The 72089-nt window shown below is 36.2% G+C and overlaps 2 protein-coding genes across 2 annotated transcripts in view; one reads left to right on the forward strand and one right to left on the reverse strand.

Annotated features, from left to right (window-relative positions):
- The first annotated feature begins 862 nt into the window (after positions 1–862).
- On the forward strand, positions 863–57887 carry LOC139118316 (uncharacterized protein DDB_G0284459-like). Its single transcript, XM_070681569.1, has 16 exons — positions 863–881; positions 2423–2527; positions 5495–5602; positions 5784–5895; positions 7679–7718; positions 8089–8195; positions 24322–24417; positions 26088–26113; positions 31062–31152; positions 31504–31699; positions 32836–33063; positions 36603–36718; positions 47849–47943; positions 48445–49040; positions 53879–54514; positions 55408–57887. The coding sequence occupies exons 2-16, from the start codon at positions 2469–2471 to the stop codon at positions 55656–55658; spliced, it is 2757 nt and encodes a 918-aa protein (XP_070537670.1). The 5' UTR covers positions 863–881; positions 2423–2468; the 3' UTR covers positions 55659–57887.
- An 11022-nt stretch (positions 57888–68909) lies between these two features.
- The window catches only part of LOC139118324 (ras-related C3 botulinum toxin substrate 1-like), a 9774-nt gene continuing 6594 nt past the window's right edge, over positions 68910–72089 (reverse strand). Inside the window, exons 5-6 of the mRNA XM_070681580.1 lie at positions 71263–71423; positions 68910–70779 (exon numbers count right to left, since the gene is read on the reverse strand). Of these exons, the coding sequence (XP_070537681.1) occupies positions 70702–70779; positions 71263–71423 (239 nt within the window). The 3' untranslated portion in view covers positions 68910–70701. The remainder of the gene's footprint in view (positions 70780–71262; positions 71424–72089) is intronic.

Genomic DNA, 72089 nt, shown 5'->3' on the forward strand with positions numbered 1-72089 from the left:
GAAGAATTCAGCGAGTGGGTTCAGAAATCGCTAACCACTTGAATGTAAGTGAGTGGGTTCAGAAAACGCTGACCACATGAAGAATTCAGTGAGTGGGTTCAGAAATCGCTGACCACATGAAGAATTCAGCGAGTGGGTTCAGAAATCGCTAACCACTTGAATGTAAGTGAGTGGGTTCAGAAATCGCTGACCACGTGAAGGATGCAGTAAGTGGGTTCAGAAATCGCTAACCACTTGAATAATTCAGTGAGTGGGTTCAGAAATCGGCAAGCCGAATGTGGATGACTAGTGGAAAAATTCGGTCAGTGGTGTAAGAAAACGGATGTTAATTTTGGCATGCATTACGCGCCATATGTAGGGTTTCGCGAAGCGACGAGCCAAGCTGACCAGAGCGCGCGTCGCGCGTCGTCGTGTCGTATACATTCTCCAAGTACTTCTCGAGGTTTTTCACAGCCTACGACATCTCGCGAGGTACGAGAGTTTGTATCCGCCATATTAGAATATTTGTTATGGTGATCCCAAACAAGATCTGTTGCTTGACAGTACCGTGGTGGAGTTACTTGCCGACCAAAGTGGCAGCATTTTTGTATACGCTGGTATAAAGTCCTAGATTTTTAATAGAGCTAGGTGGAGGATCAGCGGAGCGAAACTATAACAAGGTTAGAATCGATTTACCCTACGTTTGCGTTTAGTTCGTGTTGACCCTATATCGAAAGTTCATTCCCGTAGGCATTGAACCTAAATGATCGCGGGAGTTGGACTTGCTGGTATGCGAAGACTCCTGTCTCATACAATTTATTGGTGCCTTCAGAACTATGAGATCACACGATAGGAAAACATGGGAGATAGGTTACCGGGCCTTCAGTGACCAGCGAGTGGAGGTATTGTGGTGGTAATCTCGTCTATACAAGATGGACATGAAACCAAGTTTAGTTATAAATAATGACTGCAAAACTTCGAGCTACTGTACTGCAGCTCGTCTGGTACATCCATTAAGGTTCTTTTAGATCGGGTTTACCCCGAAAAAAAAAACAAAACAAAACTAACTGATGCAGCTTGCCAAGATCGACATGATTGAGGGTGAGATTGTGAGGAACAAAACATTTTCTTTTGTGGCCCACCACAGGCTTGCAGAGATACCCCGACAGACATTTCTAATGTTGATACTGTGATACTCAAAGTACATCAAGTGGTATGTCATCAACAAAAGCAGCTCACATCAACAAAATCTTCATATCTTCAATACTTAATCGGGTTTGATGTATGTGTAATATTACAGTTACTTCAACTATTTTCTCAGAATGATTGTAATATAGCTACCGACTGTATTGCTGTTCATAGGAACCCAGGAAGTAGTGTTATAATTCAGTCACTTTTCAACTGTGATAATCCTAGATGTATTCCAAAGTCTGTTTTCCAATTTTTGATTCTATTCAAGGGCATATTTTATAAAGAGGCAGATATGCAATATCTCATATGTGAAGTACTGATGTAATTCTGTCTTTTCAATGTTGTTTTCCATTAAATTGTCAAATTTACTTAAAGTTGAACAATTTGCTTCCTTTGTAATCTCATCATGAATATATCATTGAGTCCCATCATCCAGAATAATTTTGTTTGGGAAGATACATTTTCAGTGAACTACTGCTTCCATTTGTGATTTGTCCGAATGTGGAACTGCAGTGAACGTGATGGTTCACTTTATTGGCAAATATACTGCATAATTGATTGTAGCAGTTTTTTCTTGTATTTAGAAAATGGATACATGTATGTACCCAAACATTTTGATTCCAATATTCAGACAATTTGACAGTACTGCTAGACTGTCTACAACTCCTTTTACCGTTGTGGTCTTTTACCTTCATTATGTAACCATGAGAAGTCAGTGTGGTTTGCATATTTTGCCAGACACAAACTTATGCCTTTGGAACTTTCCATCAAGCTTTCTGTTCTTGGTTTGGGTAAGGTCATAATTCCATGGCATTTGCCACACTGGCAATGTTGATAATTTGGACAAAGGAGACACAACGAACTGTTGACAGCCAACCTCTTTTCATCCAATATAGATCATTGTGTGTCTTGCAGTTATTCACTTCAGTTTGGAGAAGTTCGCCAGTACAAAAATTTATATTCCTCAAGGATCAAATGTAATACAAAATTTTTATACCTGCAAAATGTGAACTTACATCCTCATTCCTGGCACTTTCATCGGCGTAAAACTTGGTTTCATTAACACCTGGATACCTGCAGCTGTATTCAATGCTCTTATATAAATTGTTATTCATTTTCAATCAAAGCCAGTTTCTTTTATCCAAATGTTTAGTTTTGATCTACCAAGATGTAAGTCATGCTGATATTTTGAAAATGGCATGTCGCAAAGTCAATCGTATAATAATTTATTTATTCTATATTTACTCTAAAGATCCTTGAAAGGTCGACCAAGAGAGTGCAGAGTGAATACTTCAGCCATGAGTTTGCCACAGTTTACAACGTCTACCAAAGACAACTCTTTGTCAATGAAAGTCAGGTATGTTTATTCTAATATTTCATTTACATAAAGCTTTTTTGTCAATAACCATCTTCCTTCATTTATGTAACATTGATTTATCATCATTTAGCTACCGTAGAGAAAATTCAGGCAGATCTTAAATCTTACATTACATTTCAGAAAAACTGTTACGTTAATCACAAAATTACACATTTTAGTGGCAGTTTTAACCAGGTGCTTCCACATATATTTCAATAGAAAGTCGTACATGCTCTGTGCGTACAGTTTTGTTCCAAGAAGAACCACTGTTAAAAGGTCTGAACAGATTTGTAAATTTTGTATGGGCACTCATCCATACAAGCATAAAATTGGCGTCATCCTCATCCTTACGCACATGTGAAAATGAGGATGAGGATGATGCTACAGCATCAGCTTCACCGATTCTGATTATTCACAACTGCGTCTGATAGAATGATAAGTGTAAAAGCGACTGTAAAAATGTGCTCCAAGTTTCTTATCACTTTAAATATTAATCACAACACCATGGCATTTGTATTTCATAATATTTAGTAACCTGTCATCTTAAAATCCGTTTCTCACAATGTAGTTACGACACAACATTCTTAGCCCTAAAGTTCAAATGCTGTATGTTAACATGTCCACTTTTCAGGCCTCAAGTCATAGTTATACAAGTTCGTTGTTTTTTGTGTTCCGAATAATTAGGGGTTTCACATCGCCTCTCATGTGGCAATTTTTACTCATTTCAGACCTTGTTAAGCCTTTTTTGAACCAATTTTCGGAGAATCTTAACACAAAAGTTAACAGAACTCCAACAAATACATTACTGAAAATTATGAACACTACCAAAAACTAGTCTCTATGAAATGTTCTTCTGATAAAATATTACCTTTGAACTAGTTTTATGATTCAAAAGAAGGTTGTAAAAGAACAGAGTTGTTTTTTTTAAAATTATGGGCGAATTTTATCATTTACCCGTCATTTGGTAGCATCACTTTGGCATTCTTTGGATATGACGCTGAAGCTGACACTGAGTAGCGTCATTTTCAGTATCAGCTAGAAAGGTCACTTGAGGCTAAAGATGAGGATGAGGATGACGCCAATTTTACACTCGTCTCATTCATTGTCTATTATTGAACATAGGAAAGGACAAAGGTCATGCCAAAAACATTATGTGAATATCAATCCTCATTTATCCTAATCCAACAGTATAGATGATATATATGTGTTGAATGACTCTTACAAGGGTATGAAGACAACAGACACCAAATATACATCCACTTTTCAGGCCTCAAGTCATACTTATACAAGTTCATTGTTTTATATGTTGTTTCATATCGCCTTTCATGTAGCAATTTTTAGCTACTATAGACTGTACTCTATAGAAGCTATTGGGATGGGTATCCGTCCGGTGTCAGTCTGTATGTATGTATGTATGTATGTATGTCCGTTTGTGAGGTGTCCGTCCACTCAAATATCTTTAGAACTGCAGTACTTACTGATTTGATATTTGTTGTGTAGATGAAAAATATGATTATGAGAAACTTTTTTTTTTAATTTTTTGATATTCTTGAAAATATGCAAATGAGCGCCAAAAAAGGTGTTTTTGGTAAAAGATCTTCTTCTTCTTAACCGTTGGTCAGACAGCTTTGTTATTTTAGTATACAGGTCCCTAGGGATAACCCAACTTAGATTTGTGCAAATTGTGGTGAAATATGCAAATCTATATTTTTAAGGAATTTTTTTGTCATTTTTGGTCAAAACTTTATTTCATCAAAACCACTTGTCTGACACCTTTGATATTTGGTATACAGGTTCCCACAGATGTACTAAATATGATATATTGAACATATGATGAAATCTGCAATTTTGTATTTTTGGTGCAATTTTTGCCATTTTTGGTCAAAAAATGTCTTTCTCAAAAACTACTTGCCTGATGCCTTTGATATTTGGTATACAGGTGCCTAGGGGTTGTCTTAGTGTGATATATTGAAATTTGATGAAATCTTTAATTTTTGTATTGTTGGGTCAATTTTTGCCATTTTTGTTAACATATTTGTTTCTCAAAAGTTACTCATCTGATAGCTTTGATATTTGGTATACAGGTTCCTAGGCTTTATCTTAATGTAATATATTGAAATTATGATGAAATCATCAATTTTGTATTTTTGCAGCTAATTTTGCCATTTTTGGTCAGGCCATCCTGAAATGAGCTATCAAAGATATCCACCTTCTTCATCAATACATGTGTCACAAAAAGTTATTGTCTACATAACACAGCAGAGCTCTGTTGACTGTTGGGTCGCTTGTTTTTTCAAAACCGCTGGTCTGACAGCTTGGTAATATTTGGATTACAGGTACCTAGGATGACCTTAGTGAGATAATTTTATACAGTCAGGAAATACTTAATTTTGTATCCATGTCTATAGTACCTTTAGGGACTTTGGCCCTATTTTTACTCAATGCAGACCTTGTTATGCCTTTTTTGAACCAATTTTAGGAAAATCTTAACACAAGAGTTAACAGGACACCAACAGATACATCAATGGATCATGGACTGAAAATTATGAACACTACAAAAAAACTAGTCTTTATGAGATATTCTTCTGATAAAATATTACCTTTGAACTAGTTTTATGATTCAAAAAAAGGTTGTAAAAGAACAGAGTTGTTTTTTTTAAATTATGGGCGAATTTTATCATTTACCCGTCATTTGGTAGCATCACTTTGGCATTCTTTGGATATGACGCTGAAGCTGACGCTGAGTAGCGTCATTTTCAGTATCAACTAGAAAGGTCACTTGACGCTAAAGATGAGGATGACGCCAACTTTACACTCGTCTCATTCATTGTCTATTATTGAAAGGACAAAGGTCATGCCAAAAACAATAATGTGAATATCAATCTTCATTTATCCTAATCCAACAGTATACAGTAGATGATATATACTGGTATGTGCTTTAATCATCATGTTGAATTACTCTTACAGGGGTATTAAGACAACAGACACCAAACAGCTAGAAGCTGACAGTCGTCAGATGGAAGAAAGACTTCGAGAATTGAAACTTGCAATGAGTATACAAAAAGAAGAGAGAGAGTAAGTGGCCTATGATAAAAAATGACCTAGTTAATCTAAAAAATGAACTGGTCTGCAACATAAGTATTATAATGTTTGTTGACCTTATAGAGAGATTTGCTCAGGAAATATATTTGTGAATCCTCAGATAAAAAGATCTAATCTTGTAACCATACTCCATTTATAATAATTTTCTGTTAAGGCGACAAGGAGGCAACTACTGGAGTGCTGGCCAACCAGGGGCTTTGACCACACATGCTGAAGATGTTTTGAAAAAGAATGTCAAATCAAAATCAAACAAGTCAAGCGACAAGGTCAGTATCAGAACAGTATCACAGTAAATTTTACTTGTCAACATTGGATGCATACAGATGTAAAAAAGTCATGGAAAATAACTGGCTCCAGGCAGGTAACTTTGATACGTTGCCTGTCCAAGACAAAGGGTACATACCTTTGCAATGACTGTAAACGTGTTCATTTCATGACCTATGCCATAAAATTTCATGAATTTTGTGAGTTTGTAGAATTAGTGAAAACAGATCATTGCAAAATTATTGCACCAGCATGTAATGTGTACTACAAATCAACATTATTATTGTAGTAGAAAACTGGAAATGCAATCACGGTATTTTGTTTCAAATTTATATCAAGCAAAATTAAGGTTTGAAAAGAACCCAAAAATTATCAATTTCACATAGAACGCTAGAGTTTGCGGGTTTATAGAACACAAATACCAATATCTCTCAATACCACGTTGACTGCAAGCAATCCTATACTCCTGATGTTCCCAGTGTGTGGTTTGCCCAAACTAACATTACGCGTGTTGGCTATTATTAACTTACAAACTGATCTGGTATAACATGGTATTGATTGGCACTTATATTCAGCAATATCACAAAGTACTGGTGCCAGTTGGCTGAATCTGCTTAATGAAAAGAATCCTAAGTAAGAAATTTTACATGTGTTCATCATGCAAGGGCCAAGACTATGAAGTTTTTTCTGTATCATAATAACCTACAATGATTGTAGGATCTGCAACTGAATTCCTCGTCAGGTTATTTCAATAAAGCCACATGATATCATGATATATGATATTGATGATATCCCTATGTAATATTTACTGAAGTGTTACCTTAGATTCTTGAAACAAAAGGGACCTCTTCCAAATCAAGAAATTGAACTTAGCATTAATCAAAGTTTACGAAACAGCCTGTCTTTATTGCCAGTTTGTGGCACTGAAATACTGGCCAAGAGCTTTGACTTGTAGAAGTATTTCAGTCGTTGCTGAAACTCTCTCATATTACTTGTGTTTTCATATTTAAGTTCAATATACAGGGAATACACAATTTACAAGATGCCCCATTGCAGGGAATACCAAATCCAATTTACCCTCCCCCCCCCCCCCCCCCAGCAGGTAGACTGATGCTTATTTCCTAGTTTGTACAAACATGGTGTAAGCACAAACCCAAAATGAGACAATGTTAAAAACTCTATTTTCCCCCATCTGCATTTCAGGTTTGGTCATTATGATGACTGTTCATGCTGATAATTGTCCATTTATTAAAGTATAACAAACAATTTATAGAAAAACTTACTCCAGAGCAGTCTTCACAGTTTTGATAATCTTTGCTGATGTTTGTGTTCATATCAAATAAGAAACTATAGTATTGATGATTGTGAAGAAATCATGAGTGTTTGAATATAACTGTGTAAAATGTATGAATTCATCAAGTATTGGCGTTGCTAGTGTGGCAAATAGGATAAGTAACAATGTATGAAGTCATCAAGTATTGGCGTAGCTAGTGTGGCAAATAGGATAGGTAACAGCGGATGAATTCTATAGATTTCATTGTTATTTCCAATTCCAGCTGAGTGAAACCAATAGAATGAGTCGGACTAGATAAACATGGCAAAGGAATTACATTAATGTGGCTATATGTAAACTTGGAAAATAATTTCTTTAAATTGTTTGAGACAAGATGAAAATAGTGAATTGCAAACACTGATATTCCATCAGTAAATTAGTTGATATGTCTCTTTCATCATACATTGTCATAGTTATGTGTAACTTTTGTTGTGAAATTTTTTCTGTTGTAGAAACCAAAAAAGATAAAGGTTCTTAAGGATGAACCCTTAGGTAAGTTTACTACATACTTCATAAGTAGTGAAGCATGTATTAGGAAGAATGTAATGCTTCTATACATTGTACAGTTGTCTCACAGGAGGTGATCATACATTGCCGTAGTGAAATGGATAATCTTGTTGATGAATCACTCTGAAGATCATTCTACTATTAAATCTGCAAGATACCAGTAGAGTTATTGATGACAAATCTGAAATTTATGAGTATGAAATGGAACCATCAAAACAACAATTAAAATACACTAATGTTGTATATGTCAGGGACACTTCAATCTTCCTCCTACAGTCTATTGTGTCATTAGCATATCAATTGCCATCAGAGGGATTGATGGTTAATTCAATTCTTATTGGCTGATTGCTTACAGATAAACCAGAAAGATCATCTTCAAAACCAGTAGTTACTACAAGCAGAAGTAGTAAGTCTGTCAAAGGTCCAGTGTGTGGACAGTGTGAGCTCAAGGCAGCTGCTTTGGTAAGTTTGTCATTGAAATAAGCAATATTCCCCACTGCAGGGAGGAATGCAAGATTTGAGTATATAACAGTGCTACATGGATTAAATCATTCCAAACTGATTTTATACCTGCATACAGAGGGATTATTGCTATAATGTTATTCCAATGTGTGTGTACCATTTAAAGCACCGTATTCATGCGGTTGAACTTTGATAGACACCCCTCCACGACACTGTGTGGTCCCTTTAACCACGAGGTTTTATTAGTCCCCACGGACACCGTCCGGGGGACTTATAGGTTTGGTCATGTCCGTGCGTCCGCCCGTGCGTGCGTGCATGCGTCCATCCGTCCGTCCACGCAGATATCTCAGAGACGCCTGGAGCGATTTCGTTCAAACTTGGTACAAGGATAGTACCCTACCTCATACAGATGCACGTTGATTTGTTTCACAATGCGATCAAATTTGGCCGTGTTAGAGGACTTTTTATTTTTCACCTCCATAGACTCCCATGTATAAGGCAGTCCATAGACTCCCATGTATAAGGCAGTCCATAGACTCCCATGTATAAGGCCAAGAAAAATAAAATTTAGTTTCTCATCGTATTCATATTGCAAAAAGGATGCAGTGACACAGTTTTTAGTCCCCACAAATAAAGTCCAGGAGGCTTATAGATTGGGTCATGTCCGTCAGTGAGTCCATCCGTGAGTCCATCTGTTCACGCAGATATCTCAGACACTTTGACAAAATGTCACGTAACCTTGGTGACCTTTGACCTCGAATATACATATTTGTCCTTAACTCAGTAACCACAAGTGCTAAATCTCCCATATATGGTGCGATGGGACATCCTATGACGCCACATATTGTACCTCATTAATTATGTGCATATCTAATTTTGAGCGAGCCAATAGAGCTAGAGGTCCGATTTTTGGTATATATGGATAACTTAGCAATACATTTTTTTTGACAAAATGTCACGTGACCTTGTTGACCTTTGACCTCAAATATACATCTTTGTCCATAACTCAGTAACCACAAGTGCTACACCCTTCATATTTGGTATGATGCGACACCTTATGACGCCACATATTGTTCCTCATTAATTATGTGCATATCTAATTTTGAGCGAGCCAATAGAGCTAGAGGTCTGATTTTTGGTATATAGGGATAACTTAGCAATACAATTTTTTTGACAAAATGTCACATGACCTTGGTGACCTTTGACCTCAAATATACATATTTGTCCATAACTTAGTAACCACAAGTGCTATGCCCTTCATATATGGTATGATGGGACACCTTATGACGCCATTTATTGTACCTCATTAATTATGTGCATATCTAATTTTGAGCGAGCCAATAGAGCTAGATGTATGATTTTTGGTATATAGGGATAGACTATAGGATAGAAATTATTTGACAAAATGTCATATGACCTCGGTAACCTTTTACCTAAAATACACGATTATGTCAATAAATAAGTAACCAACTGTGCTATGTCCTTTATATTTAGTAGGATGGGAGACCTTATGACAACACATGCTTTACCTCATTAATTATGCACATATATAATTGTGGGCAAGCCAATAGAGCCAGAGGTCTGAATTTTGGCATATATGGATTAATTAGCAATACAATTTTTTTTTCAAAATGTCACGTGACCTTGATGACCTTTGACCTTGATTATGCACATATATGCATAACTCAGTAACCACAAGTTCTTTACGCTTCAATTTTGATTGGATAATAAACCTTAAAGGGGAAGTTCACCAAGGATGATTTTTACATATGTGGTAGCTCTGTGGTCATTTACCCAGGAAAAACTATTTTCACCATTTATAACTCGCAGGATTTTTTACAAAAAACGATAAAATAGTACAGGAAGTTGCCCATGTAATTTGAATCATGGGAAAAAAGCTCCAAACTTGGAGCTTGCATAATGTGATATGGAAGGGACCATCTTCGGACGGGTATGGCCCCCCACATTGTCCACTCACAGTAACACAGTAGTAAACAGCTACACAAAATCTTACAGTGGAAAGTTTATTATAAGTGATTCATTGTTTATGCAAGGATGAACTGTATAAACAAAAATTATTTAAATACACACAGCCTGGTTTAAGCATGGGTGAGTGGACAATGCAATACCCATGGGAAAATGGTCCCTTCCATATCACATTATGCAAGCTCCACGCCGCCCTGGAAGATATCCTATAATGCATTGCTGTAAGCCCAACGCCTAAACCGGAAATAGGCTCATTTGGCGTCAAGACACCAAGGCGAGCGGATTGGCTTCGCTCATTCAATCTTGCCGCATATGGCAAGCAATTGCAATAATGACGAATGCCTTATTTCCAAAAATCAGTAAATGACATGCTTTATCCATCCCTACTTCAGTGAGACACGTTCCCTAGTCAGTAAATGACAATGGGGCCGGGGTACCCCAGGCCTCCCACAAGTATCAGATTGTTCACAGTCCCGTGGATTGTTGTAGCGAAGCCAGCAGTTTTTCTCACAGAAACAAGTTGCATAATGTACTCAGTAAAACGTTGTCAGGTACATGTAACATGAAAACTGACTGAGGTCGAAGTGACTAAGGCACCGGGATTGATTTGACCACAAACAACGACAAGAGGGTGTGAATTACTTGGGTCGAAACGGACAGGGGTCGAGGTGACCTGCTGCCCCGGCCTGCTGCCCCGGCCCCAGCTGCAGGCCTAGCGGCCTGGCTATGTTTACATAAGGCGTCCACATTTTAGAAAATCGCTAAAAGTAGGCAGAAAGAAAGCCCCATTACGTGAAAACGCTAGGGGTCGATAGGGGTCGGATGACAGTTTGACACATTTCGTACCATTAAGAGTCGAATGATACTACATTGACCGGGTTGACCATATGACTTTCATCAAAAAACGTCCGGGGAAAAGTGAATACATTGGATGTTTGACCAAACTTTACAAAGCATCAATTTTTCGATCAAAAAATTCATGCGTAGAACTAATGAAAATTCGTAAAAAAATACCACTGCCTTGTACATCAGGCAATAAAATGTTGTAGGCGTGAAAATGAGTTTACTAGAAAATACATAGTGTCTCTTAAAATTAGTTTGAAAATCTAGCGTCTTTACCTCGGTATCGCTAGATGGCCGTCATTTTTGAAGCGAAGATGAAGTGGTGGATTCTGGGATATCTTCCAGGGCGGCGTGTGCAAGCTCCAAGCTTGGCGCTTTTTCCCATGATTCAAATTACATGGGCAACTTCCTGTACTATGTCTATCGATTTTTGTAAAAAATCTTGCAAGTTATAAATGGCGAAAATAGCTTTTCCGGGGTAAGTGACCACAAAGCTGGCACATATGTAACCAGATATGAACTGTAAATGCTCACGTGTTTCATTATATATTGAAGTTATGTGTAAATTTGAACCTTTGCCACATGTTTGCAACTTCATTGAAATTATTATGATCAACCACAGTCCCTCTATCCACCCGTCTGGAAAAGCATGGCTGGTTTCTTTGTGACACTCCGTGATATGAACCAACACACGATTCACACCTTAAACAAAGGACACTGACAATGTTCAACTGGCCGCTATATCGATGTCGCTACCCACGATCCTATGACAGCCGGAATGTGATCGTTCAAAAACATGACGTTTGTGGGTTGTTATTTTCAGAATATCACAAAACATTACAACTTGTTCACTTTAGAAACACTAAACAATTTATCTTTTCATTAAATGGGTAACGTTGCCCCTCTAGATAAAGCTTGAAAGGGACCACACATTATGGTTGCATTATGATCACGATCGAAAAACAAAATGGCCATGCACTGTTCGCAAGTGTCATGGACTATTGCCCGAAATCAAGAAGACAGGCAAAATCAGCTGAATATTAACATCGACAGCTGAGTAGTTCATTACCAAACTTGTTATTGTGTTGACATGATAGCATTTTGTAAAAGGTATTTACTGTGCCTGAGCGCGAGCGTACGTATCGAGAGTTCGCCATATCACAGTCCCTCTAGTGGATACAGGGACTGTGGCCATATTGACGCCACATGGGAAAATATATATGCGAAAAAAATCTACGTGCATTTCTGCAGTTGTCGTTCCTATTCTGCTCAGTTAACAGACATGATTTCAGAGAATATTACACAGAAAACATATTTAGATCATATTTGGAGGCACTGACTACTAGCATTGCAAGAGAAATGGACGACAAATTTTCCGGTGTGTTTCCAGCCGTGCCTGAGCGAGCGTACGTATCGAGAGTTCGCCATGTTGACGCCGCATGGGAAAATGTGCGACCACACAACTAAAATCTACATGCATTTCTGCAGTTGTCTTTCCTATTCTGCTCAGTTAACAGACATGATTTCACAGAATATTACACAGAAAACATATTTAGATCATATTTGGAGACACTGACTACTAGCATTGCAAGAGAAATGGACGACAAATTTTCCGGTGTGATTCCAGCCGTTGCTTGTGCTACGTACGTCAACACACTCGCAGCGGTCAACCCCAGAAATTATCGCACACTATCATCATTTACGATGGGATAAGGATCACGAAAAACACACACCGGTTTCAGGATATGATAATTTCTGTCTTCGTGTCGTAGATAGACGCAGAGAACACTTAATAGAGCCAAAAACAGCGAAAATTCGAGAAAAGCGTAAACACAATAGGGGGACTGTGGCATGCAGGACAAACCCAAGCTACGCATTATCACGTGACTGGCCCTCGTATCGCGGTTCGGCTGTGCGGTCTTGTGATTGACACCTTTTACAATAGGCGTTTCCAGACCGGTGGATAGAGGGACTGTGGATCAACATAATGAACAATAATCACCGCCGATTAATTCTAAAAGGTCATGAAGTATACAAATATGTAATGAGCGGAAATAAAAATATTAAAGTAATTTTACTGCTCTTATTGTATCACCATTTTATATAGCAAGTGTAATTACCGTTGGCCAAGTCTTCAAGCCATATATGCCGAGCTGTGAAAGCTCATTAGATATGCAAATTGTAAATAAGCTGACATGAAATGTGAAATGACTTTCGATATTGTTTTGATCTAGTACCTGGTATAATCATCAATGTACATAGCATGTTTTGCCAACTTTGAACAAGTAAATCCCGGTATATATCCCTAATAAGCAAAGTTAATTAAATATGTAAATTAGGAAGTGGCTTTAGTGAAAATGCTTAGTGATTGTCAGTAATGTTGTATCATGGTATCTGCAATATGTGTAGCAAATTTTGTCAACTTTGGTCAAGTCAATTCAGACATATATCTCTAATTAGGAAAGTTCATTAAATATGCAAATTAGGAATTCGCTGAAGAGAAAATGGTGGATGACTTTCAATAATACTGAATTATAGAGTCTTTAATTTACATAGTAAGTTTCATCAATTTTGATCAAGTCCATTAAGATAAATATACCTAATTATGAAAATTCATTTAATATTAAAATTAGGTTTTGGCTGAAGTAAAAATGTCTTTTGACTTTCAATAATGCTTATTCACAGTATCTTTGATGTATATAGTAAGTTTCAACAACTACAATCAAGTTAATTCAGATATATATCCCTAATTGGGAAAGTTCATTAAATATGCAAATTCGGAATTGGCTGAAGTAAAAATGTTTAATGACTTTCAAAAATGTTGTATCATAGTGGCTTCAATACATGTAGCAAGTTTCATCAACTTTGGTCCAGTCATTTCAAATATATATTCCTAATTAACAAAGTTCATGAAATATGCAAATTGGGAATTGGCTGAAATTAAAACGCTTAATGACTTTCAATAATGTTAAATCATAGTATCTTTAATATGCATACCAAGTTTGGTTAATTTTGATCAAGTCAAATCAGACATATATCCCTAGTTAGGAAAGTTCATTAAATATGCAAATTAGCATTTATCTTTCATGTCACCCTTAATGGTTCCCACTGCTGATATATCTTGGTGTGATCAACATTTGTAGCAAATCTCATCAAATTTTGTGTAGTCGTTTTTAATATATATCCATTTTTCTAAAATCATTAATTATGCAAATGAGCAAAAAGTATGCAAGCCAGACCCACCAAAAACTAATCAGTTCTTGCCATTTGCTAACTGAATATATGTACCAGATTTGATTCTGATCTGATAAGCCGTTTTTGAGATAATGGACCAACAGACAGACAGACAGACAGACAGACAGACAGACAGACATCGCTGCGACATATGCCCACGTGTGTAAACACGTGAGCAAAAAATCATCCTTGGTGAACTTCCCCTTTAAGATGTCACATCTTGTACCTCATTTATTATGCGCATATGTATTTCTTGCCTGGCCAATATAGCTAGAGGTCTGATTTTTTTTCCCGATTAAGAACCATAACTTAGACATGCCTCTTGTTTCAAATTGCGAACAATGACATAGACCCATGTGTCCATAGATCTGAACATATACACTCCAGTGATACTTCTTAATGACCACATTTCCCTGCCCCAATAAGACTAATACTCCTATTACAGGGGGGACTATGTCATTGTCAATGACTTGTTTCATATTATATTGTGTTATTGGAGAATAGGGTTGATAAATTTACTGAATCAAAATTACTAAATATTCCCAATAGGATAATATGAGAAACACAACTGCATTTTAGTCCCCACAGACACCGTCTTGGGGGAACTTATATGTTTGGTCATGTCCGTACGTGCTTGTGTTCATCTGTCCGTTCACGCAGATATCTCAGAGATTCCTGGAATGATTTTATTTAAACTTGGCTCACGTGTTTACACACGTGGGCATATGTCGCAGCGATGTCTGTCTGTCTGTCTGTCTGTCTGTCCGTCTGTCTGTCTGTCTGTCTGTCTGTCTGTCTGTCTGTTGGTCCATTATCTCAAAAACGGCTTATCAGATCAGAATCAAATCTGGTACATATATTCAGTTAGCAAATGGCAAGAACTGATTAGTTTTTGGTGGGTCTGGCTTGCATACTTTTTGCTCATTTGCATAATTAATGATTTTAGAAAAAATGGATATATATTAAAAACGACTACACAAAATTTGATGAGATTTGCTACAAATGTTGATCACACCAAGATATATCAGCAGTGGGAACCATTAAGGGTGACATGAAAGATAAATGCTAATTTGCATATTTAATGAACTTTCCTAACTAGGGATATATGTCTGATTTGACTTGATCAAAATTAACCAAACTTGGTATGCATATTAAAGATACTATGATTTAACATTATTGGAAGTCATTAAGCGTTTTAATTTCAGCCAATTCCCAATTTGCATATTTCATGAACTTTGTTAATTAGGAATATATATTTGAAATGACTGGACCAAAGTTGATGAAACTTGCTACATGTATTGAAGCCACTATGATACAACATTTTTGAAAGTCATTAAACATTTTACTTCAGCCAATTCCGAATTTGCATATTTAATGAACTTTCCCAATTAGGGATATATATCTGAATTAACTTGATTGTAGTTGTTGAAACTTACTATATACATCAAAGATACTGTGATATAACATTATTGAAAGTCAAAAGACATTTTTACTTCAGCCAAAACCTAATTTTAATATTAAATGAATTTTCATAATTAGGTATATTTATCTTAATGGACTTGATCAAAATTGATCAAACTTACTATGTATATTAAAGACGCTATAATTCAATATTATTGAAAGTCATCAAGCATTTTCTCTTCAGCGAATTCCTAATTTGCATATTTAATGAACTTTCCTAATTAGAGATATATGTCTGAATTGACTTGACCAAAGTTGACAAAATTTGCTACACATATTGCAGATACCATGATACAACATTACTGACAATCACTAAGCATTTTCACTAAAGCCACTTCCTAATATACATATTTAATTAACTTTGCTTATTAGGGATATATACCGGGATTTACTTGATCAAAGTTGGCAAAACATGCTATGTACATTGATGATTATACCAGGTACTAGATCAAAACAATATCGAAAGTCATTTCACATTTTCATGTCAGCTTATTTATAATTTGCATATCTAATGAGCTTTCACAGCTCGGCATATATGGCTTGAAGGACTTGGCCAACGGTAATTACACTTGCTATATAAAGTGGTGATACAATAAGAGCAGTAAAATTACTTTAATATTTTTATTTCAGCTAATTACATATTTGTATACTTCATGACCTTTTAGAATTAATCGGCGGTGATTTTTTTTTATTTGTTATTGTTCATTATGTTGATCATAATAATTTCAATGAAGTTGTAAACATGTGGCAAAGGTTCAAATTTACACATATATATATATAATGAAACACGTGAGCATTTACAGTTCATATCTGGTTCAAACTTGGTACAAGGATTACTTCACATTTCATACATATGCACGTCAATATGTTTTGTGATACGATCCAATATGGCCGCCGTGCGTGTTACAATTTTTTCATGTACGGAGGGAGCCATATCTCAGGCAAATCTCAACAGACTTTATTCAAAGTTGGTACAAGGACATTGACCTATGTCATACATATGCACATTGATTTGTTTCGTGATACAATCCAATATGGCTGCCGTGCGACCATTTTGTTATAATTTTTTCATGTATGGAGTCATAACTCAGAAAATCAACTGATTTTATTCGTTTGAATATTCTTCATTATGTTGATCATAATGCTTTCATTGAAGTTGCAAACATGTGACAAAGGTTCAAAGTCACACATAACTGCAATTCATAATGAAACACGTGAGCATTTTCAGTTCATATTTGGTGTTACAATTTTGTTCATGTCCTTAGCCATAACTCAGGCACGTCTCAACAGATTTATTCAAAGTTGGTACAAGGACATTGACCTATGTCATGCATATGCACATTGATTTGTTTTATGATAGGATCAAATATGGCTGTGTGGTGACTATTTTGTTACGATTTTTTCATGTCCGGAACCATAATTCAGACTTCTACCAAGAAATTTTATTCAAAGTTGGTACAAGGGCATTGACTTATGTCATACATATGCATGTTGATTTTTTAAACAGTAAGATCAAATATGACTGCATGGTGGACATTTTGTTATGATTTTTTCATGTACAGAGTCATAATTTCCACCAGTATCATTCAAAGGTGGTAAAAGGACATTGACCAGTGTCATACATACATGTATGCATGTCAATTTGTTTCACAGCATATAGCAGTATCATGTCAATTACTGAATTATTCGTAATTAGGCTGATATGTTAAGAAATACTGCATCAAATTTCATGAAACTCGGTACAGATGTTAAGCTTACATTGCTTTAACAGCGAAAAAGACGATTATCAGTGTCATGTTAATTAATTAGTCCCGCGGACGAAGTCCGGCGGGGACTTATAGATTGGGTCCCGTCCGTGTGTCCGTCCGTCCGTCCGTCCGTCCGTCCGTCCGTCCGTCCGTCATCAACAGTTTCTCAGACACTGCCAAACCGATTTTGTTCAAACTTGGCACAAAGGCATAGCACTATGACCTACAGATGCACATCGATTTATTATGCGATACGATCCAATATGGCCGCCAGGCGGCCATTTTATTACAATTTTTTCATGTACGGAGCCATAACTCAGACATGTTTCAACCGATTTATTCAAAGTTGGTACAAGGACATTGACCAATGTCATAGATATGCATGTCAATTTGTTTTGTGATATGATCCAATATGGCCGCCAGGCGGCCATTTTATTACGATTTTTTCATATACAGAGCCATAACTCAGGCATGTTTCAACCGATTTTATTCAAAGTTGGTACAAGGACAATGACCAATGTCATACATATGCACATTGATTTGTTTTGTGATACGATCCAATATGGCCGCCAGGCGGCCATTTTATTTCGATTTTTTCATGTACAGTGCCATAACTCAGGCATATCTCAACCGATTTTATTCAAACTTGGTACAAGGACATTGACCTATGTCATATATATGCATGTCGATTTGCTTGTGATACGATCCAATATGGCCACCAGGCGGCCATTTTATTACGATTTTTTATGTACAGCGCCATAACTCAGGCATGTTTCAACCGATTTATTCAAAGTTGGTACAAGGACAATGACCAATGTCATACATATGCACATTGATTTGTTTTGTGATACGATCCAATATGGCCGCCAGGCGGCCATTTTGTTTCGATTTTTTCATGTACAGTGCCATAACTCAGGCATATCTCAACCGATTTTATTCAAACTTGGTACAAGGACATTGACCTATGTCATATATATGCATGTCGATTTGTTTTGTGATATGATCCAATATGGCCGCCAGGCGGCCATTTTATTACAATTTTTTCATGTACGGAGCCATAACTCAGACATGTTTCAACCGATTTTATTCAAAGTTGGTACAAGGACATTGACCAATGTCATAGATATGCATGTCAATTTGTTTTGTGATATGATCCAATATGGCCGCCAGGCGGCCATTTTATTACGATTTTTTCATATACAGAGCCATAACTCAGGCATGTTTCAACCGATTTTATTCAAAGTTGGTACAAGGACAATGACCAATGTCATACATATGCACATTGATTTGTTTTGTGATACGATCCAATATGGCCGCCAGGCGGCCATTTTATTTCGATTTTTTCATGTACAGTGCCATAACTCAGGCATATCTCAACCGATTTTATTCAAACTTGGTACAAGGACATTGACCTATGTCATATATATGCATGTCGATTTGTTTTGTGATACGATCCAATATGGCCACCAGGCGGCCATTTTATTACGATTTTTTATGTACAGCGCCATAACTCAGGCATGTTTCAACCGATTTTATTCAAAGTTGGTACAAGGACAATGACCAATGTCATATATATGCACATTGATTTGTTTTGTGATACGATCCAATATGGCCGCCAGGCGGCCATTTAGTTTCGATTTTTTTCATGTACAGTGCCATAACTCAGGCATATCTCAACCGATTTTATTCAAACTTGGTACAAGGACATTGACCTATGTCATATATATGCATGTCGATTTGTTTTGTGATACGATCCAATATGGCCACCAGGCGGCCATTTTATTACGATTTTTTCATGTACAGCGCCATAACTCAGACATGTTTCAACAGATTTTATTCAAAGTTGGTACAAGGACATTGACCAATGTCATATATATGCATGTCGATTTGTTTTGTGATACGATCCAATATGGCCACCAGGCGGCCATTTTGTTATGATTTTTTCGTGTACAAAGCCATAATTCAGGCATATCTCAACTGATTTTATTCAAAGTTGGTACAAGGACATTGACCTATGTTATACTTATGCACATTGAATTGTTCTGTGATACGATCCAATATGGCCGCCTTGTGGCCATTTTTTTTACGACTTTCCATGTCCTGAACAATAACTCAGACATGTATCAAGCAAATTTATTCAAAGTTGGTACAAGGACATTGACTTATAGTATACAGAAGTACATTGATTTGTTTCTCGATATGGTCTGATATGGCCACATGGTAGCAATTTTGTTATGATTTTTTTTCATGTCGAGAGCCATAACTCTAGCAAGTCTCAACTGATTTTATTCAAAGTTTGTACCTGGACATTGACTTATGTAATACATATATGTGTTGATTTTTTAAACAGTAAGATCAAATATCGCTGCGTGGCGGCAAATTTGTTACGATTTTCTCATGTACTGAGCCATAACTCAGACATACAGGTATTTCCACCAGTATCATTCAAAGTTGGTACAAGGACATTGACCCATTTTCATACATGCTCGTCAGTTGTTTCACGTCATGTAGCAGTATCATGTCAATTATTGAAGTTTCATAATTAGGTTGATATGTCAGAAATACTGCATCAAATTTCATGAAACTTTGTACAGATGTTAAGCTCACATTGCTTTAACAGTGAAAAAGACATTTATCAGTGTCATTTTAATTAATTTGTAATTGCATATGTAATGAACTTTCCTAATTAGAGTGATATATCCACAAATACAACGTCAAATTTGATGAAACTTGATACAGATGTTGATCTCATAGTGTTGTAAATACTACATTAAACTTTATGAAATATGGTACTGGTTATCTATTAGTGTTAGGATAGAATGAAAAAATGTTTTGCAACATCCTGTCAACTAATTCCCAGTTGACTCATTTAATGACCTTTAGGAAAGTGGCCTACATTGGTTTTATGTTTTTCATCACCATGGAACTCATTCTTGGCCATTGAGTGCCATCTGTATCAAAGTATTTTTATCACAGAACCTGTAATCAAAGTACCCATTAGCAAGCGGGGACTGGGTCATCAACGATGACTTGTTCTGTAATTGCATATGTAATAAACTTTCCTAATTAGAGTGATATATCCACAATTACTGCGTCAAATTTGATGAAACTTGGTACAGATGTTGTTCTCATAATGTTGTAAATACAATTCAATGACACTTAGCAGTATCATTAATATAAATTAATTGCTAGTTTGCATTTACATAATATATTTTTGTTTTTAGGGTGAGTGTCCAGAAGCACTGCATCAAACTTTATGAAATATGGTACCGGTGTTAATCTGTCAGTGCTAGGATAGGATGCAAAAGTGTTTGGCAACATCCTGTCAATTAATTACTAATTGTCTCATTTAACCCTTTGCAGTCCAGAGCGCCCTCAATGCAAATGAGCTGGGCTGCAAAGGGTTAATGACCCTTTGTAACTAGGATAGCGACCTGCATTGGTTTTGTTTTCAACACCATGGAACTCATTCTTTGCCATAGAGCCCCATCTGTATCGCAGTATTTTTATAACAGACCTAATTAATGAAGAGGACTCTATCCTCTCTGAGGACTTGTAATTAAAGTACCCATTAACATGTGGGGACTCAGGGATAGAAATACCTTTTTATTTCTTGTGGCAAAAGTTTGCCACCGGATATAAAATCAGGTGGCAATTATGAAAAATCTGGTGGCAGTTTAACACATCATGTGATCGGTATAATACAACATTTTGTCATTGCCACATAACTCATTCTAATTTATAAATTCTTGAAAATATGGTGAGTACACGTCACAAAAAGTAAACCCATACTTGCAGGCCTCGAAAAAAAATTTTCAAACTTACTAACCGTGGGAATTTCATTTTTTGCCCGAAAGGAAAAATTACTTGCCCTAAATTTCTAATAACTGTACCAGTAATTTGTAACAGAAAGCAAAAGTTTGGCCATATGAAGTGAATTTAAAGAGGGAAAAAACAGATTCAGATATGAACTACATCTGGTTAAAATGAAGGACTATTACCAAATCTGAAATGTCGCAGAAGAAATGTGAGAATACTTTAGTCTTTTCTGTAGATTTGGCCATCTAGAAAACATCTTTGAATTTTGAATTTTTCCATAACCTAATCCAAATTAAAATCTTTGCCTAAGAGTAATAAGATTGTGTGATTGCATGGCTGGCTGCTGCTCTTTATTATCAAGCTGAGATCACAAACAACTGCTCTGCTAGTGTTTATCTGCCAATGCATACGCACATGTACATCTGCAACCCTTTTACCTGTTAACATGTTTGCTGACTGAGCACAGCAGTCTTTCAAAGTTTTATTTTGATAAATGTATTCGTCAAGAGAGCAGATTCAAGTTTCGTTTTCGTTACTCTTCAGTGCAGATTTGTTTTCTGTAAGTGAGAGCCGATCCCTAACAACCAAGGTCATGGTCATGATGTAAACTTATACTTTTTCAACTGGGGGTTGATTTACGTTGAACAGTAAGCATTGCCGAGATCCATGGCTTCGAATAAGTTTACATCCATTTATCAAGCACATGATCATGCAATTACACTATCGCGTGAAGCCGGTCGACTGTCATACGACTCACACACTTGCACAAAGACAATGGCAACCACTGTCAAGAGCACACCACTTTACGGCACACATACGAAACTGTGAGTTCACTCCGTGTCGTCGGAGAGAACATGTCGCAAAACTCTATTTTACGACTTTTTGTGTTCTACAACAGCAAGAACGATTATTTTGCAATGTCGAGCGGATTTTCAAGGGTTTTCAGAAAAAAAACTTCTGAGAGTTGAAGGACTTACAATGATTGTAGGCGTGTACAGACTAATGAAATACGTTTTCAAGCTTGAATTGTCCAGAGCTTAGTTAATTCAACCGCTGGTGCACTTGCCCGTCGGACGGGAAGCATATTGATTTTACTTGCCCGAACGCAAAATTCACTAGCCACGGGCATCGGGCGATAGGAATTTTTTAGCCCTGTACTGGCTAATGAATTGCAAGTATTTATTATTATTTCATTCATGCAGGCTGCAGTTTGGCTTTGTTTTCAAAATGTAACAACATGCTTTTATCTTGTGCCATATGATTGCACATGCGGCTATCACAGAGGGCAACAACATGCCAAGTGTACAAAAGCTGCTGTCATCGATATGGAGATTAGCCAATCACAAGTTTGGATTCACGCTATGTTTTCATTCATGCCAAATTGTCGCAATTAGTTTGTTTGTTTTTTTTGCTAATGAGTTTGTCCGCGCCCTCAGACAACGCGTGTTCCTTCAGTGTTCCTTTATTCAACCCGTAGGATCGATGACAATGATGACCCAAAATTTAGTGGCAGAAAAATACCACCAGAAAAAAATTTTGGTGGCAGATTGACAGTTTTTGGTGGCAAATGCCACCATTGCCACCGATTATTTCGAACACTGGGACTGTGTCATCAACGATGACTTGTCTCACATACTTCCACTGACCTCCAACAATGGAAGGTTAACGTTAGGTATAGAGCATGCACAATGGATCCTACTCATGCAGAATTGCTCCATGATTATAAGCACAAAATGAGACAGCTTTCAAATTGAATTTGTTGAGCAAGTACACAGACACAATACTCACTGTAAACAGTAAGGCTCATGTCAGATGGGAAAATGACCAAAATGTGGTGATAAAATTTACAGTTGGAGAGATAGTCATAAAACTGCAATACTGGTCCCCAGATGGTGAAATCATTTTGCTGTTGTCACTAACTATGAGTACACCCTACAAATCAAACATCAGGTCAGCTTTAGTCACAAATTAAGGTGAAGTACTACGAATTACGTCAAAATTAAGTTGTGGTGTCATTTTCTTGAAACTTTGCACAAATATTCTTGGAAGTTGTGCAAGTGCAAAAATGAAATAAAAAATGAGGGTCACCATGCTTGTTTCCATGGAAACGGACGTTAAAATGGCGTCGTTAGAAATAAATAAAAATGATATAATTCACTTAAACTAAAGAAAGCAATTATAAAACGCTTAGCAAATGAGTTAATTTTAATAAATACCAAGACTTAAGATCTATATCTATCGAATGTATAGTTTTCATGATGTTTGTAAAGAAATTTTAACATAAGTATCGATTACAAAATGACGATATGGAAATTATATCACTACATAATTTTCGAACTTTCTTCCTGTCGCTTTGAATGGTGTCATTTTGACCAAACTTGGCGAATAAACTCCTGACATAATACCATTTAGTTTACACTTTTAATAAAAGGGTGTCACCACGCTACTTTTTACAATATCTTCAGGTGAATGGGTAATTTGCGCCATATAAATGGGAGAGAAATGTTAATTTTTCGCTCATATTGAATAAAAACCAGCTTCCTAGGGGGTCAAAATATGACAAGGTTATGACAAGGTCACATGTATTTCTAAGACACTGGGTCAAAAAATTAGGTAAAAGCGCAATTTCAACAATGACAGGTGATGTTAAATACATGCGCTACAAAATAACCCATTTGCGGCAGGCTGGAGTTAAATCTGCACAGAAACGTTGTAAAGCGTGTGCGCATCCGAATTAGTCGCCCTTTACCTTAATGATCAAACTGACAGCAGTTGTGCTGCTTTTACATATAATTGAAATTTTTGTCAATAAAATTAATGTCTTAAGAATCAGCCATACTGAAATGAGGTAACACTTATCTGTAGTATCTTTCACAATTAGGTGTAGAGACCGCCTGTTCTTAACAATCTTAATCAATGTTAAATATTTTTTTATATCTGCAAGTATTCTTTGCGAAAGTTTCAAGAATTATGTTGAGAACTTATTGTTCTTGCTTGAAATGTAATCTTCTGTCTGTGTTGTTCTTGTTTTGTAGTCATGTATGGAGTGTGGCGAAGACTATTGTGCAGGCTGTTTTGCTCAGTTTCATCTGAAAGGTGCTCTTAGAAAACACAGATCAGTTCCATTCCAAGTAAGTCATTTACAATTTAATACATCACATCACTTCTTCATTTCATGGAAACTCTCGTCAGCTATTTCTGATGAGACTGATGAGCCTATGCTGTATCTACATACATTTATTGCATTGACTTGAAAGAGAGTAATGAACCCATCAATGTCACAGTTATTGTAAATTTTGAAGTTTTTATTGTTGCTGATTTCTAGCTTCCTGTTACTTAGCAACAGAAGCTATTGGTGTTGTAGCTGTATGTATGTATGTATGTCTGTCATCTGTCCAGCCACTGGGATTTTCTTTGAAATGGTGGCACATATCAGCTGGAAATTTGGTGTGTACATGGATATTGGGTCATTGATGGAATTTCTAAGTTCATAAATCAAGCTCTTGCGGTGGAACTTTGTTTGTGCAAAAGTTTCCAATTTTGATGTAGATTGTGGTATGTTCAAACCAAGTTGATCACATGACTAAATATGCCAATCAGCAAAAATTGTACCAATTGAAAATAAATAGTAAAAAATGCCAAGCCCACAAATTACTTTCCCAACAATTGCTTTACAATATTCCTAACAGTGTTTGGATACAATCAATTTTTTTTTTCAAAACAAGTTTAGTAGAATTACTGATAAGCAAATGTGCAAAATGGTCAAAAATTACGAACTAAAAAACTATGGTCCTTAGGACTTTGAACTTTGGCATGGTGTGGGTATATTTCAGTTTATGCAACTCTAAAATTGTGCAAACCAAGTTGATAAAATGATTATTATACAAATGAGCAAAGTAAATCTTTAAAATATTGTAAAAAATGCTAAACCCAAAATGTTCAAATTTCTTTAACTTAAAAAGTCAGCTGGGATGTTCTTAGAGGCAATTAGATGCATGTTCATTCAATCAATATTGAATAAATGGCTGATACTAAAATAAGCAAATTACTGCAAAAATGGTCCAAAATTGTAAATTTTTTAGTCTTATAAACTGCTTACCCCACGAGTTTTTTACAGTGCAGAAATATTCTTTTCTGATGCAAATTTTAGATTTAGTTATATCAAATTGATCGGATGAGTAAGTAGCAAAAGAGCAAAATAAATCATTAAAGGCACAATGTAGCTCGTTTTTCATGAATTTTGTTTGATACGAGATACTACTTATATTGTTTGACATGTTGAAAGGTACTGAGTGAATGGGTTATCATGCATGTATTCGACCCCGGTTTTAGACAAATTAAATAAAACCATGGCGAAAATGAATTAATGGTCATGACCATTAATTCATTTTCGCGATGGTTTCATTTATTATGTCCAAAACTGGGGTCAATTATGCATGGTCACCCATTCACTCAGTACCTTTCAACATGCCAAACAATATCAGTAGTATCTCGTATCAAACAAACTTCATGAAAAATTTAATAGAGCAAAATAATCAAAGTTCTACGCACAGACAGTTTTCTCTCTTTGACTTCAGTATCTGCTAAAGACCTACATATCTCCAAGTTTGTTTGAACAAAGATAATAGAATAACTGGTATCATGCAAATGAGCATAACTGATGATCAAACTATCACTGTCACAATCATATAAATGCAAAGTTTACGAGAGTTAAAAAAATGTGAAAATTTATGGAATTTCTCATTAGCATTTTTAACATTGCCATTAATGATGAATTTTTTCATTCCTTTCATCTACCCAGGCAAACCGCAGTAAAAGCTATGACAGGTATGGATCATCATGTTTACATCATTTTTAGCTCCCATTTGCCATACATATATGGCAATTGGGAGGTTATATGGTTGAAAAAAGTCTGTATGTGAGATGTCTGTCTGTCTGTATGGATGGATGTCTGTCCGTCCAACGCAAAAACTCACGAACCGCTGCACATATTAGCTTATTTTTGGTGTAGTGATGAATATGGTGTAGATGTGCCGTTGTGAAAATGAACTTTGTAGTTTCATAGATATGCAAATGAGGTAGAAAAACGGGCGAAAATGGTCAAAAGTCAATAACTCAGGAACTACTCATCTGATCATTGTTATATTTGGTTTTTAGGTACCTTAGGCCCAACTCATATAAACATATAGATTTGATGTCAATATTTGATGCTTTCTATTTTTAATGAATTTTTTCTTTCTTTTTTTGCCATTTTAGTAAAAAATCTTTTTCTCTTAAACCAATGGTCAGATCGCTTTAAAATTTGGCGTGCGAGTGCCTTGAGAAAACTCAAAATAAAATTCATCAAAATTATGGTAAAATTTGCGTATTTGTATTTTTGGGCAATTTTTGCCATTTTTGTTTTAAAAAAATCTTCTTTGAAACTTTGTATGCCATTACTTTCTAATTGGGTGTGCATGTTTCTGGGAGTGACCTGAAGATGACTTGATGAACTCAAGGCGAAATTTGCAAATTTTGTGGTACTTTTTGCCATGCTTTCAAATTTGGTACACAGGTGAAATGTAGTAGGTCATTCTTTCAAAGTCAAGTACTGCCTGTGTAAATGAGCAGATTATGATTGTGCTGTTCCAGGCTGAGGTTTTATTTATAGGAATGATGCAATGTTAGACAGTAATGTTTTAACTGAATTTGACTTGCATTGTATGTAACTCTTGTACTGTATAACCCTATCAATTAACCCAGAAAAAAATAATTAATATGATTTTAAATAATTGAATTAATTAGGAAAAAAATAAAGCCAAAATAATTTTATTATAGAATTATTAGAAAGTTAAACTTTTTGACAGTTCATAGTGAAATGCTTACCATCTTGGATGATTAAAACATGTAAAGGCAACTTTCCTGAATCCCAACTTTGACATATTCTGATCCGTCATGTATTGTTCTCTTTATGTTACCTAAAAGAAATTACTCATAATAGTTTGTCATGATAGGTTGGTCAAATAAATAGAGATAGAGAAAGTTCTAATTTCCATTTATGGTTGACTTGGTGAGGATAAAATAAAATTACTTTTTGAGGAAAAAAATAGAGTGGTCAATTAAAAGAGTGATAAAGTGATAGGGTTTTTAGCTCCCATAGCCATATGTATATATGGCAATGGAAGCTATTCTTATAGGCTAGGGAAATGTCTGTATGTATGTATGTCTGTATGTCTGTACGTCTGTATGTCTGTATGTCTGTATGTCTGTATGTCTGTATGTCTGTCCGTCAACATCAAAAACTCCAAAACCGCTGTACATTTCATCTTGATATTTGGTGTGTACATGGATGATGGGCTGTAGATGAGATTTTGTTCAAATGAAGTTGTCATTGCCAAAAATATGCAAATTAAATGAAAAAATGTAAAAACAGTCAAAATTGAAAAAACTCAATAACCACTGAGCAGATTACATGAAAAATTAGCATGTAAGTACTTTGGGCTGACATGAAATGATTGTGCACATCTTGGGTCAGTATCTTGGACTTGCTATTTTTCATGAATTTTTTTGTAATTTTCTCCCATTTTTGGTCAAAAAATCTCCTGCTCTGAAACCACAAGTCCGATTGATTTGAAACTTGGTATGGAAGTGCATAGGAGTGACCTTTCCCAAATTTGGGCAAATCGTGGTGAAATTTGCATATTTTTAGTTTACCATCCATAGACTCCCATGTATAAGGCAGATCTCCATAGACTCCCATGTATAAGGCCACGAAAAATAAAAATTTAGTTTCTCATCGTATTCATATTGCAAAAAGGATGCAGTGACACAATTTTTAGTCCCCACAGATGAAGTCCAGTGAGCTTATAGATTGGGTCATGTCCGTCTGTTCGTCCATCCGTTCACGCATATATCTCGGATATTTTGACAAAATGTCATGTGACCTTGATGACCTTTGATCTCAAATATACATATTTGTCCATAACTCAGTAACCACAAGTGCTACAGCCTTCATGTATGGTATGATGGGACACCTTATGACGCAACATATTGTACCTCATTAATTATGTGCATATCTAATTTTGAGCGAGCCAATAGAGCTAGAGGTCTGATTTTTGGTATATAGGGATAACTTAGCAAAACAATTTTTTTGACAAAATGTCACGTGACCTCGGTGACCTTTGACCTCAAATATACATATTTGTCCATAACTCAGTAACCACAAGTGCTACAGCCTTCATGTATGGTATGATGGGACACCTTATGACGCCACATATTGTACCTCATTAATTATGCACATATCTAATTTTGAGCGAGCCAATAGAGCTAGAGGTCTGATTTTTGGTATATAGGGATAACTTAGCAAAACAATTTTTTTGACAAAATGTCACGTGACCTCGGTGACCTTTGACCTCAAATATACATATTTGTCCATAACTCAGTAACCACAAGTGCTACAGCCTTCATGTATGGTATGATGGGACACCTTATGACGCCACATATCGTACCTCATTAATTATGTGCATATCTAATTTTGAGCGAGCCAATAGAGCTAGAGGTCTGATTTTTGGTATATAGGGATAACTTAGCAATACAATTTTTTTTGACAAAATGTCACGTGACCTGGATGACCTTTGACCTCAAATGTACATGTTTGTCCATAACTCAGTAACCACAAGTGCTACACCCTTCATGTATGGTATGATGGGAGAGCTTATGACGCCACATATTGTACCTCATTAATTATGCACATATCTAATTTTGAGCGAGCCAATAGAGCTAGAGGTCTGATTTTTGGTATGTAGGGATAACTTAGCAAAACAATTTTTTTGACAAAATGTCACGTGACCTCGGTGACCTTTGACCTCAAATATACATATTTTTCCATAACTCGGTAACCACAAGTGCTACACCCTTCATGTTTGGTATGATCGGACACCTTATGACGCCACATACTGTACCTTAATAATTATGCGCATATCTCATTCTGAGCGAGCCAATAGAGCTGGATGTCTGATTTTTGGTATATAGGGATAACTATAGGAGAGAAATTATTTGACCAAATGTCATGTGACCTCGATGACCTTTACCTAAAATATATGTTTATGTCAATAAATAAGTGTTATGTCCTTTGTATTTAGTAGGATGGGAGACCTTTTGACAACACACGCTTTACCTCATTAATTATGTACACATCTAATTCTGTGCAAGCGAATAGAGCTAGAGATCTGATTTTTTGGCATATAGGGATTAATTAGCAATATAATTTTTTTTTTCAAAATGTCATGTGACCTCGATGACCTTTGACCTTGATTATACATATATATGCATATTTCAGTAACCACAAGTTCTATACCCTCCAATTTTGATAGGATATTAGACCTTAAGATGTCACATCTTGTACCTCATTTATAATGCGCATATGTATTTCTTGGCTGGCCAATACTGCTAGAGGTCTGATCTTTTTTCCCGATTTAGAACCATAAATAGACATGCCACATGTGTTTCAAATTGGGAACAACAACATAGACCTATGTGCCCATAGATCTCAACATATACACTCCAGTGATACTTCTTAATGACCATATTTTCCTGCCCCATCAAGACTAATACTCCTATTACAAGTGGGGACTATGTCATTGTAAATGACTTGTTGAGTTAATGGTTGTATCACAGTATTCGATATATCTCATTCTGTATTTTTTCCATTTTATATTCTGAATAATTACATTAAACATATTTCACTGTCTCCAGTACATTTCATTTAAGTATTTTCACTTCATGCACTTTATCCCTTTCACACATGTTCAAATATCTGACAAGAGAACAAACACTAAATAGTCCAGGATGGGAGCTACAGTGTCATTGACGCTATTTTTATGGTAAAGCTGGGCTGTAAGATTCCTCATGTGCTATTTATAGCGGATGTATGTCCGTCCACATTAAAACCTCCTAAACCGCAGCTCCTACCATCTTAGTATTTGGTGGACAGTTGCACCCAGGGGTGGAGATGTGAATCTGTTGAAATGAACATGTCAAAGTCAAAAATATGCAAATGAGGGGAAAAAAGGGAAAAATTCTGCAAATTGCTAAAACTCTGTAACCACTGGCCAGATTTGGTTGAAACTTGATATGCAGGCTCTTTATAGTGACTTTAGTAACATTTCTTCAAATTGTGGTGAAATTTTGAAATTTGTATTTTTTGGGCGATTTTCCCCTTTTTTGTTAAAAAATCTTCTTTTCTGAAAACTTGTATGTATGATCCTAGGGTTGGACTTTGTCAGATTTGTCCAAATTATGGTGAAATTTTCATATTTGTATTTTTGGGGCAATTTTTCCCATTTTTTGTCAAAAAATCATTTTCTCCCAAAGTATTTGTTGGATTACTTTAAAACATGATAGTCTTGATCCTAAGGGTGTTTTCTGTCAGATGTGTAAAAGTCATTATGAGATGGAGCATTTCATATTGCTAGGGTATAAGATTAATTTGGACTTGCAATGGAATTTTTTTTAGTAATCAACCTGTAAGAATGCAATGTCATGTGTGTACTAGTACTTAGTATCTCTGTAAAATGGGAGCACAGTGTCATTGACACTATTTTTTTGAAAAATAATCCACAGACATTATTTTGTGTTTTTTTCAGAACATAGGAAATGTCCTGTAATTCAAATTTTGTAACATAGTATAGATGCTTTGTTGATGAAAACACAGCTTTTTGATTTCTAATCAACTTTTACTTTTAATAAGTATTGTGTAGTGTAATAATATTATTGCATATACTAATTTTTGTTACAGTGTATCAACCTCTAAAAACATGACAACCAGTGGTGGTAGTATAAGAACATCACACAGTAAAGAGTATCTTCCATCAGTAACCAAACCACAAGTGAGTGTTCAAAGATACACTGTTTATTTCAGTCAAGAATGACATTAAACAATCACATGCAATGTTAAAAGGAAAACAGTAATTTTATTGTTGTTGTGCATCTTATGTGAATTGCAAGGGATAAAGATGCTTGGTTATACTTGTAGTCAGAAAATATTTTGACTGCCCCCCCCCCATCATTATATAAACTATGGAACCTGCCCCACCCCCTCCATCATTTTATAAACTATGGAACCTTCAGGCATTTGTATGATCTACTAAATGCTGTAGTGACAACAAACATTGCATATATATCTCTGATATGTGTAGAGTATTTCATTATAAATAAGATTGCATTGTTGTATAATTTAGCAGAGACTTGAAGGTTCTAATTCCAACGGCAGTACATCGTCACCAAAAACTGGTGGGGATTTATTACATGGTACTTACAATGAAGAAGAAAATGCTGCTGCTTTTGCTGCTGCATTGGCAGAATGGAGACAAAGTCGAAAACAAAGTTCATCAAATTCATCTCCACAAAGTGCTACTCCAATATCCAAACCAACAGGTTTGTATCTCGTATGCTGTCAGTGTTGTGTCGGCTGATCTTTATGTGTCATGCAAAATGTATTGAAGCAGTTAGATGTCCTTGAAAAAGTTTGTTTTGACAACCAGCTTAATCATTGAAAAAAAGCACATTTCAATCCCATTGTGACTGTTTAAAATTTAACCCTTTTCCTGCCTGAAAGTATCACTTCCCCATCAGCCAAGTCAGTAAAAAGCAGTATTGAGCCAAAACATGACGTACTTTCACCCACTTGGCTTGGTCTGTTATAGCATCTTTAGTCCCAAAAAAATCAAGTTTACAGTATTTTTGTTTTCAACAGCTTTCAAATGTACATTATTATGTTAAAATACATCATATGGAATATGTTGTGTTTCATTAATTTTAACCATCTTGACCTGATGGTGAAATATGGACTTGGCAGGAAAAGGGATAAATTGGACCATGTGCACATGAAAATGTACAAGGCATTTCATGGAAATGTAGAATTTAGTTTATCTAGAGCAGCCATGATATTAAGATTTGGATAGTGTTTGCGACAGTTATACAAATGAAAAATTATTTTCTCATTTGTACATGATGTACAAACTGCACACGTATGCACTCTGTAACTCTATTACCAGTGTTTTTGTTGTCTTTCCATCTTCAACAGTTTATATTCTGAATGTTAACATTTGTTTTCTTCAGAAAGATGGAGTGAAAGTCCAGATGTTATGATAGAAGTTAACATGGAATATTGCCAGATCTGTCTCTTTCAAGAAATCAATGTTACAGTATTACAATAGGTTAAACCCAGAATAAATAGACCACAGTGCAGACAAAGCCATGGGCACAAATGCGAACAGTAAAACATGTATTTCCATAATCGTTTGTACACATGGGCTCATTTATACCAACATAACGGGCTCTCTTTGGGATACTGAATCAGTGAAACAAATTGTGTCCGTTTATTCTGGAGTAATACTATTGAAATAATTGCACATATCATGAAGCTCGGAATGTCTGATTATAACTGATTACAAGATAACCATTGTTTATTGTTTAATATGATGAATGTTGTGGCAAAAAGATCATTAGACTTTATTAGTGCTGTTCTATGTACCTGACACAGACAAACTCTATTTTGCTTTGCTTTGCAGTAACGGAAGCATCAATGGAGACAGATCCAGCAAGGGCTAGTGTTACACCAACCGTAGATATTGAATTCAAACAACATTCTCTGAGTTATGCTGATAGATTAATGTTGAAAAAACACAGAAGAACAGAACTAGATCCTATGCATACACCAAGGTTGACTGGTAGTACAACACCATCCACTAGATCTGTCTTGAGCTCAAGGCTTCAGTCAGCCTTTAGCAATTTATCAGGTAGGCTTCATGTGATCATATAATTGTAAAAAACACCACACAGTGTTTTCAATACATCAGTGTTGGGTATCGCCTAGTCTATGTCAGAGGTATATTGCATTCAGAACTTGTTTTATGCTCTATGAATTATTGCATCAAATCAGTTCTAGTGGTATTATAGCATCTAATTTCCAACTTCCAAAATAATTATTTTCATTTATGCAAAGTTTGTTACCAAGCATTTTTGAATATGTAAATCTATAGGTAATCAGTTATTGTCAATGGCCTAAAATCTTGCAATTTCTGTATCTATTTATATGGAATCGTACTTGTCACATAACATCATAAAGATTATTTTTTGCATTGAAGACATGTAGTCTCCATATCTCCATTAAACAGTAAAGGATGTTGTAGTCATTCATCTGCCTGTACCAGTGTATTTGGCAGTGGCAGATCTCCAACACTGTTACTGTAATGATTGGCAATTCATTGATCTTATCAGCCCTGATTCGCGTTATTGAGTTGGCAAATCAAATTATTTGTGTGCTCCACCCAAATATAACAGCGTTGTGATCTTCAACCCTTTCCTTATTTTAATGCTTGTGGGATGGCTGTGGTGCTGACTCAATCACTTAATCCCTGATACGGACAGCGGATTAACAAGTTGGCTATGTTTTCGGAGCAATTACAGTGGTGTATACACAAGTTGGAGAGGAGATAAGGACTTGTCGGTAATATATAAAGCAGTCAGACGGTGTGGAGTTGAACTCTTTATTTGAAATATCACAGTCAAAATTAATAAAATCAAATAAGGTAAACCGTGGCACAAAAAACCCTCCCAACACCAGGGGACTTTTATCTTTCCCCTGTGTACAGTGAAACACAAGGTCAAATTTCATAAACAAACTCAACTTTTGAACTTTTGAATGGCATCTGACTGCACAAAACCCTTTACAATGGGTAAACAATGGGTACCACATCTGGCCTGGAGTGATTTGCTTAGAGAGGTAGTGATTAATAATTTAATCAGCCACTAATACTCACACGTTTTGATATCAAGTCAACCAGGCCTCATCTTTCCTAGAAAGCAACCTTGTTGAGTCAAACAGCTATGGCTCAGTTTTTCATTCATACAGAAGGTATATTTGCTGTGATAATCAATCAATTAGTCATGTCAATGACCAGACTAATGTGATGGAACAGTTGATACATTTGTATGAAAGTAAAAGTATTGGTCTATAGTCTAAATTCCTTTGTGTGTGAACAAATCAAAGCTATCGAGTTTTGTTTGGCTTTAAGGTGAGTTGTTGGTGACCATAGACGCAGTAATTTTATTTTACGTCCATGAGGTAACTTACTAGTAATTTCCACTGATCTTCACAACATTCACGACAACATCAGCTGCCTTTGAGGTCAAAGAGGAAATCTTTGCATGGTATTATCAAATTCCAACAGCACAGCCATAGTGGTAATCATCATTTATCATAAATAGTGTAAGGCTTAAATCATAACAGTTTACAAGGCTTCCCTCCAACAAAGATTTGTATCAGTCAATGAATTTTAGACAATACATACACACTATGATTTGGCAGTGGTGACACCAAGAGCTGTTCATGGAACACAGTTGTTTACTAACTGCTCGCAAATTATACAAAGGCATGGGGTAGCAAATAAAGCACAATCATTTTAGCTCATATTTGGTATTTATATAAATACCAAAAAGCTTATATGGTGAGTCGATGGTGTCTGTATGTGGTTATGTATGTGCGGATGTATGTCCGTCACACGCAAAGGCTCCCATACCGCCAAAGCTACCATGTCAGTATTTGGTGTACAGGTAGATGCAGGGGTTGAGATGTGAATTTGTTCAAATGAACATGTCACAGTGTCAAAAATATGCAAATGAGGTAAGAAAAGGGGGAAATCCTGCAAATGTGCAGGAGTGGTGGCAGTAATTGAAACAGCCCACAAATCTGAGTAAGAGATTTTTTACCTTTAACCTGTTTGTATGCAGGGTACCTAGTATGTGTGGGAGTTGTGGCAGTAACTGAAACAGCTAATTAGTCATTTCCTGTTATTGTTTATGAATTGTGACATATTAACAGACCTGCTCAAACCATAGACAGTAGAGGGGGGAAGACTGTCTATGCTCAAACTAAGAGGGACTAGCTGTTTCTGCTATGCATGTTGCTAAAGTTGACCTCCAGTACCTAAAGTTTCAGACCTTATTTACTTTTGTCATTCTTGTTTTTCTGGTTTAAATATTTCTTGTTGTTTTTCTGGTTTTACTGTGCAGAAATCATTGTCATTACATCAAAGTAGAATTTTCCTGCACTGAACAGATAGAAACAACACTTATTGTTTATCTTTGGTATGTACCAATTCTGATCAAATTTGAGCGACACCGTATGATTGCGGTATTTTTATTTGATACTTAAGTGATCATTGAAATCGGAGAACTGCCCCCTGATATTGTTTATTTTAAACTCTGTCTGCATTTCTGTGTATGAAGGGGGTGTTTTGGATTTGAACAATTGGACTGAAACAATGTCTCTAAAGCAGCGAACAATGTGTCCTCATACATTTGAGGATGAACGAGGAACACGTGCATTAAGGCAGTCAGGTGCTAACTTTGCTGTAACGCCGCACTAGAGTATCACTAGCGCAGCGTTAGTGTTTTGGAAAGATAATCCTGATCTGTACTGTACCATTGTCATGCAAGACATCATAAATGCAAGACATCATACAGTCCCAAACACATCAATGCAAGATATCATACAGTCCCAAACACATCAATGCAAGATATCATACAGTCCCAAACACATCAATGCAAGATATCATACAGTCCCAAACACATCAATGCAAGATATCATACAGTCCCAAACACATCAATGCAAGATATCATACAGTCCCAAACACATCAATGCAAGATATCATACAGTCCCAAACACATCAATGCAAGATATCATACAGTCCCAAACACATCAATGCAAGATATCGTACAGTCCTATCCCATACATATCATTGCCATGTAAGACAACATAGGGTCCTATATAGCATAACCATGCAAGACATACATGTACAGTCTACTCTCATACATACCATAGCCATGTAAGACATACAGTTCCATACATATGCCATTTTTGCAAAGCATCATACAATCTCATGCAGCATAGCTATGAAAGACACCTTTTATACCATAGCCATGCAAGACAGACAGTTCTGCATATGCCATATGCCATTTAGGCAAAACATCATACAGTCTCATGCAGCATAGCTATGAAAGACATCATATGGTCTTTTATACCATAGCCATGCAAGAGTCTTGCATGGCTATGGTATAAAGACTATATGGAGTCCTTCATGGCTATGATGGAGTCCTTCATGGCTATGGTATAAAGACTATGCCATTTGTTAGACATTGTACAGTCTCATTTGTCATGGAAAGTAATCTACGACTAAATTTTCTTTCTTCTGATAATTTCAGACCAATGAATTCGCAGTTAGTACCATGTAAAACATCTGAATAGATATTTATCATTTTGTATTTGACATTGCAGATGAAGAAGCTGAATTGGAAGAAGAACATGCAAGATATGTCAAGATGTTCAGTCCAAGAAATCATGAACCACAACTTAGACTAGACAGTGCACTCTCCATCATTGAAGTACCTGAAGTAAGCTATGTACCATTTTTCATTTTAGCTTATCTTTTTAGCTACTATAGACTATAGTCTATAGAAGCTATTGGGATGGGTATCCGTCCGGCGTCCGTCATTAGTCTGTATGTATGTATGTATGTATGTATGTATGTATGTCAGGGCTCCCCCTAAGTCACCCAAATGATTAGCCAACTGATTAGCCAAATCAAAAATCTTGTAGCCGCTTTGAGCAACTTTTAGCCAGTTTATGATCTCAATTAAGCGTGGCAATTACAGCTTTCTCCGCATTCAGGAGTCCTAATTTTACAAATCGAGATGTTTTGTATGATGTTCCTGATACTTTTTACATTAAAGACATGTTTATTCAGTTTATATTGAATAATCTGTGTTTTTATGACATTTCCAGGATAGAAATACTTTTTCATTTCAGATGGTAAACTTTTACCACCAGAAATAAAATAAGGTATCGATTGAATTCTAAAAATCTGGTAGCAAAGTGAAGTGTATATTACAACAGGTAGAGAACATTATTGCGGCATTTATTTAGTGTTCACAGTATGATAGCTTGTCATAAGCTACAAGCCTCTCATGCGGCAAATTTATGCAGTCTTCCATAACCAAAATGTTTTAGCCACAAGAATAAAAAACTGGTGCAGGAGAAAGCATTTAGTAGCACACTGGCAGTGTAGATACAATTGGCCCCGGTGTTACTTGTATGTCATAGTTGTGATCAAGCAGGCTGAATAGTATTTTGAGTATGAGTATTTTTCTTGAGAATTTCTTGAGACCAAAGGGTTTTGCCAAACACAATTGCAACTCTTGTAAAACAAGACACAATGATATATGTTCATTTAAATTACTCACTGTTGAGAGTATATTACATTGTTTTAATGATTATGATATCATTGTAACACAGATATATTTTCACTTGATATTTTGATATCATAAAGAAATGTCTGGTTATGTTTACTTCTACATCATTAAACTGGTCGAATCTGCAAAAATATTAAAATAATTCAGAATCACATAATTTCTGGTATAGGTTATAGCAGTTTGAAATAGACCGAATTAACAATTTTAATAAATTGTTGCTTTAATGTTTACATGCAAAATTGCAATTCACAAATGTGATGATTTGACAATGGATATGCTTACTGCAATTACTGTTGACAATATTCATTGCCAATGACTCTTAATAAATTTAATTTAAAACTGACAGTCAAGCTGAATGCCATTTAAATTGGAAGACACCAAAATTACCTTTTACCTATTGGACCACCCTAGGTGGCTCTTTTGAACCATAATTGTACACTTAAGGGGTCTTCATGCATGACATCACATGATGAGATGACCTAGACTTGACCTTTCAGAAAACCTCAGTTTTTCTCCTCTTCCTTTGTATTATTGCTCCGTTTGTGAAATTTCCCTTTTAAAATACGGTTTTTACTATCAAACTGAGTAGTTGCAGGCCAAATTTTGATTCTAGCAAAGTAGGTAAAACTTCTAGATAGACGAACGGGACTCACGGAGGCAAAACAAAGCCTCTATGTACCGCAGACGGAACAGCAACAATGTCTGCTCCACGTACCAGGGAATTTGTAACTTTGTAGAAAGGAGAGTAAACTGTTTCAATACATTGCAACTTTGTAGGAAGGAGAGTAAACTGTTTCAACATCTTACAACTTTTTTATTGTTAGCTGTAGTTTTTTGTTGAGGTGGCACCTGGGCAGGAAAAATTCATTAGCCACTATGTTCGCCAAACTGGATTTTTGTAGCCATTTTTAACTTTCTTTCGCATTTGGCTAATTGGCGATCGGGTAGCGGGAGCCCTGTATGTTTGTGAGGCATCCATCCACTCAAATATCTTGAGAACCGCAGTACTTACTGATTTGATATTTGTTGTGTAGATGAAAAATATGATTTTGAGAAACTGTTTTTTTTATTTTTTTGATATTGTTGAAAATATGCAAATTAACGCCAAAAAAGGCATTTTGGTAAAAAATCTTCTTCATAACCGCTGGTCAGACAGCTTTGTTATTTGGTGTACAGGTCCCTAGGGATAACCCAACTTAGATTTGTTCAAATTGTGATGAAATATGTAAATGTGTATTTTTAAGGAATTTTTTTGTCATTTTTGGTCAAAGTTTGACTTACATTGTATGTAATTCTTGTACTGTACAAACCCTATCTATTCACCTAGAAAAAAATAATTATGATTTTAAATAATTGAAGTAATTAGGAAATCATCAAAGCCAAAATAATTTTAGTGTAGAATTATTAGAAAGTTCAAGTGTTTTGACAGTTCATAGTGAAATGCTTACCATCTTGGAGGATTAAAACATATAAAGGCAACTTTCCTGAATCTCAACTTTGACATATTCTGAACCGTCATTTATTGTGCCCTGTATGTTATCTAAAAGAAATTGCTCATAATAGTTTGTCATGATAGGTTGGTCAAATAAATAGAGATAGAGAAAGTTCTAATTTCCATTTATGGTTGACTTGGTAAGGATAAAATAAAATTACTTTTTGAGGAAAAAAATAGAGTGGTCAATTAAAAGAGTGGTCAAAGTGATAGGGTTTTTATGGTAAAGCTGGGCTGTAAGATTCCTCATGTGCTACTTATAGCAATTATGCAATCTGTGTAAACAGTGCAATGGAAGTGTTACATGATTCCTTATAATGCTTTTGATGACCTTGAACTTCTTAAGTTTCAAACATTTGTCTCTTCTGTGTGCTTTCTCTGAGTACCTACAGGCTCAACTTATTCGACAGAACTTATTTGCAATGTTAATTTGAAAGTTAAAATGTGCTTGGTTAATAGGATGAAAATACTGATAAAGATAACCATTCTTTATAACCTGACAGATATGCTGTTGTTTTATGACGTAAATCTTGATAAGCAAGTCTTGTTTACTTTAATTAGAATGTCATTAACTCTCGTTTATTAGCTACTATAGACTAATATAGTCTATAGAAGCTATTGGGATGGGTATCCATCCAGTGTCCGCCGTCAGTCTGTATGTATGTATGTATGTATGTATGTATATATGTATGTACCATAAATTCCCAATTGAGGCCGCACCTCTATAATTGAAGCCGCACCCTGACTTTGAAACATTGTCTTGGCTTATTGTTTGCCCATTTTGGGTTTTTGAATTGTACCATAATAGAAGCAGCACCCCTTCTCTGAGCCCATCATGAAACAATGCCTGCTGAAATTCACACCAGCTGGCTTGCGTCGCGTCATTGACTTGTGCCACGGTCCCTCCACAAAGCGGTCAAGAAACGCCACTACTTTCTTTTGTTATAGTCCGGGTTTCGATTGGGCTGTCTCTGTTGATTTTACTAATGGGGATAATCCCTGATTATCATGCGCATGGCGGAAGGTGTTTACAGTTATATGCATAAAATTATCGTAAGCAGAAACTTAATTCTCCCAAAATGCATTCTGATTATTGTATGCGCATGCGTCTAAAAGGTCAAAGTTTATTTACATCTGCGTCCTCTGAGAGAGATCACGTCGAGTGATGCAGCGTGAGCGACATTATGTACAAGTTCGGAGACGATTTCGTCAATTTTGACAACTCCCATGTTGATTGGAATGTCATTTTGGAAGATGAAAATCCATGACAGAGAGTTGGGCGCCCAGGCATGGGGAGGTTGTGTCATCAAAACATATTGACACTTGTAGGGTTTCTAGGTTCTATAAATTTGGCGGTCTGAGAATTCGAAAGGTCGACAAAATCAAAACATTGGGTTGGGCAGTAACATGCGTTTATAGGAAAGAACAGATTCCGTAATGAATATGATTGCCTACTTTTGAGAAGACTGAACGATCGATAGGGACGCACTTGACACCTCTGAACGATCGATAAAGGAGAAAAAAGGGGGGAAAACATTGCACTATAACCACAACGCCAACTCTCGATGGGTCGACGCACGGCCGACGGTAGCACTTTGCAAAAACAGGGTCATCGTAAGAGTTCCTTGATTTTGTGTATTGAATTTTGTTGAGAACGATTAAAATTTCAAATCGAACTCTCAAAGTTTGGAAGTGAGGAATTATCATGTTAAATCGATATCAAAAGGGAGTTAAGGAGGACATTTCAGGATTTTCCTATGTAATGCAGATACGACTCGTCGATCCCAAGCGACGCCATTTTGTTTTCAGTTGAAAATACAAACGCGGCAAAAAAGACGAGTTTTCTTGTCGAATTAGGTTTCAAAATAAGAACACAACACGATTCCCTATTTTTTCGAAGTCTTTGCCTTGTTAGGAGGTGCATGACTTACTTTTTTGATGAAAGGTGAAAAAACAAACGGGAGAGTAAAATTCACAGTGTTTCCGAAATGCATGGCGTCGGTCAAGATCACCTCATGGCTGAACTCAGCCGTAAAATACTATCCAAGATTTCTCGGTAGTGACCTAGATCTTTAAGAAACTGTTTTACTCATCTTCTCATGCAGACACAAAAGTCTTCAAATACATGCAAAATAGTGCAGAAAGATGAAAATGAAGTAGATTGATTGACTGAATATCAGAGGATACCAGAGTGGGACCGTATCACAAGACTCCGCTGAAACAAGACGCTTACATGCCTATGACGTCATTCGCTTCCTCCGTCCACCGCAACGTGGACTGTTGCAACTGTGTAGGTGATTAGCACCTTTGAACAAAAGCGTTTCTTGACCGTTTTGTGGAGGGACCGTGCTTGTGCTAATGATTGACAGGTGTCTTTCTTACAGGAAAAATACACAATAAAAAGTTCCTTTTAAACACTACTACCATTGTGCATTTTGTCATTGATAGTAACAAAAGTACAAACAATGCCGCATGTATTGGTACGTTTGTGTGTATGTTTGAACACTGCCGAAGTTTTGTCAGTGTAGTAACACCGCCATAGTCAATTTACCTGATGCAACAATTTTTAAGCAACAGTGTTTGTCTACAAGTTAAAATAGTTGAGAGATTAAACAATGTTTCAAATACGTAATTTTCATTCAATACCCACGTACCTTTACCAATGCCTGACGTACAACACCACCACCTGCATCATATTGACATAATCACGGTCCCACTATGTGATAGAGGGACCGTGACATAATGAACTGCCTATATAATATTGTACTGTGGCTGGTGAATGACCATGGTGGGTGCGTATAAGCTTGTACACAGTCCGTTTTTGATCATGAGAAAATAAAATTTGACTGCAAAACAGTTCACAAAAACATGCCAGTAAAGTTACCAAAGGTCATTCACTTGCCTTTATTGCACTATCCGAGTATGAGCCACCGGTTCGGCAACACAAGACGGCTGTAAATCAAGGGGACCCATCTGCCATGGATGCTTAATTTATGCTAATTTTATGCACGATTTTCTTTTCAACACCATTCCATCTTCTATCGCTATCAAAATCGACTTACACATCCAAAGAAATTGATTGTACAATCTCTGAATACAGAAGTGACATTTTTGTGAAATTTCAGCGCCCAAAACCCCTAAACTTGAAACACTAAAGGAGTAAATTCTTCCTCAGTATTAGATGACCCGTCTGTCAAAGCATGCCTTGATGCTTTACACAATGAATATGTTGTAGTTCCTGCAGACAAAGCTTCAAACAACATCTTTGTCTGTAGGAATTTTATATCCAGTGTATAATAGATGAATTAAATCTTCATTCAGATAAGAGTAATACAACCTATACTCTTTCCTCCCTTTCTGATGAAGATATTTTTTCAAACCATTCATCTATGCTCAGTGAATTTGGCATTCCTTTGAAGAGAAGGACAAAACACTGCCTATGTTGTATTGGATACCTAAACTGCACAAGAACCCTTACAAACATCGGTTTATTGCAGGATCAAGCAAATGCACTACTAAACATCTGTCACAATTATTGACTATAATTTTAACAACCATCAAAAATGGTCTTTTTCGATATTGTGACAAAGTGTATGAAACGAGTGGGTTGAATCAAATGTGGATATTAAAAAATTCAAAGGAATTGTTGCTTGATTTAAGAGTCAAGAAAAACAAGTACAGGTCAATCCGAACATTTGACTTTTCCACACTATACACCACAATTCCCCATGATAAACTTAAAACAAGGCTGTCATCTCTTGTTAAACAAGCTTTCCTGCATAAAAATGGCAGTAGAAGGTACCAATACATTACCATCAAACATAGGTCAGGTTATTTTAGTAACAACATGGATGCCCAGCACAAATACACAGATGAAGAAATTATTAACATGCTTAATTTCTTAATCGACAACATATTTGTTAAGTTTGGTGGTATGACCTTTCAACAATCTATCAGCATACCAATGGGTACAAATTGTGCACCACTTCTTGCTGATTTATTTCTCTATTCATATGAAGCAGAGTTCCTACAATCTCTCTACAAAGCAGGGTCTAAAAAACTTGCAAGGCGTTTTAACAACACGCACAGATATATTGATGATCTGATCAGTCTAAACAATCCAGACATATCAAATTACTTACATCATACATACCCTGATGAATTGGAAATCAAAGAAACAACTGAGAGTAAGAACTCAGCTTCATATCTTGATCTGTTCCTGCAAGTGGGTACTAATGGGCTACACACTAAGCTGTATGACAAAAGGGATGATTTTGATTTTGAAATCATAAATTATCCCCACTTATCAAGTAATAATCCATCTGCACCTGCTTATGGTGTGTATGTGTCTCAACTTCTCAGATATTGTAGGGCTTGTGATTCCTACGCGGATTTTCAAATGAGACACAGCTTATTAGTATCAAAACTAGTGAGACAGGGATATACATCCAAAAGACTCGTGAGGACTTTCAAAAAGTTCTACGGTCGATATAATGACATTGTGGCCAAATATGACACCTCGGTCACTCAAATGATTAGCGACAGCATTCCCGGCTTTGACTTATAACAGTGATTCATATACTGTATCACTTCATACAATATTAGACAATTTTGGGACCAATCCTGACGGGTGTAGCATGCTAGCAGGGTACGCTTACCCATTCCGGACACCTGGTACCACCACTAACTATCAGTGGTTCAGGATGGTCCTACTTAAATTTGTATATCTCAAATGTCCCATGGACCTGGTAATGTATTACCTTGAATGAAAATGATTATTGGACCAGTTTAATGTCATATTGAAACAAAGACATCATGCATGCTGCTGGTCAACATGGCCGACCTTAGTGAGACTATTCTGTTTAGGGGACGGGGGTGAGCAGGGTCAGAGAATCAAGAAAGTACTGGAAAAACGTGTCATTTTCCTTACGATGCTGTCAAGGGAACTCCAGTTTCCCATTGTTTAAACATCTTTTAATAGTTTTCCTTATTATCTAAAAGGAATTTTACCAAGTTTAACAACCAAATACACTCTCCTAACGTTTCTATATTGGAGTTACACTAGGGTAGGGGCTTTTTATGCTGGTAAATTGTTCACACAGAATTCATTGGTGCTAATTTGCATAACAATAGCAATTGCCCCCCCCCCCACACACACACACACACACACACACACACACAATGCTTGGTGAGCATGGAGAAAAATATCGAAACACAGGAAATGTACGTAATTGAAGCCGCACCGGGACTTCAGTGCATGATCCCAGGGGTCCCTCAAAAATATTTCTAATACAAGCCGCGGCTTCAATTGAGAATTTTACGGTATGTATGTCCGTTTGTGAGGCGTCCGTCCACTCAAATATCTTGAGAACCGCAGTACTTACTGATTTGATATTTGTTGTGTAGATAAAATATATGATTTTGAGAAACTGGTTTTATTAATTTTTTGATACTGTTGAAAATATGCAAATTAACGCAAAAAAGGGCGTTTTTGGTAAAAAATCTTCTTTTGTTATTTGGTATACAGGTCCCTAGGGATAACCCAACTTAGATTTGTTAAAATTGTGATCAAATATGCAAATCTGTATTTTTAAGGAATTTTTTCCCCATTTTTTGGTCAGGCCATCCTGAAATAAGCTATCAATGACATCCACCTTCTTCATCAATACATGTGTCACAAAAGGTTATTCGCTACATAACACAGCAGAGGTCTGTCAACTGTTGGGTCGCTTGTTTTTTCAAAACAGCTGGTCAGACAGCTTTAATATTTGGTTTACAAGTCCCGAGGATGACCATAGTGAGATAATTTCATACAGTCAGGAAATACTTAATTTTGTATCCATGTCTATAGTAGCTTCAGGGACTTTGGCCCTATTTTCTAAAGCTGTCTAGTCTGTAATTGAAGTTTACCTTTTGTTTCATGAAAAGTTTTATCTTTGAAGAAGTGAAAAGCAAAATTGGTATTGGGAAAAAATTCACACCATAAGTCATTCCATGTTTATCAATGAACAGCAGTCAACCCTGCATGGAATAAACTAGATATTTGTCTACTCTGTAAGTAAAAGGAGTGCTCCAGTAATTTGTATTTTATTTGTAGTGAAATACTATTGTATGAATCAATATAGAAGTACTGAGAATAATTTTCAGTGATGTTGGCTCACAAAATTGCAACAATGAAGTCAGCTATTATGTCTCTTTAAGGTTATCTATATAATCAAGATTATAACACACATTATTCATGTATGATTTGTAAGTTTAGAGTCACATGGGATGTGTCATCTATGCATACTAACATTCTAGAAATGAGCAAAGATGGTGGTATTGTCTGCACTCAAGACGTATGATAGTGCAGAAATTTCTCAATATTTTCTACTTTTTGAAGGAAAAATATCTGTATTGTCATCAGAAATGTTTGGCTGTTGATGTGCCTTAATACTGCAGTTAGGAATTATAGGCCTTTCTCCACAATGGCTATGCTGATCTGTTACTAGGCTTTTAGGCTTCAAGTTATGCATGTAGTACTGATTTTCGATTAGGATAATATGTTACAAAATACATAGTAGTGACTAGCCATATTTGGCAACAGCATATGTTTGTACTGAAGGACAGTGAGTCTCCTAAAATAATCTTTCCAAATGCCAAATAGCCAATTGATATAGATACATTAAATTCAAGGAGTGATTATGTCACTGTGAGGCAAACTGAAGTAGACCATCCATGGTGTAGTATATTTTCATTTGCATATAGTTGCCATTGTTTCAACAAGTTCATCTGAAATCATGAATGTACAAATACAAGCATTTGTAAATGTCTGTTTGTTCATGTTATGTTTTTTAGCTCATATTTGGTATGTATATAAATACCAAAAAGAGCTTATATGGTGAGTTGGTGGCGTCTGTATGTATGTATGTATGTATGTGCGGATGTATGTCCGTCACACGCAAAAGCTCCCAAACTGCAACACCTACCATCACAGTATTTGATGTACAGGTAGACCCAGGGGTTGAGATGTGACGTTGTTCAAGTGAACATGTCAGTGTCATTACTCTTAAACCATGGTGCGGGGTATAAAAGACCCCCAACTCATCGAAAATTCATAATGGCGCTTGAGTGACAACTGGCAACAGCAAGGTAGACCGCTCAGTGAAAATCAGCCTAAACGATTCTCAAACAAACATTATTGGTATACCATAAACACAGACTGTTTCATTAAATATCTACGCCATACAGGTATCCACAAAGTTTCACAAAGCTTTTAAAAATTACGATGATTAGGGGTAAAACTCGCTTTCAGAACAAAGGAAATGGCCCCTAGGAAACAGTCTTTCCATGATTCAAACAATTGTCAATCATTTAGTGACGCGCGGAGGTGTAAACAGGTTAAATTTAACATTTGCTGTGCATACGAGAACAATTACGATGTAAACAAACCATGTGTACGCTTAGAGTTACATGTATATCGGCGTGCACACAGGATGAAAAGTTTGTGGTTGTCATAAACTATTTTACTAATAAGCGTCTATGATGCAATGACATCGCAAAAGTGAACCCTTTTCGGATGTGACTTTATAGCAAGAGATGAGTCAGTAACTGTACGATGTATTCTTACGAAATTGCTTTTTTTTTTCTCAGTCCATCATCCAACAGGCGTTAGCCCAATTACAGGATGAGGTAATAACCCACTAACCGCCAATGGAGCAATGAGGAGTAAAGTGCCTTGCTCAAGGGCACAACACAGTTTATTATTATTTTACAAAACTCTAGGTAGAGTCCATAGTTTGCCTTGATAATGACACCGAAAACAACTAAACATCAAAGCATGGCGGTAGCCTCCATGATCAATTTACAATCTACGCCTGAAAGTACCGGTACGCTACAGTCGCTTTTGATATAAATTCTAGCCCTAAAAATGGCCGTATGGTTTGTGTATGCGTACGGAGGGCTGGTAATATTTTGACATACAGGTTGCCCCAGTAACATCTGGACTTCTGTTATGAGAATTAAAGAAAGCTTGCAAGACATCAGAACAGTTGAAACACTGTATCTGTCAGTTCATGGTGAGCAAGTGAGTGTCATCACCTGATCATATAAAGGCTTTAGGCCTAAGAGGATACGTGTGTCCGAGATCGGCTCATTGAGTCGGCACTACATCGTAAGATTTCATCAAAGGTTGGAGTTTAATTTCTTCAATAATGAAGATATCTATGAACCAAGTCCGTGGTTGATTCCAGTATATTTTGCGTTTCGCGCAAAAATTGCTCCGAATATAAACATAACTCTTGATAAGTTGGCAGGGTCACCTTTTGACTGCGATCGCATACAGATATCATGATACACAAGATTCATGGAAATCTCGACCATTCCGTGATGTTTACTTTCTTAATGATTACTTCCACTATGTACGGTGCCAATTCCGTATGTACATATGGCTGTAAGTAGCCGAATCATTCTCGAACATTGACTTGACCCCAAAACTTCAGTAAATCAACTCAGCAAACTCCTGTTTGTTTACTTCTTCCTTTTTCTTTTGCGTATTGCGAAGGCTGTACCTTAACTTATAGTCTGAGTGTGATTTGAGAGCAAACAGATTTACACAGATAACGCGAATGACGCCACCATTACCAACAGACTCATTATGCAGAGCCATGCCCCAAAACGCCTTCCAAAACTTGGCATTAATCCTGATCCCGGTCCATTTCACCCGGGCTTTAAGACTGTAAAGCTACCATTCTTTATTGAGTTTTTATGGCAACAGTTTATTCTAATTTGGATTCTTTCAGTCAATTGATAATGATGGACTTGAAGAAGCAACCGTGTATTCTGTGAAAGAAGATGATGATAATGAATTTATTGTGAATACCAAAAGTCTAACAAGGTATTGTACAACAACATGCCACAGATACTATTAAATTTACTGTTTTTAACATAACAATACTTATTCAACGTTAACTAATAATTTACAAGTTGCAAAGGCTCAATGGATATAGAGAAACTATCAGTGTTTATATATTATTTGCCAATTATCCCATGTGTAAACAAATCATTGAAGATTTGCTGGAATGCTGATATGCTCTTTATGACTTGTGCAATAGAGGATTAAGAATATGTGTCATTTTACTTCCTCTCATGAGGTGTTTATTTCCCATCACTAACTTTGCTTTTTATCATTTCTTGCATCAAACAAATACAATGATACCATGGTGCTATCAGTTTTCAGTTTACAGTTTCCAAATCAGTTTTCAAGAAAGAGTTTGAAGCAAAATACTGATAGAACAATACCTGGAAACAAAAACTATCTTCCAACAAAGAAATGTAATATGATACTGTGTTTTATTCCCTATCAACTTTGTTAAAATGTTGTTGCTTTTTTCAACAGAGAAGAGGATTCACGTAGTAGTAGTAGTGGAAGGAATAAAATGGATAACAGACAGACATCAAAATTGAGAAAAAATACTGACAATATTTCTTTGAAACCTGTGAAACCAAGCAGCTCTAGGCCTTCCAGTCGTCTTAGATCAGCAAGCAAACCTGCAAATAAACACAACAAAGATCAGAGACAGGATGATAAAGAACTCAGAAAGGAGAAATTAGAACCCCTGGAAAACAGAGAGCAGAGAAATAAACAGTCTAAAAATATGACAGAAAGTAAACTTGAAAAAGTCAGAAACAAATCCAGAAGTGCCAGACAAAATAGTTCAAGAAATAGTAAGAAGATAACATTGGATATTGGTGATGTAGATAGATCAGAAGTAATGTCTGTATCATCAAGTCGTCCAACGTCTGCAAGGATTACCACTGAACCGTCTCAAGGATTGAAACGTGTCAGTCAACAAGCCAAGGATGACAAATACATATACAAAGAGAAATTGTCAGATTTCTTTACAGTGGGTGTCAAGGGAGAAGATGAAAAAAGTAAACAAAAATCACAAAATAATGAACCATTGTTGACAGGTAGTCAGACTTCATACAAAGGTTAGTACATGTCATATACTCAATGCTGTATTTTTCATAAAAATTACTGATCAATATTTGTAGAATATTTGGGTGGTGTATTTTTAGTACTTTGTGCCCTGTGGGCCCAAAGTACTAATGTGATGGCGCGGCCTATATGCCCAACATAGTGGGCCGTATGCCGTGGACACAGGTATCTCAGAAACGCTTCTGTAACTTTTTCTGAAATTTGGTCTGATGGTCACTTGGGCATGTATCTCAAACGGTCTGTTTTCTTTTTTTGATTGAATCATTTTGAAGTCACTTTTTTAGCTTTTTTGTGAAAACCAGTATTTTCAATTTGTCCTCAAAACCACCGATTTGATCATTTTGATGTTTGGCATGGGTGTTCGTATAGTTGAAATGCTGTCAGAAATGTTCAAAGTTTGGTGATACATGCCTTGTATTATTTTTAAATAATATTTTTATCCATTTTTACTTTATATTTACTTGATTTTTACTCACTTTTGCTAAAGCTACCGTCTGCGCATGCGCACAACTGTAGGACAAAATCTGAGTTGGAGAATCGAAACGGAGGCCATCTTGTTTCTCGGTCTGGTCACATTTTTTACGTTGTAAACGTTTCAGTGTGTATTTGAATATGTTTCATAGTTATGAAGTTGACAGTGATGGTACTTTTGCCGCTGTAGTGTATTTTTTGGTACGAAAGGCGCTTTCGATCGACTGAAGAATGATGGCCTCTGTAGGCCATAATCACCGGTACCGGCAAATCTATTTCTTGGCGGCAGGCATATCAGTTCTACAATATATATTTGATACAGTGACGTATTTTAGAGATAGAAACATGACAGGATATCTTTCCTTCTCATTGATGAAATTATTTTCCTTTGTGTCTCAGGTTTTCTGTAGAAAGATGCTTTTTTATGAACAAAATAACAGTTAAAAAAGGCAGTTTTTGTCATTATTAGCTGTGCTTTTATGGTTTCAAAGGTCCTCTCAGACACTGTACACATCAGATTTGGCTACAAAAGCTCTCTATGGCTCCTCAGGAGATTTAATTGGATGGTTGGCAAGTCTTAACACCCATCAAAGTTTTTGATTCACTGCTTTTTCCTCTTTGATATTAATGATTGACATCCATTTCTGTACAACAGTTCAGGACATCTGGTTAAAGAGCATAGAAAGTGTGAAATACATTCACAGCTCATTCAAAATACAGCTCATTCAAAATGTACTGTATTCAAACTTTAAGATTGACACTTTGAAATTCCTATCTTACAACTGACATGTCAACAATTTCATTAAAACATAGAATGACTATTTAAAATATATGTAAAACGTAAAATATATATATATATATATATATATATATATATATATATATATATATGTCCACCTTTTGTTTTACCTATGTCGGGGGGGGGGGGGGGGTTCACCCTGTTTCGAACTTTGGAATAGTGGGGGTCACCCTGTTTTCAAAATTTAGAATGGGGGGGGGGTCAGCCACTTTTTGACGTCGGAAAAAAAATATCCACCGGCCCCGGCCAAAGAAACTGACCAGTCCTTTACCTAAATTCCACTAAAAGACCATCAGAATTTCCTCGTGGCTACTTGAAATCGTGCACTGGCATGCATGTAATTGTCAACATCACTATGCGTGGCTCTCATACTATGAATTACATTGACTGTGACTGCATATTGCATATGTGTGCAAGTGCAAGTCACCCCATATCATATCAAAAAAATGTAGTAATGCGACGTTTGAGCTGCCAGAGCCAGAATTTACAGTTTACAAGAAAGTTATCTTACATGTAAAACTCAGTTCTACTGTGAACAAAATACAAGATATGTTGTATAACTATCGTGAATAGCAGCATAATATAAATATTTTGTACCTATAATCACTGTGTCTGAAAATCAGAAGGAAACAAACCAGTCAGAGAAACTGTGGTCAGGATGATGCTGTCCAATTTTAATATTTGTCTCTTGGCACACACCAGATACTTATGACTGTGAGACAACATTTCCATATCATTGTATATTCAGTTTTTATATTTAGTTTGCTTTTCACCATATTGTATGTCCTTCCCTGCACTACGTAATTCAAAATTAAATATTGTTTTTGCCTTATACATACTTGAGGGGTAAGCTTATTTAGTCTCATAGATTAAGATGCACTGTTGACCTACAGTGTCCAAACTTTTTTCATTGAACATGTATTGTAGATAGGTGTACACTCCAAATACTAAGTACAAGTGGTAAGTGTAACAAGCAAATGTTTTTTAGTCAATGGCCCAAATTTATTTTCTATTTGATGGACAATAGATGCTGTGTAATCAATGCCAACAATCCAGTTTAAGTAATTTGGTTTAGATTAGCCATTGTCCATTATATTACAATAGTTTGTGGCTAAATTTTCTCCCCTTCTGCATTATATAAGTTCACCATTTCCTGTTTTAGATATTGTTGATCCTATTGAGTCCCATCTCTTATTCTTAATTCACTTTCACACATATCAAGGCTGTTGATACTTAGATTCCACACTTGAACTTATGCTGGAGCAGTAACCAACCAGTTCAAATAACTTTCATTTATGTCCAAACAATTTAACTTTTTGACAAACTTCACATTTATGGCAAATAATAAACACTGAGGAGGCACAAAGGACGTCGGTGCCCCCAGGCCCCATGTTTATTTCTCATATTCCAACTAATCCTGTTTTAGGTCTCTGATCAGTAAAACAAAGTATGTGTCCTCAGTAGCCAAACTGTTTTCTTTAGTTTTATCAGACAGGCTGACCCATATGATAGCAGAGCCTTGTCTTGAGAAACCCCCCAAGTCTCCAGTTCCGCAAATAATCTGTGTAAATGAAAAGCTATTTTGTCATTATTATTAACTTTTACATTATTGAAGAGTTTTTTGTGTTCCTCTCATTATTATGTTGTTACAATTTATATTGCAACATTTGCTTTGTGCATGTTTGTGGATATCATGGACTAAAACATGACAGAATAGAACATGTGGCCAAATGGAATTATGTGATAGATGGCCAGTCAGTGGAATTTCAAAATAACATCAGCAAAGTTGTTGACAAAGTTGACCTTTACATTCAACAAAGTAGATGCAAGGTCAAGTTCAACCGTACAATCACAATTTAGCAATACGCAGGCATCTTGGAGCAAGATTACCATTTGCTTAATGTTGTATTATTATGTAGACTACATTTGAATATGTTAATCACTATTAGCATATCTTCCAGGCTAAATGAAACACTACTGACTCAAAAATAAGTTTTCTTTGCAAATGAAAATGGTACACAGTTCATGTACAGGTATTTGTACTGTTTTGACACAAATGAATTTCCATGTTTGAGACCAGCAAAGTTATGATTCTTCCATTTGGTAATTTGTGATGAATCTTAATTAATGACTACACTCAGTGTGACAGTTTTCGGACAGGGTAGTGAATTTTGCCGAAAGTCGTTTCGTAAATGACCAGCAATACGAAATCTTATCACCATACCTTTCGAAACTTTATTGTGGTTATCCTCAAACTCAGTTGACACGACGGGAGTGGTATTTCGGGGTCAAAGTTGCCAAAGTTTTGACCCCATGTTGAGGGCGTAGTAATCGGACTGCAATCCCAGAAATCGGACGTCGTGTTTGGAATGTGATTAGGAGCTAAGTATTGATCATTTGAAACTTCAAATTACCACCGATTTTTAATTTCGATGTGTTTAGAAAACTGTACATAAGAATGATGATAATTAGTTATGTTTAATCCATGGACGACTCAACTATATTTCGACATGTATAGCGCTTAGATATCGGACATGGGCTATCTCTGTGTATGTTGTTTTCGGCACCTTGTATCGCACAGTGTGGCTAACTTCGCTAAGTTTGTTCAGTGAGTATTACTTATAATTGTTTCCATTGCATATTTTGTTTGTATTAGAATCGCACAGGCATTATTAAATAAAAATAGCGAGCATATTTCATCGCATGGAATTATTTACCTGTCAAGTTTTTACGCAGTAAGTCACTTACTACGTTTACACAATTATGCTAAATATTGTCTGTCCGAAAACTTGTACACTTCTTACGTTCATTAAATGTACTTTTTTTTCTCGAAACAACTGCGCAGTTTTGGTTAAAACTACATGCAATCGTAGCGAACAATGGAAAGAATATTTTCAAAATCATTATTGTCCCCCACATTCCAAATTCAATGCTAAATCAGGACTTTAGTCAAAATTTCAGTTACTTTGACCTGACGGCAGTATGTTGACAGTATCACTGACGCGGTGTCAGACAACAATTTGTGACCGCCGCTCGTAGCGAACTCAATAGCTTCTACCAAAAAAACTATCGAAAACGGGACAACAGTGTCACCTGACTTAATGTGAGGTCACATGACCTGTAAAACGCTATCGATACGGAGCGAAGTGAGTGTAACTAACAACATGTCACTAAATGTCCGAAAACTGAGGTCGTCCGAAAACTGTCACACTGAGTGTATTCTAACTAAAGTTATTTTCAACCACTGCACCATATTAAAAGTAGTAAAATCTTGTCAAAGTTGATATACTACGGACAGCATACCCATGTTGACCTTTAATTATCAAACAATTTGTTCAAGTACTTGTTTTTGATATCACATCATATTACATTTTATTTCTGAGAATTAGATTGTGTCTGAAAGTAACTGCAGTCAACAAGTCATGCTCTGTTGAGACAATATCAATGCTTTCAGTGAAAATGTTTACTCAGCCAACTTGTACAAAGTCAGAACGATAAATTTCACATCACTGACACCAAATTTAAATTTTGTTCATGTTGTGTTGTGTTGTCCTATGTCAGGAGGACCAGACTTGTGGAGACCATCAAGTAGTTTGTCATGTCATCTAGAGGACATTAATCCTGAAATTGTTACCGGCCAAGATTTCGGTATTGCTGATTTCCTGAAAGGACCAACTCAATCTAACCTAGAGAGGGCGCACAGACAGTCATCAACTGAACCACCGGCATGGCCTCTTACAACACCTCCACCACAAACATGGTCAGATGATGATGTGGAAACTTTTGTACAAAATAATCCACCGTCTTCTGCTTCACAATCGAGGAATGAGAACAGAACTATTTCTGCAAAGAAAGGAAGACAGTCAGTGCAGAAAAGTCATGTCAAGGAAACTGAAAATTCCACAAATGAGAAACGCATTGTCAGTGTCAAAATGACAGAAAGGCAGTCTAGATCAGCAAGTCAAAACACTGGCAAAGACAAAGTTTTCAATCAACCTCATAAACCTAGCACTACTAAGAAATCTAAGGTGAAGAAAGTGTCGCTACTTCCTCCAAGATCAAGCAGTAGAATTGAGGTTGATGGTGATGATATGAGTCGCTATGACGACGATGGCCATGGTAGTCAAGATGAAGATGATAATGAAACTCTTCATCAGTTAGAATGGGAGTTAGCGTCACAGGATGGTAGAATTACTGGTAAGTTTATCTTCCTGTGACAGTATTCAACAACAAACTTTGAAATAGTTGATTCCTAAGACCTGGTTCTGTATACAACTCTTTTTTACATTACCGTACCCATCCAATAAGATCCTGCTCAATTACAAGAACCCCCTTCAAATATCAAAAGATTTCAGTTTGTACTTTCATGTATTTTATAATATGAAACCCCCTTGAACAAGGCGCTCTGAGGTCAGACAACAGGAAGTGCCAAAGGAAGGTGTCAGAGGGTACATGGTAATAGGTAATTGCATAACAATTATCATTGCCTGTGCAGAGTTGCCAAGGAGACTGTCCATGTTCGCTACATCGTCTCTCAAAATGCTATTTTTAGAGCCAGACAGATGAACTTTCTCAATAAACCCATTTGAAACTGTTGTAATCAAACACCTTCACATCAATATATTCTTTGTCATATTATTTTAATTGTATTTGATTTAGGATGTTTGCATTATCTAAATTTTCATTGTTCAATTGTTTTATAGTCACATATTTTTATTTGCATGCCCATGTTACTTTTTTTTGGTTCAGAACTGTGTTATTGCAAAATGTCTGACATTAACCCTTTTAGTGCTGCAATTTTTCCAACCAAAATTTTAGTGCAAATTTTTACCAATTTTTATTAATTTTTCTGTAATTCTTTTGAAAATTTTGGACCAAATGGATAGCACTTTTCATCGACAATTTTTCGGTCAAAATTTTGCTAAAAATCTGAAAGAAATGTTTTGACCTAAAAAAAGTTGTCTGGGTTATATCTTAAAGAGGTGAAAAAAATTGACTTTGGCACTCAAAGGGTTAAAAAGACAATAACTTGTATATGCACATCAGTTGTCTACATTTTTCAGTAAGAACAATTTTTTTTCTGTTTACAGCTGATGGAACAATTTCTAGAATGAGTCTTTTGGATGATATTATTGATAATGAAGATTATGCTGGAGATGGTGACGGAAATTTGAGAGATACTGACCTAGGAATAGGACAAGATGATGGAAATGGATCTGGTTTGAGCTCACCTTGTGATGACATTGACATTGAAAAACGACTCAGTGAAGAAGAGCTGATGGCAGACTTTGAAGAAAATGAACGGCAGTTGATGACAGATGAAGTAAAGGCATTGCAATGAAATGAAAATAAATGGTGTGAACTACAAAGAGTTCCCAAGTTATCTTCTTGATTATATGCATGTGATGATAATTTTATCTTGGTTCTTCCATTTCAATAAACTATGGTAATTTTTGCGATAAATTCCTCTTGCTTAAATCTACAAATATGCACAGTGTGGCTTTTGTATCACCAATAGGACTTTGATGACAATACTTCAAATGTCTGTCTTACATGACAGTTTTTCAAAAATTGTCATTGTTAGTGATAACTGCCAATGCCACACAATACTGTATTGTGAAGTCCATGCCATATTAGAATTCAACATTTTCTGTACCTTCTATTTGCATGGCCAAGCTTCACCTTTTCTTAGCATGGTCCAGCTTCACTTTCTCTTGGCATGGCCTTCCCCATCTAGTGATTAGCATTGTTGAAATCCATCATCTCGTTCACTGTCTGAATGGTAAACCTACTGACTAAAGCTGATAAAACTCCAAATAATTTAACCGTATACAAACTATTAATTATATGCTTTCATGGATTTTTCCCCTTTTGATTATTTTAAAGGAGAAAAATTCTTTGAAATTAAAGCTGTCTGTAGATACTCATAACTAATAATGATAGTAAAGAACAAAACATGTCCATTACAAGTTTGATAAAAATGATGAAAAGCTAGCTGTCATAACAATATTGTGATGTAAAAAACTGTTATGATGCATCACTGGTACAGAAAAGTAAGTTACAGCATGCACCGGTATATCCTCAACTTCATCTTGAGTTGTCCAGTTTTTGAATGAAATTGTCTGTGAAAGATTTACAAATAATTTTGACACAGTACAGACTAATGCAGCTAGATTTATTGGTATACAGACTCTTATGACTTGGTCACTGTGACCTTGATGTGACCTGGGTCACTGCAATATAAACTGTTATGACTTTGGATTTTGTGACATGACCATCATAACCTTGTAAATGGAGGTACATGCATACTACCCATGACAGTAGACTTGCCCAAAGTCTGTAAGCATATAAATATCAAAACACAGTAAATTGATGGAATAAACTTCAGCAGACTGCGGCGTTGATGGTTAGGTGATGGCAAAGTTTAAGAAATTACTTTAGCAGACTGTAGCATAGATTGTTGGGTTAATGTGGTGGCCAGCCAGTATCGTCTGTGTCACTGTCTGTGTCCAAGAAAAGCCAAGGGATGGCCTGGATGACTGGGCCAGTCTATCATGACTGAGATGATGTTTGTGACCATAGACTCACACTGTAACATAAAACTGTGACATAAATCTGTGACAAAACTTACCTGGTGTAAAATACGTAGACTTGCCTTGTTGTGTTGTTGAATACCTGTAGATCATTGTATCATATACTGTTTTGACATATTAAAACCATTGTAATATAGGCTGTTTTGATGTAAACCATTGATACTATAGACTGTTTTGACATGACCATTGTACCATAAACCATTGTAAAATAGACTGCATGACACTGACTTATTTGACAGAAATAATTTTGCTCAACAGGTGTAATAGATATCTCTGTCTGTTGTCTTCAATATTGATGTCTGTGTATGAAATTATTATTGAGTTGATTATCAACTGAAACAGTCATTATTGGAACGATATTGTTCAAATATTGGTTCAATTTATCAACCATAATGATTGAACATTGTTGTGGAAATTTAATGTGTCGGCTTTTAACATGCTAAAGATTTTGATGTGTGTGCTATCTTGGTTTGTTATTTTAAATTTCCACTTCATTTGGAATGTTTTTTAACTATTTACAATTATCAGCTGTGTAATTCATATGCATGGTTGATTGGCATCAGTTCAGTTCCTGGGTAATGTTGCCCATTGTCATCAACAGTTGCTATCTTGTATACTGTGATCCATGTCCACCCTCAAATGTTTGTTTAAGTAAAGGGGGTGTCAAGTACTGGGTATTTTATGGCATAAATCTCATTATTCCCTGGATTCTGTTTTTCTTTTCCACGGAGCAATTTATTATTGTCTGATTTACTCAAGTCTGAAATTATCATATTTTTTTAATTTTTTTATATTTTTTTATTCCAGGTGTTCAAAATTCGAATAATTTAAGTGACATGTTGACTCCATCATATTATAAAAAGTCTTCTGCTGAATGTTAATGTTCTAGAATATTTTCTAAGTTGCTAGAACCTGCATAAAGAAACATCAGTTACAATGTTTTCAGTATACCTTTTAAAAATCATACTGTTCCAAATCTAACCAAAAAAACCCCATTTTTTCAGTCACCACTTCACTGTAGAATGCTTGGATCAAGCTTGTCAAAGTACCAGCAAGAGACATGCCAATACTAGTAGGAGATAATTTTGAATGGGAAAAATATGGAATGTGTATTTATTTTTCAATCCGGAAGACTTTCATCATTCTCAGATCTCCTATCATGCTAAAGACAGGATTTCAGTCAAAACCAGGAACTTTTTTGTTCAGTGGCTTTAATGCCTGCAATAATAACCTTTACTGTTTGGTTTGTGTCATTGATATCAAAACACAACTCAGTGTATCCCCTCACCATAAACACAGCACAGTGTATCCCCTCACCATAAACACAGCACAGTGTATCCCCTCACCATAAACACAGCACAGTGTATCCCCTCACCATAAACACAGCACAGTGTATCCCCTCACCATAAACACAGCACAGTGTATCCCCTCACCATAAACACAACTCAGTGTATCCCCTCACCATAAACACAGCACAGTGTATCCCTCACCATAAACACAGCACAGTGTATCCCCTCACCATAAACACAGCACAGTGTATCCCCTCACCATAAACACTGCACAGTGTATCCCCTCACCATAAACACTGCACAGTGTATCCCCTCACCATAAACACTGCACAGTGTATCCCCTCACCATAAACACAGCACAGTGTATCCCCTCACCATAAACACTGCACAGTGTATCCCTCACCATAAACACAGCACAGTGTATCCCCTCACCATAAACACTGCACAGTGTATCCCCTCACCATAAACACAGCACAGTGTATCCCCTCACCATAAACACAGCACAGTGTATCCCCTCACCATAAACACAGCACAGTGTATCCCCTCACCATAAACACAGCACAGTGTATCCCCTCACCATAAACACTGCACAGTGTATCCCCTCACCATAAACACAGCACAGTGTATCCCCTCACCATAAACACAGCACAGTGTATCCCCTCACCATAAACACAGCATAGTGTACCCTTCACCATAAACGCAGCACAGTGTATCCCCTCACCATAAACGCAGCATAGTTTATCTCACCATAAACACAGCATAGTATCCCCTCAACATAAACACAGCACAGTGTATCCCCTCACCATAAACACAGCATAGTGTATCCATGGTGGAGTAGAAGATGCCAATAACACAGATCAAACTACCAAATTTATGCCCAATTAAATACCTTTCTTTGATAACAAAGTCTTTGCCAAAATTATGCTATCAATGTGAAATGTGACATGATTTTTGCCAAAATTGTGTTGTGTATTTACTGAATTTTATGAGATTAAATGGTGTGAATATAAAGTCAGTTGCTAACAGTAAAAGTAAGTTACTGTATAGAAGTACAGGACACTTATGTGCAAGTGTGTTGAATTCTTTCCAGTTTTCTATTTGATGTTTATTGTTTTGAAATCTACACTTTGTGTTTAATTCTGCAATGCAATTAAAAAGCATAAAGATATAAAAAGTGTCCATGTCATTTTCTGATGTGAGAGAGAGGGGGAGGGAGAGAGAGGGGAGAGAGAAGGGGGTTAAGAATAGATGAAAGCTGTACAGCATTAGGCTTCCAAGACAAGTATTGAAGCCTTCCAATTGATGGACTTTCTGCTGAAAGTTAAAGGGGAAGTTCACCAAGGATGATACATATGTGCTAGCTTTGCGGTCACTTACCCCGGAAAAGCTATTTTCGCCATTTATAACTCGTGCAATATTTTACAAAAACTGATAAAAATAGTACAGGAAGTTGCCCATGTAATTTGAATCATGGGAAAACAGCTCCAAGCTTGGAGCTTGCATTATGTGATATGGAAGGGACCATCTTCGGACAGGTATGGCCCCCACATTGTCCACTCACAGTAACACAGTAGTAAACAGCAACACAAAATCTGACAGTCGACAAGTTATTATAAGTGATTCATCGGTGAGTGGACAATGCCATACCCATGGGAAGATGGTCCCTTCCATATCACATTATGCAAGCTCCAAGCTTGGAGCTTTTTTCCCATTATTCAAATTACATGGGCAACTTCCTGTACTATTTCTATTGGTTTTTGTAAAAAATCACACCAGTTATAAATGGCCAAAATAGCTTTTTCCGAGTAAGTGACCACAAAGCTAGCACATATGTAAAAATCATCCTTGCTAAACTTCCCCTTTGAATGTAAAAACGGATTTTTAAGGGGTTATTCAAATTGACTGTTACGTGGTCCTTATGGCAACAGTTGTTAAATAATACAAAACACAATATTTGCCAATATTTAGGCTTTCAGAGATATATACTGTAGAGAGTTCATTAATTGCCAGAAGGGTTCAATACTTGTCTTGCAAGCTTAAAGCCCAGAGTGGACTTCATCCAAAAATCTAGCAAGGTATTTATGTAACGATTGCAATTTTAATGGAGAACAAAAGACAGAAACACCTCATAATCTTCTTAAGCCGAGGTTTAAACCATGGATGTTTACATCCATGTTTAAACCCAGGCGCAAAAGGGCCAGGGATTTGGATTAAGTAAGGTGGTACGAAGATAATAAGGTGTTTCTGTCTTTTGTTCTCCTTGAAATTGCAATCGTTATATAAATATGTTGCTAGATTTTTAGATTAAACCTTAACCTGGGTTTAAAGGCAGTTTTGGTGATCCCTTGAATCGCCTTTGTTCTGGTCTGTAAGAGGATTATGGAGGTCTGATAGCCTTTTGTTTTCCATTGAAATTGTAATTTAGTGGGTAAATTTTCTGATGAGACAATCTTACGCCAGCACAGGCCTTTAAGATTATGTTGTTCTGTGTGCCCGTGTGGTACTAGAAACAAAGTTTAGTGTATCTTAAAGTGAATTATGTCATGTGATAACCAGCAGTCTGCCATGTATGGACCCCTGGGATCAAGTTTGTTCTTGTGTGTACAAGGATTATGGAGGTGTCATAATAATAATAATAATAACAATATTTAATTCTTAAAAAACGCACTCCACAAACGTCTCAGTGCGCTGTACACAACTGTTAAAAACGATACAAGAAGACAGTTAAAAACTTGAAAACCTGCAATTACGAGTAAAATTTAGTAAAAAGGTGGGTCTTTAAAAAACGTTTAAAAGATGCAATATTTCTGGCGCAACGAATTTCTGAAGGCAGTGCATTCCATAGCAAAGGAGCACATACCGAAAATGCTCTCTGACCGTAGGACTTATTAAAATAGCCGCATGGAGGAGTCACACGCAATTTCTCAGAAGATCGTAAATCTCTTGCCGGTACATATAGGTCAATTAAATCAGTCAAATACAGGGGTGCATCACATCTGACAATCTTAAAAGTAGTTAGTAAAATCTTGAAATGTATTCGCTTTCACTGATAGCCAGTGTAAATCAATTAAAACGGGAGTGATGTGGTCTTATTTTCGCGTACCTGTGACTAGGCGGGCTGCCGCATTCTGGACAGACTGCAGATGATTTAACTGGTCATTTGAAATGCCATAAAACAGACTGTTGCAATAGTAAAGTCTGGAGGTAATGAGTGCGTGGATGAGTTTCTCTGTAGTGGGCTTGTCCTGTAATTTACGAATTTTACCTATTTTTGACAAAGAGAAATATGCGTTCCTACAAAGCTGACTGATATGATCACTCATAAAGCCATCCCTGTTGAGAATAACTCCAAGATTCTGAACGAAAGGGGAGGGAGTGATGTTAAGTTCACCAATCCTGAGGCTATTCAGTTCTGCTGCATCTTTTTTTAAGCCTGATGAAAAATGATAATAATAATAATAATAATAATACTTTATTGCATAACAACACACTTCGGGAAGTGCGGTAGAGCAAAACAATCATACATTACACACATGTTCAGGTAAGACTGCTGCTGGGGATGAACCTGTAGTGTAAGAAATATACCTTAAAAGAGGCTTCTTGTCCTCAAAATTCATGATGTACAGGAATTTCTCTCTGTCACTTAAATATTCAAAGTTCTCAAAATGTGATTTCATACTAGTGAAAAGAGTATTTCTATTATGAACATATTTGTCACACTTAATAATATAATGAAACTCATCTTCTACAGAAGACTTACAAAAAGTACAAAATCTCTCATTTAACGGGATTCTTAGGACTGACCTGCCAATCTCAATTTGTAAATTATGATCAGAAATACGAAACTTGGTAATCAATTTCCTGCAATTAATATTTGTAATATACATCAAGTATTCCTCAAAAGTAAATAAAGTTTTAAATTTTCTGTACGTTCTTAGTTTATTTTTGTCCACACTCTGAGTCCTTACATCATTATGTAAATCATTAATCCATGAGACACGATATCTTTCTTTCAGTTCTCTGTGAACTGTTTTAACAGTGAAATTAATGTTACAGATATTTGACCAGATAGATCTTCCACTATAATTATCCAGAATATACTGAATATACTCAAACCACTGGGAGTGGTGCTTAGCAGTTGTATATGCAGCACGTAGTAGAATATCATCTGATAAAACCAATCTATGCCAATATTTTATCATATGTAGTATAACAGTGAACTGAATGGGGTATCTACCCAATTCACCAACAATACCAGCTCGTGGAGCTTGTTTAGAAACACCAAGTAAATACCTGTAAAAGGAAATACTTACATCATTCATAAAATTCTTCTTATCATTGATTTCGTTTCCCCAAATTTCACATCCATAAGTCATAATCGGTACGATCAAACAATCAAAAAGGTCTAATGCAACTTTGACAGGGAAACCATTATTGTGAGACATTCCCTTGTATAGGCTAAATAAGGCTTTTGTTGCTTTTAACTTGAGGTTGCGAAAATTGCCCTTAAATTTACCATTGGGAGTTATTACAAAGCCAAGGTAACAATATTCATTCACCAACTCAAGTGGTATACCATTATAAAGTAAGGTAATATTTTTGAGAACCCTGTTAGTTTTATTAAAAATGATCACCTTAGTTTTCTTAGTACTAATTGTAAGCTTCCATTTTGAACAAAAATGATACAATTTATCAAGACAACTTTGTAATCCTGCTTGCGATTCAGACCTTAATAGCAAGTCATCTGCATACAAGAGACAACTAATAGAGAGTGTACCAAGTTTGATAGGGCAGTCATTAACAGAGTCAAAAATCCCAGGAAGATCATTCAAATAAATATTTAATAAAGTAGGACTTAAATTGCAGCCCTGCTCAGTTTTGTTATCGTTCAGCACCAGCATGTTACTTCTCATCCATCCGCGAATATCATCAACACACGTTTCAACTCCGGCACTTGCTTCGTCAGGTTTATTACAGATAATGTACATCTGTGTATCATCAGCATACATCATACAATCAAGATCATGGCCCACTATAATATCCTCTAGTGGTGCTGTGTAGAACGTGAATAAAATTGGCCCGAGGACAGATCCCTGTGGAACGCCATACTTCACTTGCGAATGATGAGAAAACACAGTTCCAACCTTGACACGATGACTGCGATTGTGAGACATTCCCTTGTATAGGCTAAATAAGGCTTTTGTTGCTTTTAACTTGAGGTTGCGAAAATTGCCCTTAAATTTACCATTGGGAGTTATTACAAAGCCAAGGTAACAATATTCATTCACCAACTCAAGTGGTATACCATTATAAAGTAAGGTAATATTTTTGAGAACCCTGTTAGTTTTATTAAAAATGATCACCTTAGTTTTCTTAGTACTAATTGTAAGCTTCCATTTGAACAAAAATGATACAATTTATCAAGACAACTTTGTCATCCTGCTTGCGATTCAGACCTTAATAGCAAGTCATCTGCATACAAGAGACAACTAATAGAGAGTGTACCAAGTTTGATAGGGCAGTCATTAACAGAGTCAAAAATCCCAGGAAGATCATTCAATAAATATTTAATAAAGTAGGACTTAAATTGCAGCCCTGCTCAGTTTTGTTATCGTTCAGCACCAGCATGTTACTTCTCATCCATCCGCGAATATCATCAACACACGTTTCAACTCCGGCACTTGCTTCGTCAGGTTTATTACAGATAATGTACATCTGTGTATCATCAGCATACATCATACAATCAAGATCATGGCCCACTATAATATCCTCTAGTGGTGCTGTGTAGAACGTGAATAAAATTGGCCCGAGGACAGATCCCTGTGGAACGCCATACTTCACTTGCGAATGATGAGAAAACACAGTTCCAACCTTGACACGATGACTGCGATCGGCAAGATATGATTGAAACCACGAAAGTACTGTACCAGTGATGCCAAATCTAGATCGGAGGCGATGTAATAAAGCCTTTTGTTTTCCATTGAAATTGTAATCTAGTAAGTAAATTTCCTTGCAAGACAATCTGACACCTTACACAGGCCTTTAGGCAATCCATTCAATCAGACTAGTGTTATTATTGTAGGGATCTTTTCGTTAAAGGGGCAGTTCTCAATCCCTGGTTCTTGCATTAGCGCTCGTTGACATCGGCTGTTGAACTGATATTAGTCCTTTTTGTGGTCCTTTTGAAAGTTGTGTTCCTTCAGTCAATTAGCTCAGAGATAAAGCTGATAAAGAACCTGCCCCTTTAAAAAACGTTCCACACAAACAAACCAATATATCAAGTTGTGTTCCTTCAGTCAATTAGCTCAGAGATAAAGCTGATAAAGAACCTGCCCCTTTAAAAAACGTCCCACACAAACAAACCAATATATCAAGTTGTGTTCCTTCAGTCAATTAGCTCAGAGATAAAGCTGATAAAGAACCTGCCCCTTTAAAAAACGTCCCACACAAACATACCAATATATCAAGTTGTGTTCCTTCAGTCAATTAGCTCAGAGATAAAGCTGATAAAGAACCTGCCCCTTTAAAAAACGTCCCACACAAACATACCAATATATCAAGTTGTGTTCCTTCAGTCAATTAGCTCAGAGATAAAGCTGATAAAGAACCTGCCCCTTTAAAAAACGTCCCACACAAACATACCAATATATCAAGTTGTGTTCCTTCAGTCAATTAGCTCAGAGATAAAGCTGATAAAGAACCTGCCCCTTTAAAAAACGTCCCACACAAACAAACCAATATATCAAGTTCTGCCGTATTGAAAAGAGTTGAGGGAGCAGGTTTGACAGACAGACAGTATATCCATCTTCTAATCTGTAAAAAATAATAACACTTTATTGCATAACAGCACACTTCGGAAAGTGCAGTATAGCAAGAACAAAACTTATAAACATTGCATAAAACATTCTTGTCTATGTCTTTACCTGCAGCTGCTGGGGAAACATAGTGTTTGTAATATATTTCATGAGAGACAGCGTATCATCTGAAGTTAAAATGTACAAAAACTTATCTCTTTCATTTAAACTATCAAATATAGGATAATACAACTTCATTGCAGAAAAGAGAACTTCTCTATCACTATTATATTTTTGACACTTCATAAATAGTGAAATTCATCCTCGACGGAAGACTTACAAAACTTACAAAATCTGGATTCCGGCGGAATTCTTGGTTTTGACCTTCTGCCTAACTCGATTTGTAAACAGTGATCAGAAATACGAAGTTTTGTGACCAATTTTCTACAGCATAAGTTCTTGATATCCAGTAAGTAATTCTCTAAACCAAACTTAGTTTTAAATTCTCTGTATGTTCTGAGCTTATTATTACCCTTCCCTAGAGACTTATTATCATTGTGTAAATCACTGTACCAAGAAACTTGATAATGCTTGCGTAAGTTATTCTGTACAATTTTACAAACAGCAGACCAAATATTACCCTCACTATAAGAATCTAGTGTTTTGAATGAACTCAAACCACTTTGAATGACATCTTGCAGAAATTTAAGATGCGCTGAACGTAACAGAATGTCATCACTGAAAACTAACTTGTGCCAATATTTTAACATGCGTTTGACTATGGCAATTTTGATAGGATATCTACCAAGTTCACCTATAATACCTGCCTGAGGAGCATGTTTTGAAACTCCCAGTAAATATCTGTAGAAAGAAAAGCTAACATCATTTAAGAAATTACTCTTATCATTAACTTCATTCTCCCAAATTTCATAACCATAGGTAAGAATGGGAACAATCAAATGATCAAAAAGATCTAAAGCAACTTTCACAGAAAAATTCCCATTATAAGAAATACCTTTACGCAGACTAAATAATGTCAACCAGTGCCACTCTTAGACTATCAGTTTCTTCTCTTGGGTTTTGTCATCATTTAATTTGGAAGTCAAAGCTAAAACTTCTGAAACACATGATGCACTTTCCCCTGGATATCATCCCTCTATTCTTCTTGGGAAAGTTTACTTATTTGCAAATCATAGTAACAGGAATAAAATGATTTGTACTGTAAAGACCAGCAATCACATATCTCAAATGAGATAAGCAAATATTTAATAACTCTGCTGAAGGACAAGGTACAACAGGATTTAAAGGGTCATCCCATCTGCAACTACGTGACTTCCTTGTTGAATGCGTCTTACCAGAAATTGGCAATGAATCTCATGCAAATGTGAAGCTCTGACAGTTCATCAGATCTAGGAAAGAAGTTAGCTCTGTGATCTAAAAGATCAACAACATCGCTACATTGGAAACTACAGATCAACTTCAGGTCATAGTACTCTATGTTGGGTAACATAAAACTATCTCAGTGATAAAGGCCTGATTTCTACAAATATTTCTCTGTACCCATTTTTAGCTCATATTTGGTATGTCTATAAATACCAAAAAGAGCTTATATGGTGAGTCGGTTGCGTCTGTATGTATGTATGTATCTGTGGATGTATGTCCGTCCGATGCAAAAGCTCCCAAACCACCGCACCTACCATCTTAGTATTTGGTGTACAGGTAGACCAAGGGGATGTGATGTGATTTGTTCAAATGAACATGTCAGTGTCAAAATATGCAAATGAGGTAAGAAAATAGGGAAAACCTGCAAATGTGCTGGAGTGGTGGTATATTAACTGAAACAGCCTACACATCTGAGTCAGAGCTTCTATGACCTTTAACCTATTTGTATGCAGTGTACTTATTATGTGAAGGAGTAGTGGCAGTGACTGAAACAGGCTACTCCACTGACCTTGAGTCATTTCCTGTCATTGTTCGAACTGATACATATTGGCAGACCTGCTGAAACCATGAAGGACTAATGTTGAAACATTCCTCTGCTAAGCCTGTTCCTAAAGTTGACCTCCAGTACCTTAAGTTTCAGACCTTATTTACTCTTGTCATTCTTGTTTTTCTGGTTTAAATATTTCTTGATAGACCAATTCATACCAATTATGACCACACTGTCCTTGACGGTATTTTTTGTATAATTTGTATGTGTGTGCGAGTATGTGTGTAACCATTGTCATAGAAATATGGTTGTTTCTGAAATATATACCATCTTGTTGAATTTTCCATGCAAAAGGATGAACTTTATCTATAGAAAATGTAATTATATATCATGACACATCATCTAATCTGGATAGTACCTTAGAAGTTTATGACAGTTTCTAGATCAATAATCTCAAAGCTAACTTTGAACTTGACAGCTTCAGAAACTGAATGTACCCGGTAAACAAACAGGAAATGGAGACTTGACTCCTTTCAAGGTTTCTACACTACAGCGGTTGATTTGATGAGTTGATACACTGCTTTAGACTTGGTCCAAGTATGGAAATAAAAGCTAATTCAGTGATTGTGATATAGTAGAGTAATCGTTACCATTTTTTCTGTGATTATAGTGAAGTTATCTCGTGATATATACTGCTGATCATCGTTCACTCAACACACTCACAAATACACTTCTATTTCCAAGTGTTCAACTCACACAAGCACAGATGCCATGCTCTGTACAACTCAGTGAAGATGGTGTGTGATGTTTTTGTGGTCATCTCATTCGAAAGGTTTAACAAATAAAGTAATATCAATGCGTTGTATCTTGTTGAAATTATGTCTTAAAACAACACCAAGTCTAACACTGCCGATATTCAGCAGCACAGAGCAATATTCAGATGCTATATCCTGGGTTCAATCCTTTCCACACAATACTGTTTCTTTGTCAATCCTTTCCTCAAGCACAGTACGTAAATAGTTTGATTAGTAGAATTGAACGTTTGAAGAGACAAGCAACAACCACAAAGTGTTGCTGTAACAAAGCATGTACATTAGTACAAGACTTTGACCTGATCACTTGCATCATGGTATAAACATTATATTCTAATTCCATGTATTGCTTGTCTTTGCAAGTACATGACAATGGCCTTGCCAATTACCTCAACCAATATTGGCAGATAGGTGTTAATGTCTTATGTAAACAACTAAACTTTTCTCACATTCTGGGCTAGCGTAAGATGAGACATTTCCTGTTGGATTAGACAAAGCCACAATGAGTCATCGAAGAGCTAAAACAAAAAGTTTGGTCCAACTCTGAGCAGCCTTGAATGAAATGGATTTGTGTAGCAATTGTGATCAATTGATAACAGCATGGATGTCCAGGATAATAGCTAATTACCTGCCGGGCCAAAGTAGGAAGGGTTAGGTAATTTCTGCCTCAATAATTGATAAGAATGTGCAAATTATGGTGTACAATGGCTGTATCCAGTGGATAGAGAGACCATGATCTAACCACACTGTGATCTAACAGAACTTTGACTGGGACAGTGGTTCTCCCTATTCTACACATACACAACTGTGCCTGTATAAGATACCATAGACCCTCTTTTCCTTGCGTCCACAGTGATACATGCCCTCACTCATGTCTATCACAGACAGACAGAATATTTTACCTTTAGGTCATTGCTATCCTTGCTCTATAAGCTCTGTCCATATTGTTTTGATGAACGATGGAGATAGAGAAGCGAGATAACACTGTGGATGAACAAAGCCATTATCTTAGTCAGGCAGATTTTCTATGTCATTCCATGGAGGTAGACTAACTCCAGGTAGACTACCTCCATGGTCATTCACACCATGGCTGTGGGGTAGAGTAACCATGTTCACACACACACTTTCTATCGGTTTCATATCATCTCAATGAGCATGAAGGCATGACAGCACAGAATTTCTGATGAACTTTATTCTACATACGATAGTAGTTAAAAGCTTTACAAAATCTTGAACTTGATAATAACAAAGAATACAGGCAGATAATGGTTGCGTGCAATTGTGTGTTTTTAACGTTTGATAATGTTTAGGGCATGTTAACATGAATGCTAAGGCTTTATATTTCTTAAAATCACAGTCAAGAGGGACTGTGATTAAATGCTGACATCAAGGCTCACATAAAATTTAAAGCAAGATACAAAACAATCATAAAACCAATAAAATGTACAACAAGGTAGGTATCATAAAGATCTGTGTAAGTATACAGTACAAGGAGTTCTAAAAGATAATACTTTGTCAGTCAAGTTCATAAGATGTGAGTTGTGCATTGTATGTGACATAAATACAATTATGGATGTAGGATGAATTGAAATTAATGCCACTTGGAGAAAAAATAATGCAAATAATGCTATATATTCTTTATGTTGGGAGTTGTCCTAATTTGGTTATGTTGTTGAATGTAAAAATTTTACATCAATCATGGACACGTTGACATTTTCTTAAACTCACTGAATAATTTACGAACCAATGATACACTTTATGACACAATACAAATTTCTTTGAATTACTGCTTAAAAATACTGACAGTATGAATAGAACGATAACAAGTGCTTTTGAGAGTTATGGTTTGAGACATGACCTCACTGACATCTAAACCATTCTCACAAAATTTAATCAAAGACTCATTAACCTAGCACTATTGGGAACGACAATTGCAATATTGTTTTTATAGCAAACAAGGTATATCAAATGTTTTAACATGTTACTTGACAATTTTCTTTCAACCTGGGATCTACCTACATCAAATTCTCTTCACTTTTATCAATTATAGCACATTTCCCATCCTGAAGAATCAGAATCTCAGCTCATTTTGTAAGCACATAAGTTTTGGACATATTGACAGTTTGCAATTTCAAAAGACATACTTTTAAAAGCTGACAATTTTCAGCCTAGGGTATTCTACACAAAGAATGTTATGGTGGCATTTGTATTGCCATACTGCTGAAAAAAATGAAAGAGGATGGACAAAAATACCAGGTACCAACACTGATAGAGAAACACATACATATGTACATGATAAATAAACACTAACTATTGTAGATGAGAGAAGGCAGTTTTACACACACACACAGGCTCATACATAAATATATCCTGTCTCGCACTCATTTATTGCACAGACTAAAAGATGGTTGCCTAATATTTGTACAAATGGCAAATGAGATCTAAATTTTGACTTCTGCAACACCAGTAGCCTATACAGCCATTTGACCACTTACCAATTCTAATGGCATTGATATGACAAATATTCAGGATGCCCCCTTGTATTGGGGTTATGATCAAACTGGCAAAATTTACTGCAATGACACACTTGAACTTCACAAATTTACAAGATACAATAATTTAAGTACAAAATCTCAGTACTTAAATTTCACATTTTGTAAAACAATCTTGTAAATCATTTCATTTCTGACAGCATTTTTTTGCCGTCATTAACACGAGCCAGGGCCTTCAAAAACATAGCAATGCTTGATACCAACACAAATAGACTACAACTCATGGGTATGGCTATCCAATGGCAAAGGTCACTAGACCATTTGGCTGAATAACATATCTTACAGACAAATGTTGAACACTGATATGGTAAAACGATGAACAATCTGACAGTTAACTCTCCCTGACATCAAAGTTTTCCCAGAGCACTTGATGGCACTGCAATCATTCAACAAATTTTGAAGTAAGCTTGGCTGTTACAAGAAATTACACCTCTTTCTTCTCTTTCTCCTTGGAACTGGCATCAAAACAACACGAGCTGCTTCCTCAAATATCTGAAAGATGGAAGGAAAGAGTTATCATAAACAGCAACAAGAGAAATTACAGTACATTACTTTAAAGGAACAATAGCTGCAACTTTAATGTAATAACAACAACAACAATATCGTTTTCATTGTTTTTATTTACAAAAGATACTTTAATTACCTTAAAATATGTTGAAGTGCAAATAATGGCCAGGCAATTACAATCCATTATGTATCATGTGTCATACAATTTTTGAAGACTGAATTCAGGTTGGGACAAAAATTCACTTGTAAACAATAATATTAGAAATTACAAACATAGAGACTGTATTGACATGGTGAATACATGGTATTTCAACTTGATCTTAGGAGAATGGAAAACATTTTACACACAGAACAAAAATGCTGGCAAATACACAAAAGATTGTGCCTGATGGAACTTTGTTTTGTAGGATTGCAAAATCACAGGAAGTCTCAACCAATCAAAAATAATGAATAAACTTTACTATTGACCTGTTTGAGTCCCTTTTGAGTCAAAGCAGAGCATTCCATATATTTCACAGCATTCACTTTGGATGCCATTTTTTCACCAGCTTCTTTTTTCAATGGTGCTTTCCCCTGCTCTGCTAATTTGCGAATCACTTCTTTATCTTCCCTCAAATCAATTTTGGTTCCTGGAATGGAGAAAATATCAGTTCATATTTTGCTGTATGAGATGCAAGACAAGACTGTTGCAATTTTGTTTCCTAAATGCAACGTCAGCTCAACTTTTTCTGTGTGTGAAATGTAAGACAGGACTAGACTTTGACAACAGTAAGAAGTATCAGGCCCTGTTATTGTCTATGATGTCTAACTGGACATGTGATGTACACAAACTCATACAACAATATCCATGTTTACTTTTGACTGGCAATTAAAACAGTTTTTTGAAAATAAAAATATCTCAATAAACAAAAGCAAGAGATATCGACAAAGTTCGAGTGTTCCTTGGTCAATTTAATGGGTCTAACTCTGGCTACTAGATAATTACAGGTACAAACTTGCATGATTGATGAATTTACATTTGCCTAAGACAATCCATCTTTTTACACCTTTGATACTTATAATTTTTCCTGGTTTTTTTTGGAACACTTTTAGATTCTCATAAATACAGGCATTCAATGTACTGACATGTTTTTGTGCAAACAAATAACATCAATGATAACAAAAACTATGCCCAATACATTTAAATATATTCGCAAGATTGGAAACATTTTACCATGATGGGAAACTTACCGATTAGGATACACCTGAGGAATGATGGGAAACTTACTAACTAAGATATAGGGTACATCTGGGGA

Source organism: Ptychodera flava, chromosome 19, assembly GCF_041260155.1.
Source record: "Ptychodera flava strain L36383 chromosome 19, AS_Pfla_20210202, whole genome shotgun sequence".
NCBI classification, from domain to species: Eukaryota; Metazoa; Hemichordata; class Enteropneusta; family Ptychoderidae; genus Ptychodera; species Ptychodera flava.

What these genes read in the sequence shown, in the direction of transcription:
- LOC139118316 (XM_070681569.1), top strand. Translation starts at nt 2,469, where the DNA reads ATGAGTTTGCCACAGTTTACAACGTCTACCAAAGACAACTCTTTGTCA. An exon ending in ATACAAAAAGAAGAGAGAGA is followed by an intron (nt 5,603 to 5,783) that starts GTAAGTGGCCTA and finishes TTTTCTGTTAAG; the next exon opens with GCGACAAGGAGGCAACTACT. An exon ending in TCTTAAGGATGAACCCTTAG is followed by an intron (nt 7,719 to 8,088) that starts GTAAGTTTACTA and finishes GATTGCTTACAG; the next exon opens with ATAAACCAGAAAGATCATCT.